This window comes from Amblyomma mixtum, chromosome 3 (genome assembly GCF_055824585.1).
Source record: "Amblyomma mixtum isolate Tamu chromosome 3, ASM5582458v1, whole genome shotgun sequence".
Classification (NCBI taxonomy): Eukaryota; Metazoa; Arthropoda; class Arachnida; order Ixodida; family Ixodidae; genus Amblyomma; species Amblyomma mixtum.
This window is the reverse complement of record NC_143014.1, coordinates 406,594,882-406,666,970: the sequence shown is the minus strand read 5'-3', so window position 1 is coordinate 406,666,970 and position 72,089 is coordinate 406,594,882. Positions and strand designations below refer to the sequence as shown.

Sequence of the window (72,089 nt, the reverse complement as noted above, 5' to 3'; positions counted from 1 at the left end):
AACAGGAAAAGGATGCAGGTGCAAAGGTGCGGCTTGTGTATGATAAGCTGATGATTGGTGACGACACATTTTACTGGGATGACGTGAAGTCATGCAGAATCAAACTAAAAAGAAAACAACTAAAGAATGACGGAAAGCCTGAATGACAAATTCGAAACGAAAGTGGTGATTTTATTCTGATTAATGTCAACGCGCGAAGCCTCGTAAATAAAACAACTGAGCTAGAACACTTGCTGATGCAATACGATCCCCAGATAGTGGTCGTGACAGAAACCTGGTTGCGCCCGGAAATCCGGGACTGCGAGATAATTCCACCCACTTACAAAATGGTTCGGAAAGATCGTGACTCACGCGGTGGGGGCGTCGCCGTTATTTTCAAGGATGACGTTGATCTCGTAGTGATGTAAGGGAGCCCTGATAATGAAAGTATCTGGTGCAAATTCAACCTTTATGATGTGCCTTGTATACTTGGAGCAGTGTACAGGCCTCCCAGTTCCCCACTGCAGTTCCTACAATCAATTAAAGATTTTCTTTGTGACAGAGTTAAACCAAACACGCACATGATTATCGCAGGAGACTTTAATCTCCCTAATATTTGTTGGAACGATTATGACGTGGGTACTACAGATGCTAAACATGCCGAGGTATTGCTAGACATTGCATTTAATCGTGATTTAAAGCAAGTAGTACATCAAGCTACCCGCATTGGATCAAACACACAGTCATTGCTTGACTTGATATTTGTGGATAGTAGGATTTCTAATTATGATGTTTGTGTTTCTGATGGGCTGTCCGATCACAGGCTCATATCGCTTTGTGTGAAAAACGTCTTACCACGGGAGGAAAGAAAGAGAGAAATTGTGTACATTAGAGATTTATTGAGAGCTGATGATGTCAGCATTCTGGATTATTTAGAAATGTCACTGTACCGTTTTGACGGAGCTTATGACGTTAATGCACTGTGGGAAGAATTTAAGAATATAGTTAGTTATTGCATAGAAATCTTCATTCCGAAAAAAATAAAGAGAGTTAGGAAAAGTAACCCTTGGGTAACCAGAGAAATCATTCAGCTCAAGCGAGGAATTAGACGTAGGAGGCGAAACAAATTCAGAAATAACGCTGAGATATCATCATTGTCCGAGATTCTTAAGGAGAAGTTAAAAAGTGCAAAAGAAAATTATTACTGCAATACACTATCAAACTTTATGAAGCAAGCACCGCAGCGGTTTTGGCGTCATCTTGCTCCGTCAAAAGAAACAATTGATTACATTTTAGATGATGGATGCGTGATTAGTGATCCATGTGCTACAGCCCATAAGTGTAATACATTTTTCCATTCCGTATTCGACCGACCACAAACATTGACTGTAAACTTGAATGAACTTGATGTTGAAAGACATGTGACTATGGAAGACGTTATTTTTTCCGAAGAAGGAATTCTTTCACTTTTACTGAATTTAGACACCAAAAAGTCAGCTGGTCCAGATGACATTCCTAACGAATTTTTGAAACGCTATGCGGAATGGATCGCGAAGTACCTTGTTGTCATCTTTCAAGCATCTCTAGAACAGCACAGTTTGCCTGCCGACTGGTTACGGGCAAGAGTTGTCCCAATCCACAAATCTGGGAGCAAATACAATGTTGGAAATTATAGGCCGATTTCAATAACTTGCACATGTTGTAAAATCCTGGAACATATCTTATCAAAAAGCATGTTTCACTACTTCGAGAATTCTGATATCCTCACTGCAAATCAGCATGGCTTCAGACAACGCCTGTCAACAGTTACGCAGCTCACTGAAGCAATTCATGATTTCGCATACGCGATTGACAATAGAAGCCAGATTGACGCTATATGCTTAGACTTGTCGAAAGCGTTTGACCGGGTCGCGCATTCTGAGCTGCTCACAAAACTTTGTTATCTTGGCGTTAACAAAAACATTGTTATGTGGATAAAGTCTTACCTGGCAGAAAGAACGCAGTTCGTAGAAGTACGTGGCGCAAAATCTTGTATGTTGCCAGTCACTTCGGGAGTTCCCCAGGGATCTGTTCTGGGTCCGGTTTTATTCTTAAGTTATATTAACGACATTGTCGAAAGTCTGAACACAAAAATTACAGTCCGTCTATTTGCAGACGATTGCCTCATTTATTCAACAATTTCAAGTCAAGAAGACCAGGTATTGTTGAACCAGGGTTTAAACAGTATACAAGAGTGGTGTACCAGATGGAAAATGAAATTAAATCATGATAAAACTGTTTTTGCAAGGATAACTAGGAACACTAAAAATATTTTCCCTTTTGACTACCAGATAGACGGCAAGCCTGTAACACGTGTCAGGCATTTCAAATATTTAGGCGTGACCATATGTGAAGATTTGAATTGAAAATTGCATGTAAATAACATATGTGCATCAGCTGAGAAAAAACTTTGGTATTTGAAACGCAAGCTTCGACTTGCACCAGCAGATGTCCGACTCACCGCATACGTGACTTTAGTACGCCCCAAGTTAGAATATGCAAGTGTTGTATGGAATCCTTTTAGAAAAAACCAAATAGATAAAATTGAAAAGGTTCAGCGACGGGCTGCAAGGTTCATACTCTCAAAATACAGGTCAACAGACTCAGTAACGGAAATGCTAGATAAATTGAACTTGCCGCAACTTTTCCAACGACGAAAAATAGCCAGACTAAAGTTCATGTATCTAATAAGTAAAGGCCAATTCAATTTCAACACAGAACGGTACCTTCAAACACGATCATCACGTCCAGTACGCGGTAGCCATCCTAGGCAGTTCCTTCCTCTACAGGTAAGAACAGATACGTTTAAGTTTTCGTTTTTTCCAAGAACAATTGAACTTTGGAATTCCATACCATACGACATAATAGAAATCAATTCCCTTGAGCAATTTGAACACTCTATCCTCCACCACTTCGCTGCTGATACATTAACAGTATAGCAGTCAGACAGATACCCCTTCCTCCCCTTTATTGTTATTTTTATTTACGAAGTGCGCTGTAACCTGAAATGTAGCACCTTTGATAGCCCTGTAACCCCAATTTTTGATGCTACCTGTCTACCATTGTGTTCTTGTACGGCGAGCTGACTGGAAGTGTATCCATCAAGAAAATTGTGTATATAGAAAACTGGCGCTGGCTTGAATTGTGCACTTATGTCGTATTTACTGCACTGTGTTTGTGTTGTATATATAAAAAAAAGTCATTGAATTCCCACCCTGTATCGGCCCAAAAAGGGCTAACAGTATCAATAAATAAATAAATAAATAAAAAAGCCAAATTTTAACGCGCCAAAGCGCAAAGGATAATCGCGTTTTCGACATATCCAACATTCTGAGACAGAAATTTCGAAAACTGGGAAATTGTAAAACACTGGTATGGAAATACTGAACGTAATGGTCCATTTATCTGACATATGGCAAAATTTTTCCGTCAGACTTCTTCCATCGATCGCATCGAACAGTGAAGGCTGCCATAGAAAAGTAATAGAGAACGCTTTTGACGAGAGCAAAAACGTTAACCGAAAAAAAAAACCACAAGAGTGTCATTGGGTGATCTGCAGATATTAGTTTGATTTATGGGGTTTAACGTCCCAAAACGACTCAGGCTATGAGAGACGCCGTAATGAAGGACTCCGGAAATTTGACCACCTGGGGCTCTTTAACATGCGCTGACATCGCACAGTACACGGGCCTCTACAATTTCGCCTCCATAGAAATTCAACCCCCGCGGCCGGCATCGAACCCGCGTATTTCGGGTCAGCAGCCGAGCACTATAACCACTGAGCCACCGCAGCGGAATATCTGCGGATATATTGCTTGTTATAGTAGAATCTTACATTATGCTAAAAAATATAATTCACAAACGGTTCCCCACACAAAAATGCTTTTGTCCAGAGCATATTATGAGAACTAATGCGGCTATTACTAACTACCGGCTACGAATCTGTAATTGAAACTAGGCGCCTAACACTAATAGTCATAAATTAAATTAGTTAACCAGCGTACTACTTAAGAAGATTAACCGGTTTTCTCGTGTTCGCCAGCGCTGGTAATACTATGCTGAAAAACCGTATTTACCCCAAGAAACCAATTTTAGAGAATCATTTAGTCTTCCCTGGAACACCTTGTAGAGGCTGCAAGTCCGCCGGGGTCTCGTGGAACCAAACTTTCGCCTGCCTGTTCCATCAGCCGTGCGCGCGTAACGGTCCGGGCGCAACAACTGCATATTTTCATTTCGTCAGCGTTCAAGAAATGTTATTCACGTAGGCTATGGGACGATAAACTGTGATAACGAAGCCCACATGAAATTCAATGCGCTCCCGTTTCGGCAGCCTTTGCTTGAAAAGGCGACTACGAAGGCATCCCGACTCAGTGTGTCGTCTGCTAAAACACCGCCCGTTGCGTGCAAAACGGCTGCTGTTTGCCCATCGGCAAGGAGCGTGCGAGGGGAGCGGCCACCACCTCGGGCACGGCAAGCGCTCCGTCGCCTCGGTGCTGATACGTAGTGAACATGACACTTCGCGCAGATAAGATCTGGTAACACTTGTAATTGGACTGCCGCCAAAAGCCTTTCCAATTGGACGGAGTTTTTTTAACTTAAGCGCGGTTTTTTTTCGTGCGGTGCTCAGGGAGTTTTATAACGGGGGAATGCTGTTTTATTGAGGCCGTTTTTTTTTGTCGTTGTTGATGCATTTTCAGTGACTCGAGGCAAGTGCAGCAGATGGCGCCACCACCCTTACGAGCTTTGTTTGAGGAGGGACTTTGCAGCCATGATCCATATAATGTATACAAGCAAAAAGCTGTGCGCAACAGGTCCGGACAACTAAGCCGCCGGTGAACCTGGACAGTTAGTGTATTCGTCTTGTTCTTTTTTGCGACAAAGCTGCTTCAGCAGCCCAAAAATCAGCGCACTGAGCGAGCACCCACTGCCATCGCTGCGCCGATCACGCTTGCAGGTCTCCAGAGAAAGCGGCTGTCTCTCATAGCTCGGATACTTTGGAAATGCAGCCACGAGCGGCTTGTCGTAGCTACGAGCAACTCGGCTCATGCAGCGAGCATTAAGAGGAACCCAGCGTGCATTCCGGATGTGACTAGGCAGCAGCCGCGCACTTGGAGCAGGGTAGAGCACTGAACTCACGTCTAAGGCATCCCAGGAGGTGAGTGAACGTCAATCGCACTTCCTTTAAATTGTTGCCTTGGAGATATCACTGGGCAAACAACGCCCCGGAAAACGCGGCTGCAGTGCAAGGAGGCAAGCTTGTCCACATTCGCCTTTCACCAGTGCGGTGTTCCAGTTTCTCGCCTTGATGCTGAACACCAAGGTCAGTACTGCGGATATGTCCGGGAAAAAAGCCGCATGCTTCGCGGCATGATCGCCAACTGGAACATGTCATCACGCAACGGATTGGCGTTATCAGTGTGATCTTGTATCTCGGATTACTCTGCTTGAGGAGATGAACGATGCGCGTCGAAAGTGTTCACATGCACGGTTCCGCCTTTAATCGCGCCGTGTTTGGGGAAATAAAAACTCAGAGACAGTACGTCCGCGTACATTAGTGTCGCCTAACTATTAGCACATATGCACAGAATTTCTGCTGTCCGCTTCAAAGCCGCGCGTTAACACGCTTAGATGGCACAGCAGCGTTAGTTCCTACGGTACACCCATGTACACCGATGTAACGTTTTGTTGGACATATATAGACTATGTGGCTCCATCTGCCAGAGCTTAAAAACACCACAGGATGCGTGTATCCATTCATTTGCAACCCAGATGGCGCCACTAATGGGAGCCCAGTAATTTAGAGCCCAGTACAGAGTCGAGTCGAGCAGGGCGCGTTGACGTCGCTTATATTAGCTTTATGCCGACTGCGGGTAGCTCTGTATTTTGATTACAGTATGAAAAGGCGACGCTTTAGTGGTGGTGGTATTTGTAGCGTCTTTATTTTATTCTGACATACTGAACCCTGACATGAGGCAATGGCAGGAGGGGACGGGAGAAGCAAAAGAATAAACATGTCATAACTGGAAGGTTAAAATATGCGTTTATGATACAAGAACACACGAATTAAACATGTCAGTGAATTAAAATCAGCAGCCTCTAGCATTTTGCTCCAATACAGAGCGCGATTAGTGCCATAAGGAAAGTTTCAAAGTTGCATGCTGCGTTCAAAAGGTGCATTTAAACACGTAGGAGAGTTAGAAACTGGTATATTTAGTTGCGCTACTTATGATGGCTGCGAAAATTTTAAATTCATCCGAATAGATTGAAATTCTGGAGCATTACTTAAGGTGATAGGAAGTTTAAGCTCTCAATATGATGACATGAGCAAGGTGGTGTGGTACCTATTGCAGACCGATTAGAGGGAGGCGCAAAACATCTGTCATATCGGCAAAAAATAAAGCGAGCAAATTTTTTTTGTACCGACTGCAGCTTGCTAAAGTGAGCTTGCTTATGGTGATTGCGAACGATACAGGCGCATCTTAGGATTGGTTTTGTGTGGTGTGGATGCACGCACACTGCTGTGTAATTATATTCGAATCTTTTAATACATTTGTTAGAAGTGAGATATATGTGTTTTGTCCGTGGCATAATATATAGTAATGTAATTTCAATACTTATATACAAGTACGTTTTTCAAGCAAATCTTTTTGGGAGAATAGGTCAACAAGAAATTGCATGACTGCTTGGAGAAGGACTTGAAGAAAATAGCTCTATAGAACGTAATATTAATTAGTAGTTCAGCGTGTACGTTTCCCATACTCTGCCATGCAAAATATTGTCTCAGTTCACCACGGCCACCGAAAATAAAAAAGCAGTTTGCATGCGGCATAGCACTTTTTGCCGCTGGGTGTCGTGAGTCCCTCTCTACTGAGAGTTTTGTCAGCGCTAGCTCATTGGTTTGATGGAGGCGAAAGGCGAAAGCGCCCGCGTGCAGGGATTTCTGTGTACGTTGAAGGACAGCAGGTGCTCGAAACTATACCGGAAAGCGCCACCACCACGCCGATCTTCGGCGGTCTGATACGTGTCGTTCCGAGGATTTCATTTTGTCAGTTGGCGGGGATTTTAGCTTTATATTCTTTTTGCTGACAACGGATATTCCAAGGCACTGATGAGCAGAATTACTGCCATTGTGTTTTGGGACGTGATTATGCCATCAATGCGCGTCTGATTAAAATCCCATTTCAAACTTTTGATCTGGCGCTACGTATGCCTGTAACCAGGCACGTAACCAGGATTTTTTTTCCGGAAGGCAGGGGCTAACGCAAGGTAATTTTTCCTTTAATTGGACAGCAGGGGCGAGGATCTTTACTAGTACAAGCGTGAATGACGCCCAGTGGTCGCCATAGAGGAGCATAAACTTGCAAAGAGAAATGAAATAAAGTGCATCTGGCATGTGCGCCTGTGAAATACATCTTTCCTTCTTTTGGAAAACAGAAAACCAGATCAAATATAGCCGCCTAGAAAAGAAACGCAGGAAGCACATTGCCATGCACAAGTAAACCATGAACGGAAATGCAAAAGAAAATCTTTATTACCGTTCTTTTTAATTAGCTTTGAAAGATTTAAAGAGAACGCTATACATGCAGAACGGTCACAGCTCTTCTTGATATCTCAACTTTGTCCTACAAAGTAATGTGCCGTAACAGACTCGTATTGCTTTTGGGAAGTTGTCTGAAGATGTGTGGCCGCGGGTACCGTAAAAACGCGTAGAGGGCGTAGGACGCTGTGGTCCTAGACATACTGGCTCACCACGAAAGGTTAGAAATCACGGTTGTAATCCCGCTGGCAACCAGTTGGGACAGAGGTAGAGTGGTCGGGCCGGAGAAGGGACGAGGAAGATCGGAGACGTGGTTACGAGGAAGACGCTGAAAACTTTATACAAGTATTAACATTAAGGACAAGTAAACGGCAACTGAGCGTCCCTCTTAGTAAAAGGGAACGTCTTAGCGGACGGAAATTTAGGTGAAAGGGAGCTTCTCGGCCGTACTCGATGTCGAGTTTTATAGGGTTTTACTTCCCTGAAATCCTTAGATCGAGGCCGGGTCTGTTGAGGAAGGCGTGTCCTGAAAAGTCCACTTTGGCACTCATTACACACTCTCTCATTACGGAGCACGTCCCCTTCACGTGTTGAGCTTGAGGGTGAGGAGGATGCCATCTCTTTCGCGCAGACACCGGAAGGTCCGCAGTGGCGTTCCCACGGTCTGCAGGTGGTCGCACTTGTTCTTCAGTGCAAGATCAAGGCTACGTGCAATGCCACGCGGGGTAGGGAAACCGATCGCAGGAAACTTGTCCTTTGACGGCGGATGCCGCGGTCAAACACGGTGACTGGACCCACCTGACACCTGGGCCCTCTCTTGAAGGCTGGCCTTGGCAACTATCTTGGTCATGTAGATGAGGGTGCACTGGCAGAGCTGCGCTGGCTGCTTTCAGGGAGGCTTGCTGTTCTGTCGCCGCTGCCGTGACTGCGCCGGACGAGAGTCCGCGTTTTTAATCCCCTTAGGCTAGAGGGCATCACCCCCACCGCCAGACAGTAAGTCCGGAAGGTGGGCTGCTCCTACGCAGCTCAGCTGACTGGACGGGCAAGAATGATCTTCCGCTCTGCAGCCCTCCAGGCCGCTCCTCATCGGCTATCAATATCCAGCTCTCAGAATTTCTCTGGCAGGAGAGCCAGACGAAACAACAAACGCCAAGCCACACAGCAAAAGCAAGTGGCGCCTGAAGCCCACTCGTCCCGCCAGAACAACACCAAAGCAATACTTATTACACTGCAGAGATCCCTCTAAGTAAAACTTAAAAATAAACCAAAATCTTCCTCAGCGAACACGAAGCGCGAACCCTATGCCAAGTTCAGGTGTTCTGACCTCTTCAAAGGGTTGCCATCGTGCATGACACTTGAAGACAGAAAGACAATTAGAACTGGTCTACGATTGGTCGGAAAGGCTGAAACGATTTCAGATTCCATCTGGGCAGGGAAGCAGTCCACCGAGAGGTGCGACAGAGCTAGGCTTTCAGTTTTGCCCCAAGCTGTTTCCTGTTTGCAACTGCCACAATTGTCCATGTGTTCTTCCTTTCCGTTCTGCATGGCAGCAGACAAGGCATAACTGTGCAAAATTCGCACTACAAACACTGCAGAAGTAACATACAGAAAACTTAATGCGGCTCAAAAAGTAGCATCTCTAGGGTTCTCGCGAGCTACCTAAGCTACAATTCCAACAGAACTAAGCCAACAGAGGCTTCGTTCGTGTTTTCGCGTCAGCGGGCACAGCACCTAACGATCAGCACAGGTAACTTCACTTGCAAAACCACATAACAAAGTAATATCGTAGCGCCCACGCGAGAGACTACGCCACAAAGCCTATGAGGGACTTCGCTGTAGTTCCGCTCGTCAGATGACACTCTCACAATCCGCAGCTAAACCTGCGTATAAGTGCATCCTGCAAAACAATTCGCTTCAAATCTCAACTTAAGTAATGCCGTGAAAGAAAAAAGAAAGCAAACATAGCAAAATAAACCCGCGTGTGAGACTTCCACTCACAGTGGAAATGATTATTTCCCTACTATACAAACGGGAAACATCTTCAAAAGCTGCACAACTAAGTGAAAATCATGAAGGGCACAAAAGCCACTCTGGCAAGAAGCTTGAATATTGCTTTGCCGTCACCCCTTTTCTCTAGATTCAAAGACTGCTGCGAAACTTTCAGGTCTCCTGAGCACATGCAGGCGAGATAACACAGCCGATGTTTCGCGTAGAACTGAAATAACGTTTTTTTTTATCTAAGGAAGGCTGCATTTTAAGACTGAAACATGTACAGTGTCCACCCCGGTGGCATGCTGCATGTGACGGGAGTGGCAGCCTGAGAGAATTTGCCTGTTCTTCTACTCGCCGATGTGATTCTCCTTCACACCCTATGTAGTTCGTTCACATTGATTTTTCTACATCGCTCATCGCCTCGACATGTGATGGTTAGGGAAAGCGCTGGTTATGTCGCCCGTTTTTTGTTAGTATTCCTATCTAAGTCACTGGCTCGTTTGACTCTCTGCAGCCTAACCTCCTGTGAGCGATCATTTGCCATGGAAGCCGGTGCGTGGGGCGTGACGATAGCCTAGTGGTCTGCTGTGTTCGCTCTGTCCATTGCACTGGTACTCAGAAGAAGAGACCAGCAGCGATTGTTCAAAAGATACGGGATTCCATTTCCAGAGCCCAACCTTTTCTTGGGCAACTCGAAAAAACTGACAGAAGATCGGCTCAAAGTGCGACTCAGATGCCTGTCTATCCTGTGGTCCTGATTATGATGAATGAATGAAGAATGTCCGCGAGAGGCACTAATTTTTCTACAGAAGTTGAAATCATTTGCGCTCAAGCGTTCACTTTTGCCAAAAAAGCCGCACAAAGGGAGAAACGAGCTGACCTAATTCACGTTATGGTAACAATGAATGCTAAAGTTGAGCTGAATATTACTGCGTTTTGCTGAAGAAGCTAGGTACAGAACCCATGGAGAGAATTTTCAAATTTGGGAAATGAGCACCTTCACCAACAATTTAAAATCTCAGTATTTATTTCCGTTTATCACAGTTAGTAGCTGTGGGCTCAATTCCAGCCTAGCGAACTGTCACTAAAGCGAGGATGTGCTTAATGCCCCGTTTTTTACTTATATAAATGATATCCTTCCAATATACTTGAAGAAAAAAATACATAACAGCTGTATCTTACAGGTGCTCATCTATGGGGCAGAAACGTGGAGTCTAACAAAGAAGGTTCAGCTTAAGTTAAAGACAACGCAGCGAGCTATGGAAAGAAATATGATAGGTGTAACGTTAAGAGGTAGGAAGCGGGCGGAGTGGTTGAGGGAACAAATGCTGATAAATGACATCCTAATCGAAATCAAGAGGAAGAAATTGGCTTGGGCAGGGCATGTGATGCAAAGGCAAGATAACCGCTGCTCGTTAAGGGTAACGGAGTGGATTCCATGAGAAGGCAAACTTAGCAGGGGCGCCAGAAAATTAGATGGGCGGATGAGACTAAAGCCCCACCTCGATGGACACTTCCCAGGCGTACACGCGAAGCGCCTGCGCACCCAGCATGCGCCGCGACGGGCGTCGAAAAGTGGCATTCACCTCCATGCTCCTGGTGCTGGCTCGCTCCCCCTCCCGAGCCGACTGAAAGAAGCCGTGAACAAAACATGGTTGGGGGGGCGCTGAAAGGACGAATTAAACCGCGAAGAAAAGTTCGGGGAACACGAAGCTATGAAGAAAAGAGTCCTCGAGAGCCCCGCGGTCCTCCGATTGTTGTCAACCGGACCCCGCTTCCGACGCGCGCGCTAGCGCCCTTGCGCAGGCGCCGATATCTGACATGCACAGATATCTGCGCCCCGCTCGCGCCTGCTTTCGCGTAGCACCTCGCGCCTGCTGGCGCGTAGCACCTCGCGCATGCGCAGACAGGTTCCAGCGTATGCCCGTGCGCGTAGGCGCTCCGCCCGTACGCCTCGGAAGTGTCCATCGAGGTGGGGCTTAAAGGGGCCCTGCAACATAATCTGAGTGCATTGTTTTGCTTCCTCCTTGTAATTGTTGAGTTATGGAGACGCTATTACCACCAGTCATAACACGCATATTTCTGCATTTAATATTTTAATTTGCTCGAGAATCAAAATCATGGCACTGACGGTGTCGTCACCCAGCGGTGGTCTTTGCGCGGATATGACTTGAGCTGGCGAGCGATTGTGATTGGATGAACAACTAATAACAAGCTAATTGTGTTCGTTAGCAAAAATATGTTATGTTTTGTTGTGTCCTTTTATATTAAATTGAAAAAAAAAACTGGCATCGTTTCTTACGCAAAACCATTTCAAAGCTTGTTAGAAAAAAAGCCCCAGCAGAGGCGCTGGCTATTACATTTGCTTCAAAGAACTTCGTGACCTCCTGAGTGTATTGTTACCCTCCACACATATGTTGAACTTGCTTCCGATGCGTTCCGCTCATCTTCTTTCCCGCCTTCTTACCTACGAGCGCGCTTATCTTTAGCTGGCGACGCCGCTGTGTGGTCCTCTGAATTCGAGCTGCATCGCGATTTGCCATGAGCCGGAGGCATTGCGCAGTCCCAGGCTGTTCGAATAAAGACGGCTCTCAAGGAGTGAGTTTCCACCAATTTCCCGCTCAAAATGAGCGTAAAAGAATGTGGATGGAAGCGCTCGGAATCCAGAGCAAACCGAAAAGGCGCGTATGCTCGGCGCATTTCGCTCCAAACGCCTTCGAAGGATCGCCGGAAGCTCTCGCACACGCCGGTTACAAGTTACGGCGCCTGCGATGTGAAGCGGTACCGATGAGCAACACCCTTGCATCCACAGTGCCTGCAATGTCAAGCACTCCAGGAAGAGCATCAGCGGATGAGGCAAGTATCGTGTAGTGTAGTTTACTTTATTTTGCGAAACATTATCATAGCAATGAACTATGATAATTCCCCCCACTTCAACGCGCGTATCACTTTACTGAGGCTGGGTTGTTTTTACTGCTGTGGTTTTAAGATGGTCAGTGAGTGAGCACTCAGTGCTCTTGCTCTGCTGCGTACTATAAACTGCACTAGCATTTTGGCCGTATGTGGTGTAGTACTATGTCAGTGGAAGTAAAAAAAAGCAGGCTGTAAAAATTAATCAGGAGCCCTCCACTAAGGTATCTTCAGTAACTTGCATGTCGCCGCAGTCGTTAAATTTTGCTGTAAAGAAGTGCTTTCACATCTGTACGGTATCCAAGTTATTCTTTACATTGTGTGCTTGCTGGTGTCAAGGACGACGAGTGCGGAGGAGTCGGCTGGGAGCGCTGCCATTTGGACCATGCATATTTTCGACTTATTTCATAAAAAAAAGAGGACAAAAGAGAGTGCAGTTAAGTGTGGTTTACACATGACATTATCTCAGCTTTGAAGCCTCCCTTTCACCTCTCATGGAGAAGACGGTCTGTGCTGTAAGCATGCTGGCATAGGCTAGCTACTACTGCTCTCGAATTGTGTGGTGTAGATAACCGGTGATTCATGTTGCTAGTTTTCAGTTAATATTAAGCTCATCCCATTATATTCCAGGGGTACGTAGCTGAATTTGAAGTGGACTTTACTGCCTCAGCACCACAAGTTCCATCACCTACCACAAGCTCACACGTGAGATTTGTAACTTTATGTGCAGAGGGCTGTATGCAAAAAAATAGTGTTAAAAAGAATTTTTTTTTTATAGATTCCTCTGACGGAGACTACATTTGTGCACGGCATTGCAGCGAATGTGCAAATTGGTGCCGAGTCACCAGTTAAGCTCGGCACGTCAGGCCCTCCAAAGCAACCTGGAGAAAATGTACGTGAACACATTTGCTGAGAAATCAGGTGTTATGTTGATGCAGAAGTTTATCATTTCCACTCCACTATTTCATTGCAGACTTCAACAAGTTGGTCCACAACAGACCATGATTACTGCAGGCTGGCCAACGCCTCTACACAGACATGTGATACTCCTGTGGGCACAAAGTCTGTAGGTAAGTTTGCAGTGGCAAGAATTATTTTATCTCCCCTTGCAGCAATTCAGTTGTGGTGTATAAGTTGTGCATTCACTAGTGTCACATGCCATCAGTGCAGTGTGCGTGCTGTATAATCTAGTCATTGAAGTCATTGTTGACCTTGACAGATTCTTTGAATTCTCACTTCTTAATTCATAATTATGCTTCAGCATGCCTAGCACCATTCCAAATGTCTTGCTTTATTCCCAGGTGTACAAGCCAGCTTCAGTGTGAAGGTTATGAGGAGCGTATCGACACAAACAGAGCCTCAAACAAGCAGCGCAGGTCAATCACCTCTAGATTTGATGGACACGTCTTTGCAGTTTGTTGAAGATCGTTCAGCTGCAAGGTGTTCAACGCCAGTGGAGAATTTCAATGATTCACTGCATTCACTGGTAGAGCCCTCCCCCATCAAATGCCCTGCTGATGACACTTATGAGCCATTGAGCGATGAGTCATCTTTGTAAGTGTCTTCTTCATTTCCACACTTTCTGCCTGAACACTTCACTCCTCCATTGATATTTTTAGCATTTTAAACAGTGTCCTCTAAGCAGTAAAAGCTCATTAATTCGAATTTTGTGAGAATGCCAATGAATTTCGAATGAACCAAAGTTCGAACTAACAAAAATGAGCAGAAAATGTGGTATACTGCAATTGGTAAACACTCAGGTAGTGAAATTAGCCATTGTATTGTTATGAAAATACTGTGATTGCCTTTTTGTTTGCTTTCCCTCCACGCAATAGTTGAAGCCTGTTTTTGTGGGTGGCGTTCAGCATGTTCAAACTCGTGCAGACAGTGTCGGTGTTCTGAAGGGCATGCGACCTACTCTGAGCTTAGTCAAAAGTTTGGAAAATGGAGCAGCGTGCGACCATTCTATGATTGCCATTTTTACACCGAAATGGTTGTGCAGCCAGCTGTGACTTGCAAATTCACATTTGTACAACCCACAGGTTGCATGACCGTTTCAGTCAAAAAGCGACAATCAGTATGATGGTTACATGTTGCCAGATTTTCCAGCTGTCCTGCTCCTTGTCTCAAACTTCTAAATAATTGAGCATGCTTTTTGTCAACTTGATTCGATACTTGACTGCCGTCAATGTCAGGCTCAATTTCAGTCCTCTCATGAAGTGTTTGGCGTGGTAATTACTGCAGCCAAATGTTCTAAATTGCTGTCCTGTGACACAGTGCTTACGTTTAACTTGGGGCTACAGCTGCAACCAATCACGTGGAATGGGACACAGAAAGCACTGCAAATGGGGGCAAAAAAAAATGCAATGCAAATGTTTTGCACATGCCGCGCTTTAAATGTGTAACCGCAGTTTTGGAGTGCTGGAGAGGTTGCGAAGCGATTGATCAGCCTCATTCATTGTATCTCTACACTGGTCATGTTATCAATCGCTCAGCAACAAAAGCTAACAGAGCAAGCTACTGATTCGGTCAAGAGCAGTGACTACAAGCAAAACTCTGGTACAAATCTCGGAGGTCGTAGCTTACATCACTATGCCACTTTTATGCTGTTGAGCACCCCTCTCGTTCACCCCAACATTGGTTCCCCAGCACTTTTCAGCCTTGCATGAGTATTTTATCCTCTCCACATATCCATAGAGCCTGCGCACCCTGGGGAGCATACATGTGGCTGTGGTGCTGCTAGGCAGTGTGCCCAGGCTATCCAGGTGCGGTGGCGCATAGTTCCGATCAGTGCAGAGCCGATTTGCATTCGAAATAATGGGCTATGTATGTACATAGTTGCAAATGGAGTATGGACAAACTTCGCACAGTTCGAATGACTTAGAAATTTAAATGAATGAATTTTGAAGTAACAGGCTTTTACTGTGTTGTGTTCTAGTTGTAGTTGACCTTTTTTGTGGATGTATTACAAGAGATGTTACTTATGTTTCCTCAGGGGATGCCAGTCTGCCAGCACACCCGTACACACCCAGCGCAAATTCATTGTGTTTGAGGAAAATTTGTTGGAATTGTTTCAAGCCTGTAGGCAGTGCCAAGCAACGTGCAAAATTTCCACTAGAGTATCTGGGTCAGCACTCTTCGTGAGTACGGTCTGCGCTCAACACCACGTGTCATCTTGGGCCAGCCAGCCAACGTTTGGTAGAAAGGCAGGGGGAAACGTTCTGCTCTCTGCTGCCATATGCTTTTCTGGGGCTGGCCACGAAAAGGTGCTGCGACTGCTGCGACAAGTGGGCATTTGTGTGCCGTCGGACCGGTGCTACTACCTGTACCAGTCATTCATCTTGCAGCCAGCTGTTAGACACGTACGTAATGAATTCTGTCTTAAAGAAGTAACTGCATAGTTGTGCAACTGTTGCGTGTGTGTTATAATATAGGTGCATTTTTCATGACATTTTTATTATGAGCATTCAGTGCGAACTGTGGTGTGCAAGTCAACAGGTAATGAGTAGGCCAGACCTGCAGGCCACATGCTGGGAAGCACAGGACAATTTATATGAAGTCTTCATGTGGAATATGAAGATGAAATCAAAATTTATTCAACTTCATTTGCAACACAGGTTTTTCCTTGTTCTGGAAGTAATGGATAGTGAAATAAGTAAAAAAATGTAAAGTGGAAACAAGGTATATTTCAACAGTTGCATATGAGGGATTTCTTTCTTCAGTTTTTCAAGCTTGTGCTGCATTCTTTCCCCTGCCAGGTGTGGGAAGCGGAGCAAGCCAGTGTGCTGCAGGAGCTCCAAGGTGAAGTTCACTTGGCTGGAGATGGGCGGTGTGATTCACCTGGCTTCTCAGCAAAGTACTTAACTTACAACTTTATGGACACATCTTCCTGCAAAGTTGTTCATTTTGTTCAAGTGCAGCTAGGAGAGGTGGGTGTCTTTTTTTCTGGCCTTTTTGAATTTGGCCAACTCGCATGGCATCCTGCTGTCACTTTAGGTTAGCTGTATAATTCTGGGATGCATCACACTTTCAGAGCAGTGAAGTTCCATCAAGCAATTCAATGGAAAAATATGGTCTCATAAAAGGCTTGGAGGAACTGAAATCGCAGGATGTCCGGATTGCTTCACTCACAACTGACCGACATGTGGGTGTCAAGAAGTACATGCAAACGCGAGAGCCTGGCATTGACCACAGATTCGACACGTGGCATGTTGCAAAAGGTAAGTGATCACAGTAATGAATTGACAGCATTTTGTACCTATGAGAATTGTATTTGAAGAATGAGAATGTATATTTGAGAAAAAATCACAATTTTCAGAGTGCATGCTCTGGGAGCATATGTATAGGTGTATCCAGACGACAGACCACAGACGTGTTTTGGCCCAGAGATCACGTGCTACATGACATCTCATTTCTGGTATATGATGTCCACACCAGGTCTGCAGACCGCATCGGGCAAAAAGTGCTGCAGCATTTTTACTGGCTGCTTTATTCATGAATGCAGCTCTGCGAGAGGCTGCACGCATGCTCAATCCACTCATAGCTGCCAAAGGAATGGTACAGGAGTTCCTTGCATTTTTCCAGAAGCAGAATTTGTGTGATCAATGACGCAACAAACTATGGGACAATAGTAATTAGGTGCAATGTTAGTATCTTGTTTGCTTGCATAGGTTCACGGCTGGTTTTCGCACAGACTAGTATCAACCAAGAGCCAGCATAATTGTAAAACTGATCAGGTGCGGCGCTCGCAACATACAGTGTGCTGGATGTGTCCACTGATCGCTCACGGCACTTGTTAGAAGCCAGCATTGCACTTAAGACTGAAATATCACCCAAACAGAACTGCATCCAACCGCTGTGAAATTCTCGGCCCCCCCCCCCCCCCCCTCCCAAAAAAAAGAGTGCATGCAGGCATGTCATGGAATCGTGGTTGCCTCCAGTCTGGCTTATGTACCATTTTGACTCACTGTACAGATGCTGTTGCAGACTGGCCCATGCGCAGTCGATCCCGCTTGACCGGTCTGTGGTCCATTGTCTGGATACATGTTATGGCTGCTGTACCTCTGCTTATCTTGTTTTCCATTTAGGCATGGCTGCATTTTTACTTGTTGCAAGAGCTAAAACAGAGTTTAATCAGATATACTGAGTAAACGTAGGGAAACATATTTATTTTCGCAAATGTATTACCACTTGGCACATAGTTTCTGCTGTCCTGATAATCATCCTGTGGAATATGTTTTTCTAGAGTAGATACTTGGATGTGGTGGTGCATCTTAAACCTGAAATACAGTGGAGCCTTTTATATTAGTTGCAGTTATAACAAGCACTTGCTTATTACAAATGAGTTTTGCTCTGTGAATTCTTAATGTCCTTGTCTCTTAGCACTACGTAGTTCATGTTGTACATCATTTTCAGTAAGGGACACGTTTATGATGTGCATAGAAGTTCGTGAAAAAAAAACCTGATTCCCTAACAATCTTAATTACAGCAATAAAGAAAAGGTTGACTGCAGCAAGCAAAAAAGCCGGATGTGGTGACCTTCGTCACTGGGTCCAGCCTGTAGTCAATCATCTGTACTGGTGCGCTGCTGTGAGTGCAGGGGATGGAGAACTACTGGTGGCCTTGTGGAAAAGTGAGTTTGCACAATCATTCCTTTATCATGAGGCAGTTGCAAGTGGCTGAACCACGTTCAGTGATGCTGATACACTTGTCATTAAGCATGTTCTCTATTGTTCAGTGATGAGCTATGCACTGCCAGCAGTTCAGAGAATCATGGCAGATTAGCAGTCACATGCTCATGTGCATGTGGGCTGCCTTAGCGAACTTCCGCTGTTCAGCGCTGGAAAAGAAAGAAAAATGGGATAAGAGTGTACATTTCATGCTTCCTGTGAAAGCTTTGATCCTCCTGCCACCTTTCAATATAGCCAAATTTCAACACTGACTCAGAGCTGGAATGGTGCAGTGTTAGAAAAACTTGCACTGAAATCATATCAGGTCACTTGTTTGCAAGTGTGACACGTAAACAGCTTATTTGTTTCATGCACACAGTGAGCACTGGCTAAGAAATGTCATATAGATGGAGGGAAAATAAAGGTGTTATTGGTACGATGCCTGCAGTAAAAAGGTGGAATTATTAGGATATAAAAGTGCAAGAGACAGTTTCTGGTTAGTGTTTTTGAGATACGAGTGTCATGCTTCTCCACACTCTGTGGTGACTTGGGTAGACTACTTCTGTTCTTGAATACTCTTTTAATGTCAAACAAGATCTGATTTTGTGCAGTGATCTCAACAGGAGGCAGAAATGTTTTTCGAACACTGACTTTCGCTGCCAGGACATATCAGTGTATGCTCATGAATGTATTTTTTTAGGCATGCTGAACCATGTTGTGAACATCCACTCTGGCCACGGTGACCCGTACCCAAGGTGCCTGCATGGTAGCATACCAGATGGGAAGTGGCTCTCACCAGGTATGGTCCTGTTTTGTGCTTCTAGTTGCATCCATTCAGAATTGAAAACTTTTCAGGCACACCAGCTTTTGCAAGGCTCGTTGCTGTAGCATCAGAAAAGACACTTCTGAAAGACATACACAAGCTTTCGGCAAGTGGGCAGACATACAGCTTGGAATCATTCCACAGCCTGTTGATTAGGTTTGCCCCAAAGTCTGTGTCGTTTTCACCAGACATGATGCGTACACGGTACGTCACTTACTTACAGCTGGTTTGCTTACTTATATTGTGGAGTAACCCTAAGTATGTCTTTCTACCTGTACCCCTTCCTTTTTTTTATGAATAGGACCCAGCTAGCCATTCTCCACCATAATGAGAACGCTGGTCGTGCACAGGCAGTGACCAGAGATGGAGAAAAAAAATGGAAGAGGAAGGTTTTGAAGGCAAAGAAAGGAGAAGAAGTTGTGTGCCCAGTCAAGACCGCAACAACTTATGGTACATACAGCAACTTCAGATGAACATTATGTAACACCGTTTTCTTTTGCAGGGTACATTCCACTACTGATGGAAAAAGTTGTGGACATTTGCAACTCTTCCCCTTCATTCAGGGAGGCACAGAGTGAGAGAAGTGCCAACAGCCGAAACGTCACCATGAGCCAGCTTCAGGAGCCTAGGCGCTCAAAGCAAGAGCTCATTGCCACGCGCCGATCGCGATTTGCCAAAAATGCAGCTGCAGATGGAGTGGGGCTTCATCCGTCAACAAGCAGGGCTGATTCATGCAGTTTCTAAGATGCAGCCTTTTTGGAGTTTGTGTTTCACCGTTTTCACATTGTGCAGTCAGACTTGTCAGGCCGGTAAGGAAGTATGGTGTCGAGCGGTGAGGAAGGTTTTCGCCCGTAGAGAAGAAAAAAACGGTGAGAAGCCAGTGGTGGTTTGCGTGGCGGTGTTGTAGGCGTAGGTAATGAAGGGCAGGATCCTGTCCCGGTCGGAATGGTCGGAAGACACGTACATGGACAGCATAGCATATTGTCCAAGGTGCGGTTAAACCGTTCCGTCAGACCGTTAGTCTGCTGATGGTAGGCCGTGGCGGTATGGTGAGTGATCTTACATTGCTGGGAGAAGGGATTCCACAACCTCAAACAGAAAGATGTGCCCATGGTTGCTCAGCACTTCCCGGGGTGCTCCATGGCAAAGAATGAAGTGATGCAAGATGAAAGGTGCAACGTGTGGCGCCGTAGCAGCAGGAATGGCTGCTGTTTCGGCCTACTGTGTGAGGTGGTCGACGGCTACAATAACCCAGCGGTTGCCAGGAGCATTGTAAGGAAGGGGGCTGCAGAGGTCAATCCCAACACGGTCAAAAGGCCGGGAAGGGCAAGGGAGAGGCTGCATCAGGCTGACGAAGTGGTGAGGAGCGGGCTTGCGACATTGACAGTCAGGGCACGAGCAGACGTACTTACGAACATAGGTGGACATAACGCACCAATGATAGTGGAGACGGAGTTGTGTGCATGTGTTATAGGCACTGGCATGAGCAGACTGTGGGTCATTGTGAAAGAGGGTGCAGAATGTCGACCAAAAATGGGCAGGGATGACAAGCAACCACTTCGGGCCGGTAGTTACGGCGATACAGGAGACCATCGCGAATGGCGAAGTGAGCAGCCTGGCGGCGCAGGACATGAGGCACAGGTGCTGCCTAGGAATTGGGGAGAAAACGCATGAGAGATGATATCCAGGGGTCCTTTTGTTGCTTGCTGCCCATGGTATCTGTGAGAAACGACAGCGAAACGCAATTGACTTGCGAGTCGAAGGCAGCATCAGCGAGCGGGACAAAGCGTCGTGTTTTCGCATGGAAGGATAGATGACACAGATATCGTATTCTTGTAGGCATAGGGCCCAGCGAGCGCGGCGGCCTGCAGGGTCTTTCAAGGAGGCCAACTAACACAGGGAATAATGGTTCGTGACGATGTCGAAAGACTGCCATGCCGCCGCTGCCCATCTTCCTCTTTACAAAGACATTGAATTTTTGTCTTTGATCTGATCATAGGGGTGGCTTCACCTTTGTCTCTAGGTTAAGGGCTAGAACGTGCCCATAGTGTACTTGATCCAAAAATGTGACCAGCCTGTATATGTGCCCGAGTCTGGCACGGGCCCACTACTTCAGCTGGGCGCTCGGTACCTTTGACTCACTGATCTAGAATTATTGTTGTTGATGTGGGACTTAAAACCTCCCTCTTGAATTTTATATCCTGATTGATTTAATGATTTTTCCTTTTTTGTATTATTAATCTGATTCTGAGTGTCAGTTGGCACCACCTCGGGCTGGTCTGAGCCCATGCAGTACTTTGTTCTATCCGCTGCGATAATACCCACTGACTGGCTGGAGACTGAAAGCAGAATTTTTTTACTGAAAATCCACATCTCATAAACTTGTCTGGACGACTGTACGTCTATGCAAGTAAGGCTACCAGTTTTTGTTGTCCTGTGCTTATACAGCATGTGAAGCGATATGCAAATTGTACGTTACAAATGTATGTTTATATGCAGTGCCTAGCATGAAGTGATCTGCCTTAGACAGACAGAGTATAGATCAGCCAGGACAGCAGCTTGGGCATGTTGATTATTCATTTGTGACGGAACAGCACAAAACACCGGGACAAGAGACAAGCGCTGACTTACAACTGGTTTTTATTTCGAAGAAACACTGCTTCTTATACCTTCTTCTCCCCCTCAAAAAAACAACAAATGCGTCACAACCATATCGTTCAAGCGTCGGGTTACCCCTCGCACCTTTTGGTTTCTGTTGCCAAGCAGATGAAAAAGCACCTGATGCAGGCTAGGCCCGAGCAGCAAGATGAGGCAAAGAAACAAAAAGAAAGGAGGCCGGTAGTAGCAATACCGTATATTCACAACGTTTCCCATCGCCTGAAGAGCATAGGTCCAAAAGCTGGCGTGAATGTAGTGATGACTGCTCCTAACAAACTCAAAAGTCTGTGCAGACGAGTCAATTCCGACCCGACCAAAAAGAAGCAGGGATGCACGATAAAGCATCGAACCCCCTTTGTGGAGTGCACCGAAGGCCTTGTTTATTCGTTGCCAGTGGCATGTGGTAAACAATACATAGGGCAGACTGGTAGGTGCATGAACGAAAGGCTACTAGAACAGAAAACTAATTTCGAGCAAGCTTGCCGGAACCTGGGAATTCATTGCAGAGATTGCCCTTCAACAAGTTGTGCACCTGTTTTCCAGAAATGCAAAGCTTTGGCTAATCACAAAGACCAGTTAGTCAGGGAAATAATCGAGGCAGCTTCGATAGCGAGTCTGCGCGACGATTGTGTCAGCACGCCGTCTGTTGCTTTGACTAAGAAAGAATTTGAAATGTTAAAAATGTGATTATAAATCTCTGTGATTATTTATCTTATGTTTTTTTGGACGCTTGAACGATATGGTTGTGACGCATTTGTTGTTTTTTTGAGGGGGAGAAGAAGGTATAAGAAGCAGTGTTTCTTCGAAATAAAAACCAGTTGTAAGTAGTCAGCGCTTGTCTCTTGTCTCGGTGTTTTGCGCTGTTCCGTCACAAAAGAGTATAGATGTGTTTCATTCAAGTGACTTTTTTCTGTCCTATTTCTGCAGGGTAATAGCAGCTGCATTTTCTTCTAAACTGAAAATGGTTACTACATGGTTTCTTTGAATGGGGACAGAAGGCCATTGTTGTGGGGATGCCCTGAGCTATGTTGCTTGTCCTCAAGACAAAGCATCGCACAGACCAATCAAAAGGCCCATGTCTGTTAGAAAGGGAATAGTGAGTGAAATATGAATTTTATGAGTTGAGGGTAGAGTAAAAAGACATTAGACTGTTTATTTCACCATGAATGCATACAGCAAACATGAGCAAAAAACTTTTGGGCCCATAGCCAAAGCTAGTTTAGGCCCATATCGTACACATGCATATGTGTAGCAGTGATCAATACAGTTGAAGAATCGTGCACTGGTTACAAATCAATCACAATGACAGGAATTATTCATCAATGCAGGAATAACACAATGTGACTACAAAAACAGTATATACAACGTTTTTATGAAAAACACAAAGTTATTGGCCGTCTGCACCTCTATTGGTAAAGTGCTCCCTATCTTTGTACTGTGATGCTGAATTTGTGTTGGCCATACGTGTTTTGGGTAACTGGTAAATTAAAGTTTATGTTAGTGGCATTTCTAGTGTTGCGTGTAGGAATCGCAAACATGGTAAATGGTAATGAGTGATTGTGACATACAGTCAAACCCACTTATAACAATATTGAAATGCCATAGAAATACCATTGTTATAACCGATAATTGTTGCTTGCTTTTGAGATGAGAGCGGCACGACGATTACTTTTTTTTTCACATTTTCATAAGTGCTTTATTGCATGCATACTGTCTGCAGCATCGAAACAGAACTACTGAAAAGTGCTAAGGGCCTCCCCGACAGTGTTGTTCTCCTGCTCTAAAGTGCCATCATCGAGATATATTTGCAGAGATCCTCTGTTAACGTAGATATGTCAGGAATGGAAAAGCATGTATTTAGTTTTTGCTTTGTTTAGTGTAAGTTTGTTTGCTCTTAACCAAGATGAAAGATGAAGTAGCGCTGTATTAGCAGCGTACATTACTTCCTAAAGTGACTGACCTGTAAACACTAGTGTAGTATCGTCCACATACATGATTGCTTTGGCAGAAATGCGAGCTGAAGGAAAATCGTTAACATGTAAAGAAAACAAAATGGGACCTAGAACGGATCCCTAACGCACACCTGTTATAACAGAAGATTATGAAGACAAAGTTATTGATTCTAACAAACTGCTATGGGTTGACTACGTAACTAGAAATTGTGAGTGCTAGCTCTGAATCCGTAATATTCTAATTTCTTAAGGAGTATGGAATGAATAACTGTGTTGAAAGCCTTCTTGAGGTCTAGAAATATTACAGCAGCTAATTCATTGTGGAATGCTTCGTTTATATGTTGAGATAACTAATACTGCTGATGATGTAGAGCGAGCTGAAGCCGTGCTGTGATTCATTTAAAATGTTCTTTGTGTTCGGGTACTCTTTTAATTGAATAGAAATTACCTGCTCAAACACAGTATTAATGGCACTCACTACAGGAATTGGCTGATAGCTGCCAGGGTCATTAACACTGCCACATTTATATAGAGGAGATACTTTTGCAATCTTTAGAATTTCGAGGCATGTACCACACTCTATATCACAATTGAATGTTGCTGAAAGCGCAGGACAGAGTAGGTCAACATTATCTTATAAAGCCTTGACAGTGTCACTGTCAGCTTCCTTGTTATCATTCATATCAGCTAATATACTTTGTGCTGTAATATATTCTATAGGTTTAAGACAAAATATGCTGCGTAATAATGGGTAATTAACATCACATGCCTCATGTGGCATACAGTGTGCTAGACCTGGTCGAACATTTGTAAAGTATGTATTGAAGACATCAGTTTGTTCGGTGTCAGCTTGGTCCAGAGCAATAACTCTTTTCACAGGCGCACTAATGATATTGAAGCGAAAGCTTCACTAGGGGACCTTGGGCTTCAATCGCGGACCTTGTAAATTTGGCCTTTAGCAGAGTTCGAGGTGAAACCATGAAAAAGAGAAAGAAATTGAATCAATATCCATGACTGGGAGTCGAGCCCACGGCTGCGCGAACAGATCTCCTTTTGAGGACTGCTCAGCAAGACCACTAGGCTATCGCCGCAGCCAACACGCCTCGCGTTAAACTGCACCACCCTCTCGCGCTATGCATTGGAGAGCACCGTCTTCATCAACTTCAATCTGCTTCGTCCCGTGGCATTGGCTGCTCACCGTCGTCTTCTACGTGGCACAAATCCCTGCTTTCACTCCAATTCAAATGTAGTAAACATTCTCTATAGTTTTAATAATAGCCCACATACTTTTAGAATTACCCTGAGCTTTATGCATCAACAGTGCGTTGAACTCTTTTTTTCGTCTTCCGAATCATTGCGACGACAGTATTACGGGAGCTCTGAAACTGTTGTAAATAATGCACATTTTGTTTTTGTTTCTTCCACTTTCAATACCAAGCATCGTTTTCCTTAATGGCGCTTAGTATCGCCTTTGTCATCCATTGGGCATAGCGGCTGCTGACATCTTCGATGATTGTATGTAGTGCATTCAGAAATGACAGTGGAAAGGATAGCCACAAATTTGTCAATTCGGTATTATTGTCTGCATTGAGTATACGAGAGAAATTTATTTTCTCGATTTTCTCATGAAGGAGCGAGTAATTTATTCGACCTTTGTGTGGATGTGATTCATTTATGGTTATGTTTCTATCTTTGGATACAAATGTGAAGACAGGACAGTGATCTGTAAGACTCGTAGTGTATTCACCTGCTTGCATATTATTATGATTGCATAGGATATGGTTGATGGTGGTGGCTAAGGTTTTTGTAATTCTCTTCGGCTCAGAGATTTTATTCTTATAATTATATAATTGGAATAACAAAGAGTAATCTGTATTTAGGTTTCCATGAGTGTCTATATTGAAGTCGCCAGTAATTATTACAGAATTATAGTTTCTGGTGTTCAAAGCGGAAAGAATGGTCTCCGTAGTACTGTAAAACTGTTGTAAATTTGAACTGGGTGGTCGGTAGACAACATACATTTCTTTTTGTGTTGATTCTTCACTGTAAGATTTTGTCCCATTTTCTTGGCAAGGAAGTGAGAATGAGTAATTAGATTTATTTGGTCAAATGTTTTTAGGGGAATCCCCCAAGGTGGAGTAGATTTGTAATAAGGGAGTAATTACTCATTGGCATCCACCCGAGCGCAGCCGTACGGCTGCAAAGGAAAGCTATACAGCTTTCTCAGAAACTTCGTAGTTAAAGAAAAATTCGTCCCCGGACCAGGACGAATTTTTCTTTAACTACGAAGTTTCTGAGAAAGCTGTATAGCTTTCCTTTGCAGCCGTCCAGCTGCGCTCGGGTGGATGCCAATGAGTAATTACTCCCTTATTATGGATTTATTTGTGGCTGCTATTAGCAAATTTTGTTTTAAACCTGTTCTGTCGACGTGTACTTGTGGACTGGCTATTATATCAATGATATGTCCATGTTGTGACTGTGTCCTTATGCGATGCCAATAAACTGCCATGCCTCATCCAGAACACTGGCTCCTGCTGTTAGGTGTCCATTTAGTCAATGAGTTTCTCTCAGCTCTCCTTACTTGGGCCACTCTGGCCTGACAGTACAGCCATGAGCATAATCCCATGATGTGTGAAAAGCAAGATTTTGCACAAAAGCCAAATGTTTTGTAATTTCACCACGAAAGCTCAAAGCTGGAAAAAGTTAGCTCAATTAATGGACTGCTCATCTTTGTTTCCTTTCATGTTGGAGCTCCCTATACTTATATTATGTTCTGCCTATGCCTGGCATACTGATTACTTCTTGTCTTCTTGTTACCATGTGCTGTAATCCAGATGACCGTTTTGCACAGTGACTAAAGCAGGACCACTGCTTACTGTGCATTTATTGCAACTCTGTGTGTATTTCCAGATTCAGTATCTACATAGTAAAACACGTTGCGGGGCTAGTCGGTTATGCATTTTATTTCGTTCAAATTTAAGCAGCGCTAACTTTTAGAACGAACACACAGAGGACATGACAGGACAGCGCCCGTCCTGTCATGTCCTCTGTGTGTTTGTCCTAAAAGTTAGCGCTGCTTAAATTTGAACGAAAGAAGATCAGCATCTACAGTTCCGGATATTTAAATCCGATATATGTTTCAGAGGGAAACATCTTCCGAATTGTCCAGACAGCACATGAAGGGATCACTTTTCGTTGGCCAATCCCTAGACGCCCCCATATCCATCTTGTAAATTGGCGGTAGGCCACATAACGATATCGCCTGGAACAAAAAATGGGCCTCATAGTGATCTCTGGATTTCCTCAATTCCAATGCATAGAGTTTCAATCAAAACAGCCAGCATGCAATCTATTGACAAGTATGCCACCGTAAGTTCTCTCTGAATTCTGGAGAACCTGTAAATATTGGAATGTTCTAGGGTATGAAATTCATCATTCACTATTGATGTTGCTCTTTGCACATACATAAAAAACTGCATTAGTGGAAGCAATAAAGCTGTTGCACGATGCACTCATTGTTGACCTAGGAAGTTGCAGAAGCTGCCAAAACTCTAACTGAACAACCTGATGCGCGCTCCAACTAGCTGGCGAAGAGACAATGATGTTGGTCCTAGCAACAACTAGGTATTGGAAAGGGTAGAGAGAGGGTGCGGTAGATGGTCCTTGGCGATCACAAAATGAACAAGGGAGGGGAAAACCTCAGACGAAGACAAGTCCCCTTGTCGAAACGTTGGCTCTAGCAAACTGAGGTTTTCCCCTCCCTTGTTCATTTTGTGATAGGTATTGGAAAGGTACATAGAAAAGCATGTCTGCTTCTGGTGCGCACCATGAGACTCGTTTTTAGCGAATGTGATAACGGCATACTTTCAACGTTACGAGGCCTGATTACGAACTAGGAAATTCGAATTATGCTGAACGCAACTCGCGAACCGCCGCTAATGTCGATAGGACAGATAACGCGGCGCGGAAGATACTTGTGGATTTCCATATCTGGTTCTTGTTCCCTTTCAATGAGGTCAGCGTAAGAAACACGCAATACCTCAGCGTCCAAGCAGAGGATAAAAAAATAATCATCTTCACAGATGCAGTCATCCGTCCGGGCTACGCACTGCATGAGGTCCCTACAGCAGAGCCGCTCCGCCACCGTTGGCATAGGCCGACAGTGTCCGCACCGACACCTGTATGCAACAAACGTAATATAGGCACAATGATTCTATCGGAACATTTCTGAGTGCGAGAACTGGCATGTCCAGCAAGACATGCAGTACTGTTTCAAGAGCTACTTCCATCCGTCCGTACTACGGTCCGATGTGGAATTGATAGAATAAAGCTATTACATATTCACCAAGCGTTCGTTTCGTTGCAAAGGAAGAATGCAAAAGCAGCAGATCGCTTCTCTTTTACCAGTGAGCATCGTCGGCTTGCGAAGGATCCCCGGGCGGCGGCGGTGGCGGCGGCGTGGTCGGACAATCGCCGCTGTCGCTCGGAGGGCTCGAAGGTGGGCTAGAGCGGTCTGCGTTGTTTCTCGGCGTATCCTCGTAAGGAGTAAGGCGCAGACCTTCGCTCCGTCTCAGTATTTCGCGCTCCAACACTGTCAGATCGGGGAAGGCCATTCTTCAGCGATCCGCAACTTCTGTGTTGCAGCTGTTTGTTGACACGAGTCGAGCGCCCACGTGCTTGTAACCATAGAAACGACGCCGTCAGCGTCAGCGGAAACGTGTTACAGGGACCAGGAAACCATGAGAAGCTATCTTCCGGGACGTTGTGGTGACGTGCTCGTGCACGCTGTTTCGATTGGTCTCGCCGCTTGTCGTCATTGGGTGAGTGAAACGGCAAAGAGAAGACCGGGAAAATTTGAGTCGAGGGCAGTTTTTTGTTTGCTTGTATTTTGAAAATTCATTCCTTAATAACTCCCGTTCTAGTGCACCGATTCCAGTAATTCTTTTTGATTCGGTATCTGCGTGTCATGAAGAAATCATCTAAAGCATATGAAAAAAGTGTTGCAGGGCCCCTTTAAGAAGTTTGCGGGATACGGTGGCCGCGATTGGCAAAGGGCAGGGTTGGTAGGAGAGACATGGGAGAGGCCTTTGCCCTGCAGTGGGTGTAGTCAGGCTGATGATGATGATGATTTCTTTTACAAGATTAAAGCAGCAACGCTAAAGTTTATCAAACCATGAAACAGCGGAAGCCATATTCTTGCTCAAATACAGAGTGCGCGCTCTCGTTTGGATTCTGCCACTTTTAATTGAGCTCCTCAGATTATTGACACAATTTTCTGTATGCATTCGTTTTTTTGTCTTGATACTTTAAACTTGATGATCAATATCCTACTCAGCTACATTCATTTACTTGCTCTTTTTCTAATGCGTAGCAGCCCTAAATAAGAACAGAATCGGTATGCTGCACAGCAAGCTGTAAGGGTAAGTGACACAGTTAAGACAAAAAAAAACAAGGAAAAACTGCTGTACCGTAATGATGACAGCCCTGCTAGTGCTGCGTCATCTCCTGCCAAATAAGTGCTTCTACGTGCCATCTCTTTCAAGAAAACAGTGAAAAGATAGCTGGATGAAATATGACTGCATTTATCGGCCTCTTATTGCCTTTATAGAGGATAGAAAGCTCTCCACGTCGTCCGAGGCGCCCTTCCGAAATATTTTTTGTAATCTTTAGCACATCACATCCAGAACACCTTGCGTGTAATAAACATTTATTTCACGAAGTTTTCTGGGAGCCTACCATAAGCTATAAAGGCAAAAAATGTCATTTTCAGTGAGGCAGATAGGTCGTCCTGACACTTGTGGACATCTCCAAGGGTGTGACTGGCGGATCGGAGGAAGCACACAACGATCCCAGAAATGGTTTCCTCCCGGGTACGTCGTCAGCGCAGCACTTGACGTATCTCAGTGAGGGTGTTCCTACTGTTGCTTTAACCATTTCAGACGTCATGTACACAATTGCGTATAGGACTGTCCACTTAGGCGAACACACGAACGCGTGATGAACGCAACTCACAGCTCCACGGAGCGTCACATGAGAGCGATGTCCACATTATCACGCACGTGCAAGAAGCCAAGGCAGCTTCCGCGCTGTCTACACCTTGTCGTTAGTGTGCAAGTATCCAACATATGGCAACGCAGTAATCATAGCGCGGGAAGAACGCAGGACAAAGACGAGACGGGACAAGCGCTCTTCTTGTCTTTTTCCTGTGTTCTTCCCGCGCTGTGATTACTGTGTTACAATGAATTACCAACCAACCCAAGCCTATTCTGTTCTCCAACATATGGCGCATGCGTGTTCACTTACGACAGGGGTGTGTTAGGCTTCGAAAATTCGCGCTCTAAGGCTGCGCTCTAGTTTTGTTTTCAGCAAAAATAAGTCATGCTTGACGATGATATTTAATGATACCACTGATCAGGAGCTTACTGTACTACAAGGCAGTCAGATACCAAGGGCGACAGTATATCTCGTAGTATGGGTAAATGAAGGAAAGATGAACTTGGAAAAGCACGAACAGACTACTAGGGCGAAAGGGCAAAGAGATTCCGTGGTAGTGAAGCGTAAAAGCGTTATTGAGGGTACAACAGGTACGAAGTGCTGACAGGTATTTCGAATAGAATAATAGTGCCAGAGCTTACATTTGGGGATGCGGTTTTGGGCTTAAGGGTAGTTCACTATGGTCTGGAAATAAAGCGAAAGTTGGCGACAGATTAACATCAGCATTAAGTGCCCATTGCAGAACGACTAATAACGCAAAGGGTACTTGGGCTGGGCACTATTTGAAGCGCGGGAAGCAAAATGTAAAATATTGTATGAAGAAGGCCTGAGGAAAGTGGACGAAAAGATATGGCCAGTCAAAGGGTTTAAGTACTTGTACAGAAAAAGCATTGGCTCAGAGGGGAGGAAAAGGACTAAAAAGACAACTAGTGATTATGCAGGAAGCCATAGCGAAGAAATAAACAGCCCCGAACGCCTGATAAATAAGGCAGAGGGTTAAAAGTAATGGATAAATTTAATGGAAAAAATCGGGCTCTGGACCTGCGCAGAGAATGGAAACGTGAAATCAGGAATCAGTTGTTCTGTGGCAATTGAAGAAGCAAGGTCCCGCTGTTTGCAGTGAGATCAGGGCGTCTTAGAACGCGAAGCTACAGGAAAAGATTTCACCAGGATTATGAGACCTGTGCTGTATGTGTTAATTATTTTTGAACTATTGCAGTATCCATCGAGATGGCGATAAAGGCATAGTCGCTTTTCCTAGGGCACCGGGGCGGCGTCTGCGTGGCCGGCGTAACGCAAGTGAGGAGCGACGACTTGGGCAAGATGGGGGAAGGAGTCTGTGACCCACATCTGGGGTTCTTGTGCAATGCTTCCGTTGGCTTAGAACGCAGTGCCGTAACGTCGGCGTCAGTGGTTCAGTGGTAGAATTCTCGCCTGCCACGCGGGTGGCCTGGGTTTGATTCCCGGCCGACGCAGGTTTTTGGTTTTTTTTAGCCGTTCACGCGTTTTCTCTGTCACGATTCTTGTCGTAATTGCAAGCAGGATCGCCAAACCATGCAAAAAAGTGCTTGCAGTCTATAATGTACCCACTGACGTAGACAAAGTAAAAGGCAAGCGAGAAGTTAGCACTGCCCTTGATTGCTCACTCGCCTTTCTTTTTTCAAACTCCGTATATGATATTCAGAACTGCACGAAGATCCCTAATCAGAGTCGCTTTGTACTTGGTCCTTTTCAGGGCCCGATGGCCTTGCATCCAGTTTAGGTCCGATACGCTGTTCCAACGGAATGCAATAAGCTTGTCGTATGGAAAATAATTCAAATGAGTTCGCGCGCCACGATGTTAGATCAAGTAGCGGGCGCGCACATCTTACGCCTATTCCGGCATGAGTGGAACAAGAACGTTGCAGTCTGCTCTACTTACTTCGGTCGTCAGCTGTAATTAGATGACCGTGTCATGGGGCGGCGTGTTGCACTGCAGTCATGATGGGGATCGTAGAGTTGTAATGGGACAGTCGTTTAACTGCACTCCTAAAATAATGCATTTTAACGTGCCACAGCTGCTGTGTGAGCTATGAGGAGCAAGGGCGACTAAAAAAGGTTGTCGGTTTGTGAACACGACGACAGGGGCAGTGCAGAGCCGTTCCCATGCTTGCAGCGAAGGGGAGGCCGGAAAGAAGCAGCCTCTCTCAAGTTCGCCGCTTCCCAAGTGTCCCAGTGCTGCTGTGCTCACTTCGGTGTTGGCCTACCTGCGTGCCTGCGAACGTGGCCTTTCTTTTTGGCGGCGTTGTTGTGAGCAGCGATATTTTAATTCGTAAGAATTGCATCTCATTTATAACCCCTTTGTCGCCATACGCAGACTCGGTGAACCAAACCGCCGGTTTTATTCACCGGGGCGATTACCTTTGGCTGCATTCAAACAAAACCACCCGTCTTAGACGAGTGATGTCTCTTCCACCGTAATCTGTGCGTCGCGCGGCTCAAGCTCATTTTTTTTACGGAAATAAAGGCCAAGCGCAAAAAATGATGTCGTCTTTGAAGCTTGAGCGGTCTCCGTAGGAAGCGCGCCTTTCATAAAAGAAAAATAAATATTTTTCCCGGCAGTGCCTGTCTGCTAAACTGCTCTTATGAGTAGGAACAGCCTGGCACTCTGGTTCGTGAACCACAGAGCCGCTCGTTGGCATTCCGTCGCTCCGGGGATCGGTCGCTTGCGCTAATCTCTTTTACTTGCCTGGATCGACCTCGACCACGTGGACGTAGGCGTGGTAAATGCCGCTAATTCTTGCTGAGCACACTGAAACGTAGCGACAAATTAGGGTAGTAGTGTGATTGGAATAACGGTTGCGGCAGTATGGCACACCAACTTCATCGGATGTACGCTGGACGTATTAGGAAGTGTCCTGCTATATCCATAGTTTAATATGATAGAAAAGACCACTTCCGAGGAAATTTACTACCACATGACATTTCAGGTGGAGAGAGATTATATTTGATGGACCCGGCTTTGACGTTTTGCGGGAAGTTCGAGGCGAGATTAAGCGAGCTGCACGACTTATAAAGTGGACAGTGCTTGACTGGCGTGACCTAAGCTAACATTTTCAGCCGAATTCAAATGCTCAAATTATCCTAATTTTTTTGTCATGTGTCTCATCTTGTTCGCGCTGTTTACAAGATATACAGCCTCAATTTCTCCAAACAATCGCCCGCACGATCTTGAGCACTTTCTATCGCACGAATTTATATTCAGCTAAGTCGATGCGGCTGGTCGCATATTCAGAAAAACAACGATTGAGTATGTTTGAAGGACTAATGATGTGCAGGGTGGACAAAGAAAAATACTTCTTTATTCAGCACTAAATGCAATGTTAATACATAAGGAGAGCTCCGTCATGTTGTATTACAACGTCCCGGTATTTGCGAAGACGTTGGGACGGTGGAGTGAATTGCACCGGAGATTGCGAAAAGTTTGTTGTACCACAGCACTGTCGGAAATTTCTTTCTTGAAATTATAAAAAACTGGTATGGCTATTACTAACAGCCAGCTACAAATCTCTAGAGACAACCAGACGCCCAAATCTAATAGTTGAAATGTTAACTATTAAAATTTAGTCAACCAGCGTACTAATTAAAGCGATTCACCGGTTGTCTGCTGTTCGCCAATACAGGGATTACTACACCGGAAAAGATGTAGTGCTACTTCAGAAAATCCCCCCCTCTCTTTTTCATTCGCCCTGCCCCCTCCTCCGGGCATGATCCTTGGTAAGATATATTAATTTATTTATTTATTTTACTCTCAGAATACAGAGTACATTACGGAGGGGAACGGCAATTCACAACAATATAGAAGATAAAAAAAGGTAAGGGGGCCAAGCACTGATCCTTGAGGAACCCCAGAACCAAGTGGTGCAGTAGATGAATCAACGTCGTTAATGCTGACAAATTCAACATGAGGAGAAGGAAATCCACGGATCTAGTTGAGAACTGCAGAGTCAATGTTCAGCACACTTAGTTTATGTAATAGCAGTGAGTTATCAACTTTATCGAATGGTTTAGCAATGTCGTGAAATATGCAGTGAGATGAAAAAGCGGAGTCCGAATTAGAAGGTGCAAGTCCTGAGTAAAGGAAAGTAGCTGAATGTCACTCGGAAGCCATGCTCTGTTAGAGAGAAGAAATTTATATCCTCAGAAAATTAACAAGATGTGTAAATGTAGGTACCATTATTTTGCATTCTATTGATCTCAAAGATACGGGACAACGGTTAGATGGATTCTATCTCTGGCTTTATGTACCAGTATGACCACAGCAGTCTTCCAGTCTTCAGTAGTACACCATGATGATACGATTGGGAAAATATTCATTTTGTGATGATAGAACTGCTCTATTGAATTTCCTAGAAATTTGCCATTTATACCAATCAATTCCGCTAGAAGATGTTAGTTTCAAATCGGTAATCGTTATGGTGCCTTGCAAGTCGAACATGTTGGGATCCATCGCGAAATGATCGCACAGTTGCAGATCGGTACGTTGGATAACATTGAATGAAGAAGGAAACGATTTAACTAAAGATCACTTAGTACAGTAGCACAGAGGTGGTCGGGAGCAGGTTTGCCAGTGGGTGCAATAACGACACTTTATTGGTGTTTTCAGGTTTTATTATGTTCCAGAAGCGTTTTGGAATAGCCTGCAGAATGTTCAGGAGGGTTACTTTAAAGAAGGTGGATTTAGTAGATTTCAATGCTCACTAATATACTTAAGCAGCTTTCTTCTATGCTGTTCAATCGGCAGGTTGTAATGAATGCTTAGCAGTTCAAAAAATCTTTTCTTTTTGTGAGAAAATTGTTTTAATTATCTGTTATACCATGGAGCATGGCTATTGCAGTACACGCGCCGAAGAAGGGACAAGACGAGGAATCAGTTAAGGCACTTTACTCCGGTACATGCACCAATTTGGTTATGCTCAGCGCTCCAGATAACCTTGTAAGAAAACTTTTAAAAGGGGGGCTAGTCATTAAGCACTACAAAATGAGCTTTGTTGTAGTCGCTAATGGTCTTGGAGCATTTTGACAATGGTGCATGCGATAAATCGAACGTGAAATTCAAGATATCGAGATCGCTTAGCGTAGGCATATGTATGACGTGTAAGGCATCACTAGAGAGTTATAGCATATCGTTACCGTGTTTACGTTACCGTTTACCGTGTTACCGGACGCCGGAGTTTCCGGTTAGCGCTGCGCACGCTAGAAGACGTTTTAGCATACCGCCTCTCCGGTCTCTCCCGTAACAAGTTACCGTAAGGCGAAAACGAATGATGATGATGGTAGATGCCCCAGCATTAATTACAAACAGAAATACGCATGCATTGAAAGCATTTCTTTGCAGTGAGGTGCTACATGCTCTTTAATCATCTTTTTCTCTGTATATAAAGACGTGCTCACTACTTTTCTGCTAACGGCCGGCTCAGTGGCTTCAAAAGTACCCTGACCAGTAGACAAGTTTACTACACAGAACGCACTAAGCTTGTGTACGCTGCGCTTACTGCGTTGCAAATGCTGTAAAAGACGCAGCTACAACACCTGTTTGCCGCGCGCAGCGTCGCTTCTTTGGATGTTTGGATGCATGACTTGGATGAAAACATAGTGGCGCCATCTGGTGACAGTAAGTCAAAGTACTTGAACTCTGGACTGGAGAAACTTTTTTTTTCTGAATTTAGTGGTGAATATGACAAGCATTACCAGAATGTTTTTGTTTTTCCAGGAAGAAAACTATGAAAATAGAGAGAAAAATGTTAAAGCTGGCACAAAAGCTACAGTGTTGTTGCTTCATTGGCTACGCGCTTGGAGGAAGGAAAATTTGCGACGCGGATAGTTAGGCTTAAGTGCTCGAAAATCACAGAATTATCTCAACAACATGGGCTAGTTGTCACTTAAACCTCGACGTATGGGTGAGAGTATGCGAAAAAAAGCGAACCGCTACCATTTGAGTGAGCTGTCGCATCAAAGAATCCAGCGGTGACATGCATTTATTCAGAAGCGGGCGAGCAGGGCGCCGCCATGTTTGTTTACAAGCGAACGCTAACTCTCTCCGCAACCCTAAAGAGTTTCCGTAAAGTGTTACCGGACCGGTAATGGGCGCGCATGCGCAGATGTCGCCAGCGGAGCCCGGTATACGGTAACCGAGCCCGGTAAACGGTAACGTAAACACGGTAACGATATGCTATAACTCCCTACTCTCACAGCCGGCCTCCTCTACAGCGCGGCGGCGACGAAGGCGGAAACCGCGGCCGCAACGGAACGGAGTGGTGTTCGAATCGAAAGAGGCGCCGGACACCGGCAAACCAGTTTAGGTGGGCGCTCGCTGCTCCCACGTGACTCCACGTCAGTGATTTTTGTTTTCTCCCGCATGAAAAAAACGCAGTGGCGCGGACGGCAGCGGGCTCTGAAAAACGATCAGGTGCAGTCGTCTCCTTGGCTTTGGTTTGTTTGCCTCTTATCGTAGAAAAAACGACGTGATCTCGCGAGGTCTAGCAAAAGTTTGGAGCTAGTTTCCATAACTATGCGCAACTCCACAGTTTGCTGCAAAACACTGCGGGTACGGCGCTAAAACTAAAGGATGCGAATATAGCAAGCTGATATTAAAGCGGTAGAGAAATTCGCACTGCACTCAAATTACTCTGGCCAGTCAGCAAAATTGAAGATATCTAGGGAGATAATACTAGGGAGATAATAACTTTGTTATCAATATAGGAATGTTTGCCCGGAATTTGCGAAATTGGTCTTCGTACTAAGCGGCCTCCCTGGCCTATTGGTTGCACCTTTCTTCTAATGTCTTTCTTTCTAATGTGCAAACACAGAATTCAGTCGGAGACTCGTTTAGCTGGAACACCTCGTACATAACGAAATGAAATAAAACCGTGATCCTCTCTCTGTTCCTTGGCAGCGCGCGCTTTTCGGGGTGCAAGACGTGTAATTCTCACGACGGAGAAGAAAAAGCTTTTTTTTTCGTGCCCGCGCACCCACACAGCCGCGCATCGCCGGCGCCGCCGAAGCCGTGACGCTCGCCAGCGCCATCTCTTCGTCGCAGCAAGCAAGCCGTGGGTCACGTGAAGCGAGCTTGCGCTGTGACTGGCGCGTTGTCCGTGGGGCGGGGCTCCGTCGCCGCCGCACGACGGAAGCGTAGAGCAGTTTACTTCTTTTTTGTAAGTGATTGTGCGCAGTGGCCGCTCGCGGGCACTTATTTTCGCACAATGCTTGGACATTAGCGCGCGCGCGGTGCGAACTTGATTACTTTTGTATTTCTTAAATAGTGTACAAAGCTCTCCCCTGTCCTTTCTTGCTATCGCTCCCCTCATACTCTCCTCACTATCCTCTCCATTTCCCTTTCAATTATGCCGGCTGCTGCTCGGGTGCTTAAGATATTAGATGGCAATTGCCGCGACCGGCAACACTCTTTTGCTTCACCTTGTTTATTTTTTATTTTTTAAAAATAAACCTCTACCACCACCACCAGCGGCACCGGCCGCCCGATTTCGGGCACAAACCGGTCCAGAACCAGCCCTCTCCGTCAGCTGCGGGCGCGGCGGAGGCGACGGAGCAAGGGAAAAACCGGCTGTGGGAATGTGTGAGAATTGTGAAAAAAAAAAACACATGACGCCGGTGGTAACCGAGCTCACGACCTCCGGAGGTCGTGGGCTCGCTTCCATACTCTGCCTCCTTCTTGCACGGTAACCACCACCCGGATGGTTCCAGTGACATCCACTCTCCGCTTGCGGTTTACAGTCTCGCCATAGCTCCCTCCGTCCACGTTAACCGCCCTCCGGTGAAACCTTCATATGCCCTCGCCATGCCGTCCCTCTTCCACGGTAGCCATGCATTCTCCAGATGGGGATTGCTCCGCTGTCGCCAGACCCTGCTCAGTCGCCTACCGGACAGGTTTCCGTTTCTCCCACCCTTCGGTTGCGCCTTCCTGCACTCTCGTTCCTGCTTCCGCGTAACCCTTCCACGGTGACTGCCCTCGAGGTGGATCCTGTAGTAGCCACTCGCCTCCTGGGGTTCTCGCCGTACCATCCTCCTGCCACCGTGACTGCCTTCCTTTCACGCCTTCCCATCTACTCCTTCCACAGTAACATCGTTTCTTTCCATGATAACCACCCTCCGTTGCGTTTCCTTCTGATGTCGCCCTACCCTCCTCCTTCTACGGCAACACACTTCCTACCTCTACGGTCACACATCACCATCATCATCAGCAGCCTGACTACGCCCACTGGAGGACAAAGGCCTCTCCCATGTCTCTCCAATTAACCCTGTCCTTTGCCGGCCGCGGCCTCCGTATACCCCCCAAACTTCTTAATCTCATCCACCCACCTAATTTCCTGCCAGCCCCTGCTACGCTTGCCTTCTCTTGGAATTACATGCCCTGCCCAAGCCCATTTCTTCCTCTTGATTTCGACTAGGATATCATTAACTCGCACTTGTTGCCTCACCCACTCTGCCCGCTTACTCTCTTAACGTTACACCTATGAGTTTTCTTTCCATAGCTCGCTGCGTTGCCCTTAAGAGTTGAATCCTTTTCGTTATCATTAATGCTTCTGCCCCATATACGTGAGTATCGGTAGGATACAGCTGTTGTATACTTTTCTCTTGAGGGAGATTGGTAAACTTCCATTCATGATCTCAGAGAACCTGCCATATGCGCTCCGGCTGCTCCCGTTGCTACCACCTAACGTTTGCGCCTTCTTCCATTTTCGCTGTACCCTCTAATTCCACGGTACCATCCCCCTCCTTCGAGGGTAACTGCCGTCCGGATAATTCCGGAGGTAACTACCCACCGATTACGGATGCCTGCGCTCGATCTACTCATAACCTTCCTCCTTCCGCGGTAACCACCCGACGAGTGTTTCGCATGGCAACCGGTTATGCCGATGACTACGACACACTACTGCTGCGATTACTACATCGATGACGACGCGAAGCCCAGGAACTGGCGCTTAACAGCTGTCGCTGTAAAAAAATGAGACAGCTCCAGGAAAGATAAGTTTCGGCGGCATCCTCGTATGAAACAACACGCGAAACGCGTGCCCGTATAAAACCAGGCCCGCATGGAGCGTATCTCACAGGAGAAAAGGCTCCGCATGTGAAATGCACGCGGCCGAATTGCCCAACTTGCGCAATTAACACGGTCGCTTCTCGAGCCCGCTACTAGCCCCCTAATGGTGCAAGTTCGGCGGCACGGCTATGTGCGTATCACGCGCGCACGCGCGAAAAACGCTTCGTACTGTCCAGGCTTAAGAGGTCAGCAGCTAGCTGCGGCCATTTCATTTCTGTCCGTAATTTACGACGGATCAACCAGCAGTGATATCATTATACCCGCCCATGCACCCCTCAGCGCGCGTGCATAGTTGTATTCCGCTAGGACATGATTGCAGCATTTACCATTGCATCATTGCTTTGTATGAAACAACAAGGGCTCTCAAACAGCTTTGTACGGCGTGCTATGAAACGCTTTCTGCTCGGTCTTAAGTTGTATAACAAAGCGAGGCGTACAGCTGAAAGAGTAAATATAAAACGAAACTCCAGCCGCAAGCGTGAGTCGCCATTTTTGCAGTTACACTGCTGTAATGTAATTGCACTGGTTTCCGGGTGCGTTTTTTTTCTGTTTGATAATCATTGAAGCGGTTACTTGTCCGATCACCGAAGCTAAGCAGCATTGGGCTCGGTCAGTACTTGGGAGGGAGACCACCTGGGAACACCGAGTGCTGATGGCACTTATTTAAAAGCCGCCGCGGTGGCTCAGTGGTTATGGTGCTCGGCTGCTGGCCCGAAAGACGCGGGTTCGATCCCGGCCGCGGCGGTCGAATTTCTTTGGAGGAGAAATTCTAGAGGCCCGTGCACTGTGCAATGTCAGTGCACGTTAAAGAACCCCAGGTGGTCGAAATTTCCGGAGCCCTCCACTACGGCGTCTCTCATAGCCTTAGTCGCTTTGGAACGTTAAACCCCATAAACCAACCAACCAACTTGCACTATGAAGTGTTTGGTTTAGTGCAATGCGGCGAATGAGGGTATATTTGGGAGATTAGAAAGCTATGAAAATAGAAATGCTCAACTTCATCTGTAAATTGCTTTCTTCAAACTCTTGCGAAAGTGTGTCCCGAAACACGCAAAAACTGTTGTTTATCATTTGCAAATTAAACATCCTACAGTATTTATGCCTTCGTGGGCAAGAAGAACCGCTGCAACGTCATACCATTAAAGGTAGATCTTAAGTGTCTCCTCAGTTCTTTACTGTCAAGGTTTCCGGAGAGTGTCCAGGTTCCTGTTAATGCTGCCATGCCCGTGCTACAACAGTCGAGAGATGAAAGCAAATAAATCACGCTTGCTAGGCCCGTTTCTGCGCTTAGCAAACAGGGAAATTACTCAGGCTAATTTGAACGCACTTCACTTCGCGAGACCCTGCATAGCTCTGCGCGTGATGCTAGTGGAGAGGGAGTTGTTTGTTGGCTGCGGCGCGTTGTCTATTAATGCGAAAGCATTTCTCGTCTCATGAGTGGCGTGTGCAGGACCTGCCAGCCGAGGGTGTCGACAGGGCGTGTCGGCAGAACGTGTCCGCACGAAAATGGCCTTTCGAAAAAACAACTTCGCTGGCATTTAGTTTCGAAATAACGCCTTCTCTGTGCCCAGGGGGCTCGCAGAGCACACGCCACGAAGGGCCTTTTTTATCTTTACTGCCCATACTCCACGAAGGGTGGTTGGTTGAAGCGTGATGGAAGGAACCAACGACCCTTCGTGGAGTGTGGGCAGTAAATAAAAAAAAGACCCTGCGTGGCGTATGCGTTGCGTACCCGCCTGGCACACAGAGGGTCGTAGGTTTACGCGTGTTAGAAGGGCACGAAGTGGACGCGTTGTGGTGTGTACGACGACACAGTGTGCTGGGGATGCGCACTGGTGTTAGACAACGACGACTTGCAAAGAAAAGTTTCTGACGTCAACCGAGGCTCACATGATAAGTGTCACGTGAGAACGATGACTTGTGGAAAAAAGTTTCTCAAGTTCAAACGTAAATGCTTTCGCATTTCTCCAATGCAGCAGACTGCAGTGCTCTCCAATTTTTTACAGCATCGGTGGCTGCATTGTAAGCATACTCTTTTTTCGTATGGGTATTCTGCTGAAACGCAACGAGAAAAGAATGCCCCTAGCAAGAATACACTTCGTACACTTCGTTTCCATTGCGCGAAAATGACGGGAACGAAGTAAAGACGGATATACCACAAGCACAAGCGGACATTGGAGTGACCTTCGAGACCACTAATTTGTGGCGTTCATGTGTATCACTATCTCGGAGGTCATGGTAATTTCTATTCTGTTTTAGCTGATCGTTTTCTGCTCTTGTCCATATGCTATATGTTCCCTTACTTCGCCCTCATCCTTTCTGCGCATACAAACATCATAATGAAGCAACTAGCTCAACAAGTTTTATCGAACCCTTGGAACACACTGGAACAGCGCTCGAACTTTACCCTGGCCGTCGTGGCGGTTGTGGAGGCAAGCTATATAAGCCTCGTTTAAAATGAACCCGACGGTGGCGGCTAGAGTCAGGGGACCGAGTTGACCATGGTCAGCCCAACTCAACGACTGCGTGTTTACATGAGCTCAATTTTAGCGAGTCGAGACCGTTTCAACGGCACAGCGACATCAAGCGTCGTGCAGCTCAGCGGGTGAAGGCAGTGGCAGCCTCCAAGATTGCGGCAGGCACCGCTGTCTCGGAGGCGCGACGGCGCAAGCGAGAAAACACTGGAGGATTGCGAAAGCAACGACGAGAGAGAGAGAGAGAGAGAGAGGCGATGGAGAGCGCGTGGCAGTGGTTGCTGCCCCGGCACGCTAGCTATGCGCCGCTACTGCGCATGCGCAACTGGCTAGCGCGGCGGCGGCACCTCTGTCAACCGCGCAGCGACGGCGGCGGCGTGCCAGCTGTGCGCCGTGTGTGCGCATGCGCAGTATGGCCTTTTCTCGGTTCCGCGAAATGGCTCGGCGACTAGCGTTGTGTTGCTTTCGCAACAAAACAGATTCTCATTTATAATCCCCCCTTCCACCAACCCGACTATTCGACTCGATCCGGTTTACGTACTATTTGCCGTTGGGATCAAGCGAGTTAGCCCACCCCCTGCAGAGGAGTTGACTGGACTCGCCCCTCTACTCCCGGACCCGACTCTGCGGTGTTTACATGAACCAAGTTACCGGTTTTCAACTCAACTCCTCAATTCAACCCCGTCATGTAAACGCCACCATTGACAGCTCCCAGATAGAGGCTGTACTCACAAACACCTCTCCGTCATTGCCGATTTTCTGGTCCGTTGCATTGACATAGTCGGGCGACTCTGCATCCAGCGAAGCGCCGTACTTCTTACTGGTAATAAGCTTCCGATGGGAGGCTACGGCATCCAATCCTATCCTGCTCCCTTTTTTCAAGGACGGAAGGCCGCACCGTCACACATTAACGCCTTGTTCTTTTTACGCAGCCCACTTACTATTTCCTGCTGCCGAACAACCGCAAAACTTCCTTCAAATAGGTCCTTAAATACTTTTTCTTTTCTCCTAGATGAAAAAAATGTCGCCTGTAATGTGCAGACCCGACCCTATGTAGGCTGTCTTCTCTTTCCATCACGCTCTCTTACTGCGGTAGGAGTAGCAGTGACACTTGGTGAATATTCCGCCGTCCTCTCCAGAAGCACCACGCCATCTCCATACCGATAACTAGGGGGATGACTACCTACCAACACCCTTGATCCACCTCCCCAATCCACCCCCGCCTACGACACCCTCCAGAAGCGCCTTCCACTTATTTCCGCCCTCCACAAAGCCTCCACTAGAAGCCCGCGCAGCAGCGAAACGAAAAACCGACGGCAAATCGAATTCAAATACGCAGTGGGAAAGTCATCTGCCCCTCAGAAACAGTGCCAACTAGCCACCTACTCCCATCCGACCCTTAACCCGACGTCACCCTGTACCCACCTCCCTACCCCATTTCCACCCTGCCAGTAAACACATTAGAGTAAAAGCATCAAAGCAATCATCGAGCATAAATACCACTAGTATCGGAGATTTATCGCATAAAGTATCATGCTCGCACCGTGAGTGTTCTACTTGCTTGCTGCACCCTGACCTCCCTTTGAGAATTCATGCTATTCATCGGCCCTTACCTTCAACCTCGAAGAGAGACACGGTATGTGCGCCCCTTGTTGCGCTCTGAAAATATCCCCGGTGCGCGGACTGTAGTGTCCGACTCACGGTAGCGCGTCTGACTCCAGATCAGAAGGTTGCGTGTTCGAATCACGTCCGGGTCACACTTTTTTTCCTCCCCGCACTTCATAGTGCCATAATCACTACGCGCCTAAAATGTTTTCAATCTGAATTTTTTTTCAAAAGAAGTGCATATTCGTTCAGTTCAACCTTTACGAACAAATTGGCGATCCATCTTTTGTGTACGACTGTCATCATTGTTTTTTTTTATCTCCTTTTAACCCCGCATAATATAAATCACAGAAGGTGAGCGGACTGTTTTGTCGTTATTATGCTCGCTTTAATGAAATTACTCAGAAAAGCCTAGATTCACCAAGCAACAAAAATATGTTTATTGATGCGCAGTAAATTACAAATTAACGAAGGTTCTGATAGACTCAAATGCCTAGTTTTGCTATCAGCAGATTTAGGCTTCATGACTTAGTGCAACTGGACATTAGTGTGACCTTTCAGAGAATTATATTGCGTCGTTCAGGACTGACCATGAGGGGATGATTTGTACTAGGTCTTCGCTCATTGTTTCCGTGCAGCGGCTGTCTCAAGGAAGTGCGCCTAATTATTCCGAAACGGTAGATGTAATTTTTCGCGGCTCTTTGCAACGATCATTCCTGGTCCCTTAGCCGTTTGACTACCCATAAATTTAGTTCGAGCCCGATGCCATGCTTGAAACCAGAGTCGGAAGTATGCAAAAGTAAGTACAAATAAACGCCGATTTCTGCTTCAAAAAAAGGCCTTATTTTATACTTTTGTTTTGCCAATAACTGAGCAACGATGCAAGGTGATAAGCGATATATTTTTCTAAGGTTTGGAAATTTAGAATTGTATTCATTTTATATTGTTCTTTTCATTCATCCAGTGAATTGCCTAAAAACACAGTTTGGCAGGTTAACGCGCACACGCGATGGAAGAGCCATACTCAAACGCCTGGGGATAGGAACCGAGACACCAGCGCAAGACACCAAAACAGAAATACCGAAGAGGATCAGAAAGCTGATGTTTCTTAAAGAGGCCATGACAGCCTATTCTCGCGCATACCCTGCTTATTGCATTTAATTCCCAAAACGGTCGACTGCAATTCTCCGAAGTTTCTGTTCATTCTGTGGGGCAGATATTTTTAAAACGAATTTTTTTCGTTTCTTTTGCGAGCTGCTTGCTAGTCTGGCAACCTCTGATCGCTGACGTCCCAAGGGGACACCCACACCACGTCGTCTGCTGCGCGCTGTTGGTTGCGTTGAGGTGCTTGCTTGGACACCGCGGACGGCGGTTGCTCTAAAAGTTTTTTTTTCTTTAGCTTAGCAAATTAAAATGCTGTTCTATGTTTCTTTTCTTTTTCGGGAGCCTTCATCTTAGTACGCGCGCTTAGTGGCCCTTGGGAAAGCGGACTTGCTCGTGGCGACTGTTTTCTGATTACTGAGGAAACAGAAATCGGTGCACCCCTGCTTTATTATTTAAACTTAGAAGCAGTGAAGTGCTCGGGTATGTGAAAAACAGCACGGGTCATGCATGCCTTCGCCGATGTGCGCCGTGAAGGGCGTGGCGCTCTGTCGCGGGTAGTTCTTGTCCTCTACTCGTAGGCTCGGTAACTAAACTCAAATTATCAGGTGGTGACACCAGAGTAAGCCGGCGGCACGAAAGGAGCAGAGAAAAGTGCCAAATGCGACGGCCTCCCCGCTGCATGTATGCGTGTGTAAGTAGAACATACATTCTTTTCGGGCCGTAGAACCCTTTTGCAGAACCAAGCCGCTGGCAAAAGCCAATGCGACTCGCATATTTCAATGCCCGCACCGGCAAATAATCGCCGCCTCCTAAATAAGCGCTTCGAGATAATAGTGCATCAAATTGCATTTACTGTGCGTACGCAAAATCCCCCAGGAAGGCGACGATTACGATTACTGCAGCTCCGCGCTGAAGTTGTTTACATAGCTGTGCACAAACAGTACTGGTAGTCTGCATGGCATGACGCGAGGTGGGAGTCTCTATATCTTAAATATTATCTACTTTTGCTTAGAAATGGTAGTTTGACTCGTTTACTCACTACGATAACAGAGCAATAAGAGCCGATGCTGCTATCGCCTGCTTCATAAAACGCTGCTTCGCCTACGTACGGCGCTTCGTGCTCATTGTATCTGCTTCCTCCGATGTCACCAATACTTGATTTTAAGTCGCTTTGCCTGAGAATTACGTTTGGACGCCACTTGCACTAATGAAAACAGCCGAATTTGTTGTTCATAGTCGACGCCGACGACTGCTGCCGGCTCCCGACCTTCAACATATGCTCTGCAGACCGGGTCACATTGGCACTTCTCCGTTATTGTACGCGCGTTCTGCGATGTAGGCAGTCGTCGTTTTGAGGTCACTGCAGCCGAAACTACGCTCTACGGCTATTTACACACGCTAAGAGCTGTGAATTCACTGTCCACAATCGCCGAAATCGCACTCACGAATCCCATGTACTCGCTAGGCCTCGCCACAGAAGGGGCCGGCAGTCCGCCGTCCACCGAAATTTAAGAATCTGGCGAAAGTTTACCGAAGCTCACTCTTGACACTACTACGATACGCGGTCGTTGGTAGTGCCGACATTTAAGAATCTGGCGAAAGTTTACCGAAGCTCACTCTTGACACTACTACGATACGCGGTCGTTGGTAGTGCCGACATTTAAGAATCTGGCGAAAGTTTACCGAAGCTCACTCTTGACACCACTACGATACGCGGTCGTTGGTAGTGCCGACATTTAAGAATCTGGCGAAAGTTTACCGAAGCTCACTCTTGACACTACTACGATACGCGGTCGTTGGTAGTGCCGACATTTAAGAATCTGGCGAAAGTTTACCAAAGCTCACTCTTGACACTACTACGATACGCGGTCGTTGGTAGTGCCGACATTTAAGAATCTGGCGAAAGTTTACCGAAGCTCACTCTTGACACTACTACGATACTCGGTCGTTGGTAGTGCTGGCGTCGTCGTCGGTTCCAGCGTGACGTACGAGTGCGTCAGTGACGAAATTTGCGTACCGACCAGCCGACTGACCGTCGATCGGCGTCGCATCGGCCTAGTTTGCCCGTACCCTGCCGAAAAACTACGTTACTGTTATTGCTTTTGCGGGACCAGTGACTCATATATGAGGGAAGGCTGCTACTGCGATTGCCCGCGAAAGTACAGGGGACAAAAGACCGCTGCAGGCATTGCATCAGCGATAGCAGACGACGCTGCTCCCTGTATGCCCTTGTGACGTCACGAGAGCATTCAATGTGGCGGTCGCTGTCGGTGGGAGAAGTTTCCTCGTCTCCATTTCGTTCGCATTTTTTTTTTAGAATAAACGGAGCGCCCTCGGTACCCACATTTTGGAAACTGAATTCGAGGTTCTTCTATTATTGCTGAAATACAAAAATACAAAATGATGAATGATCCTGTCGTGGCCCGTTCAAGCCTGTGCGTAAGAACATGCACCCTGATCACCACGAGGGCAGAAGAAAAGCGGGGGCTAAGGCTCTTCTCAGTCAACACGAGGGAGCGGCATACTTTGGCGCCGCGGAATACTCGCAAAAGGAAGCGTTCACAATGCACACTTTTAGTTGGGCGTACGCAGTAAGCTTGCGTACACATCGCCTACTGCGTTGAGTACGCTGTAAATAGTGTAAACACGACACTTTTAGTTGGCCGTGCCGTAGCGCCCCTCAGGGGCATGCGTGAACAGTAGTGTCATCTAGTGACAAGACGTCAAGCTCATCAGCGCTGGGTTGAAGACATTTTCATCCGTAATTACTGATGACTAGAGTGGGTGCATTGCGAGCTTTTTTTTTTCGTTCCGAAAAGGAAAGCTATGCGAAGAAAATGTGGCGACTAAGCTAGAGAACTGCTGCGCCAGGTGTCGTTACTGCGAGGAAAACAAAGTGCATTTAGTTAGGCCTAACAGCTTGAAAATTGCCAAATTATCTGACAAACAGGGGCTATAGTTATCGCTCATACCTCTGCGCTTGGGCGAGAGTGTGCGAAATAAAAGCGAACCGCTACCTTTTGAGCGAGCTATCGCGTCGAAGAATCCAGCAGCGACGTGTATTTATTCCGAAGTGGGCGAGCAGGGCGCCGTACCTTATCAACGCATACCATGACGTGCCCGTAGCGCGCACGCTATGATGTGTAGTGTGCGTACGCCCGTAAGACGCTGCGAGATACCTAGCGTTTTGCATGCGCATTCGTTGCCCGCAGAGTCGCTGCGCACGCTAGCTCACTGCGTACGCCCGAATAAAAGCGTCAATAGCGGTGGTGGACACGCAAGGACGACTTATCGTCTCCGGTACAACATAAAAAAAAGAAAATCCTTTGACACCACGGAGGAAACGGCAATAGCTGGAGCCGTAGCTTACACATAAGCTGACATAATATTCAGCGACTCCAAATTAGCTGCATGCAATGTTGCGAGGGGCAGAGAAAGAGAGAGACTTTAATAAATACAGGAGAGGTCTGACTGGTTGCTAGCCTCAGATTCTACTCCAGATATGCGAGGGGCAGGATCTCTCAGGCGGCGATGCACATACTGAGGTAAGCTAGTCAACTAAACAGGAAGATAGAATTGATATGGGTCCCGGCTCACTCGGGAAACCCAGGAAACGAGCCAGCTCACAAGAATGCTCGAGGTTTCGTCAGCTGAGCTCGAAGCGCGCCCGTTGCGACGTGTTTCTCGAACAGTCTTTCATGCTTTCATGGTATAACTAAGCATTTCAAACTGGAAAGGCATACTTTTCGCAGCCAGGCAAGTCGTTGTATAAAGCCTAAGAGACAAACTGGAGAAGTCTGAAGACGCCCTGTTTCATTAACCCTTACCTACTAGCAGGCATGTGTCCCTGCGAGTATGAACCAGAATGCAAATTCTGTGGACAGTTCGACACGTATGATCAGGTATACCATGGGAGTGTAGGAAGGAGCCACCTCCGGCCACTGTAATACAAGTTAATTCTCCTCAGTGGCCGTGTTGGCCAGCTCAGATCTGGACACCAAAGTCCAGGCCATCGAGCGGGCCACTCAGGTAGCTGTCAGCCGTGGGCTGGTGGCCACCTAGCACGGATCATCACTATGGGCCTTTTCTGACGAATTAAATGTTTTGCGATTGAATCCGAAAAAAGCTCGAAGCTCTTGTTTTAACCATGAAATGCTTTTACTTCCATTGTTGGCGCGCCGCGGCTAAACTTGGTGCAAGGGCAGAGGAAGAACATGGAGGTCAACATAAACGAACTTTGGAGAAACTTTTAGTTCACCCCTGATACGAGCTGCGTTGCCGCCGGAGCAGCGCATACGTCAACGACAGCGTATTCTTAGTAGACACTTTTGATTTGGGCGTACACCGTGAGCTTGCGTACGCATCGGTTACTGCGTTGCGTGCGCTGTAAATAGTGTGAACACGACACTTTTAGTTAGCCGTGCCGTGGCGACCCTCAGGGGCACGGGTATACAGTAGCGCCATCTAGTGACAAGACATAAAAGCACATCAACGCTGGGTTTAAGAAATTTTCACCCGTAATTAGTGATAACGAGAGTAGGTGCATTGCGAGCCTTTCTTTCGTTCCAAGAAGCAAAGCTATGCAAATAGAAGAAAATGCAACCAGTGACTAAAAGCTAGAGAACTGTTTCACGAGGTGTCGTTGTGAAAACACAGAGTGCTTAGTCTAAGAGCCGAAGAGCTTGAAAATCGCCAATTTAACTGAGAAACACGCTAGTTAACGCTTATACATCTACGTGTGGGTAAGGATGTGCGAAATAAAAGCGAAGCGCTACCATATGAGCGAGCTATCGCGTCCAAGAATCCAGCGGGGACATGTATTTATTCTGAAGCGGGCGGGCAGGGCGCCGCCATCTTGTCAACGCATCGTGTAACGGGCCCGCAGAGCGCGCACGCTGTGATTTGTAGCGTCCGTACGCCTGTGAGACGCTGTGAGATACGTAGCATTCTGCGCATGCGTATTCGTTGCCCGCAGAGCCGCTGCGTACGCTAGCTCACTGCGTACGCCCAACTCAAAGTGTCTATTCTCGTGGTTGGCCAAAATATCGCGTGGCGCGAAAGAGCGTCAGTTGTGCCCGGCAGCCCGGGAGGCGCACGCGCAGTGTATGTGGCACTTGATAAGCGGAGCAACAGCGTAGCGTGTGTTGTTGTCATTGCGTAATGTGCGCGAACGCAAGAACACAGGTTCCGTGGCACCATCCATCAGCACGGCATCTATCATCCATCCATGAACGGCAGGATGTAATTTGTCGTTCTGCGACATGGGGCTCGGCAGAGGCGGTGACAGCGGCATCCGGCCGCGGCGAATGCCCCAGCGTTTAGTGTAGCAGCCCGTGCTGGCAGCATCCCCTCTTCTTCAGCACATGGCGAGCACTGGTCGCGCAGGTAGCCATAAATGAAAAGCGCCACAGAAAGCCGGGAGGGCTCTCGCCTGCGAAGCAAAACTATAAGAAAAGTGGCTGAAGAACGCTTCCCAAGACTCGTGTGCGGCTATAATTATCTAGACTCTAAGAAAAAAAACTGGCCCAGGGGGGGAGCAAAGAAAACTTTAGACCTCAAAACGCACGTTAGTTCCTAAATTTGCACACGGCACTCTTCTTGCCACAAATGCATGCCTTGCGCAAATCAACGAACTGCTGAGAAACAGACAAACGGTAACGGGGGGGGGGGGGGGAGGAGTGAACTGCTTAGAAACAAACCTCGCGAGCCGGAAAATCTTTACAAACAGCAGAAAGGGTCTCGGTGGGCGATCTATTTCATTGGATGGTCGTGCAGGTGCCAAGAAAACACACCGAAATAATTTATCTGCAAGTCATCTTGACGAATAATCATAATGGTACAATAAAGTGTATACTTTCGCGCTTGGACATCAAGACTGCTCGCAGCTGGTGAAGCTATAGGAAGGGCGCAGTCGCGCCAGGAATGGAGTATGTGCGAACTTCCCCTCGTCGTCGGAAGCGCTCTCGCGCCTGCTGTCATTTCGTCACTAGGTGTTACTGTAAGGAGAGGGAGAGAGAGAGAGAGAGAGGGTTAAGGCAGGGATGTTAACCAGAAACGATTCCGGTTGGCTACCCTGCACAGGGGAAGGGAATGAGGGGAATTAAAGAGGAAAGAGAGAAGTAACGGGAAACACAGTCACAGTCTGTCAATTAAGGCAGTCGCTCTCAAAAAAGCGAAAGAGTGCCTTGTAAGCCTTGATGGCAGTTGACTGTTGTGGCCACGGACCGAGGATCTTGGCCTCTGTGAAAGGGCGAGGGTCCAGGCGGTCCAGGGCACATCGCAGCAAAACTGAATGATCTAATCCGATGATCTAATGATCTAGTAAAACGCTGTTGTACAAACAACAGACGTATGAGAGGAACCAACTGAATATTCTTGATTATCAGCCATTACTTTCGCATCTTCCCGAGTGAGGAGGCACAGTATTGGAGTTTTTTTCTTTCATATACCTGACGGACACCTGATTATTGGTACGCTCTTCCTTTTTAATAGGCTTGCCCAGTTCCTCCCGATCTGTTGTATACTTTCAGTGGCATTCGTGACCATTTAACAAAATTATATTGCTATGAAATGTACGGAAACATGCTAAGGTAACCGAGTAGGTACACTTTAATTGTAACACAGTTATTTCGTGGAGGATCGTCAACAGTTTCTCTGCGACGAAATTTATAGCAGTTGAATGGACATGGAAGTCGCAGGGGCAGCGGCGGCGACAGCTGTGGAGAAAGTCCCAGCGTTATGCTGACCGCGAGCTGGTGTGTACCAGCGAGCCTCATCTTCGAGACTTCGCTAGTGATGGCCATGCTCGCCATTGCAGGCCTTCCCACCCCTAGACATTTCATCGATACAGAAACAGAAGGAGCTGCTATTTACAAAATTTATGCGCAGAATAATTGTAGGAGGTCCGTGTTGCCGGGAGCACCTTCAGATCATCGGGGTCTCAATGCAAGGTTTGGGTGGTGTAGCATGCGATGTGAGAATCAGCGGTTTTCAATGGCCAGTTGAGGTTGTTTTAAGCTACTGGTGGGGTTAGCCTTGCGATTTCCCTGATGGTAATTTCTCCATCATGGCGACCCTTAAATATTTGTTCGCTTAGCTCGACTCTCCTTCTTTACTTCCAAGTAACAAAAGCCATCTACTACTGCTGTCGCCATTTTTAGTCCGGATGAGGGTCGTGAAGGAATTTTAAAACGCAGGAAGGCTCTCTCCTAGACGACCGTTTTTTATTTCTCGAAGTGAACCGTGTTGCGCTCCTACCCTTTCGAAGGAAGAGAGTAGGACACACCTTCAACTATTAATATCTTGGCATCACATAAGATAATGTCCCAAATCCCTGAGTACTCCACATGAAGAACAGAGCGGAGATGATGCCAGAGACCCTTCAAATGCGGTGTAGCTGAGTGGCCTGAGGGGAAGGATCAGGTTAAGAAGGGGTGTCCTGCTGCTATCAGCACCGGGATCTCGCGTCGCACAAGGTGGGCTACGCACCACTTTGCGTCACATTCTAATAATTTTCCGGCCAGATCCTAATTGCCTGTCAGGCGCACCAAACCGCTCTTCGAAAGAAATCCTCCTCAGTGGAAAACTATGGTATAATTATAGTGCTCAATTAGTATCACTGCACAACAAAATCGCCTGACTTTCCAGCTCCCGAAAACCGACATTTCTTGATTGTTTTAACATACCTATCACCCTTCATGTTCCGCGGCACGTTCGTTTCATTTGAGTCACAACGCTGCATGCTGCGCTAATAGATAGCAACATTTTAACTGCGCTTGTTTCGCCCAGGTCGGCGCACTTTCTTTGCTTCAAATTTAGAATACGCCGGTAAAATTCACGGCCTTGGCGGAGTCACGCCGAGCCCTGAAGCTTTTGAAAACGGTGATGTGCTCGTTTCGGTTCGTAGCACTATTCACATTGTTACCAGTGACTGCTAAATGCATCGCGTGGGGGTGCTTCATGGTCGTTATTTATAAAGAGCGTGCGTCTTCTTGCGTCCCTCGGGGACGTCTGAGTCTGATCAGGCCTGTAAAGAAACGCTCTGAGGCGGGAACTTGTACAATGACCATCTCATGCGCGGAACAAATGTCGAGTGGAACCACACACCCGCCGTATAGTTTTCGCCTTAGGAGCCGATATTCCCTTGAGTGCCGCTTGAACATTCCGCTTTTTTATTTCGACTTAGCTTTTAGTTTCATATATGTTGGTGATAAGTAAAACGATAAATAAATTAATAAAAATAAATAAATGGATGCGCTCTGTCCCCCCTGCCAAGCTCAAGCAACAGCCAGCAGCTGTCATCACCCACAAGCACAGCCGGGGGGAAGTCCTCTGCCAGAGCACTCGCAGGGGTCGGCTGGGCGATACACGGCCCCGTCCTGTCTCTACGCGTACGCAACTCCTTGCGCCGACCCGTCCATGCAGAGCCTGCGGCAGCTGGCCACCTCCACGAAAGCTCCCGAGAACAGCCGCTCCTTCCGCCGGAGCACGCCTCGTGGCGATGGCAGCTTTCCAGTGGACGTAACCAGGCCATCGACTAGTGTTGCCCCACCACTCCGGTGGCTGATCCATCCGCAGAGGGCGTGATCCAGGAGGAAGGTTAAAGGGAGACTGAGGAGAAATTCAAGTTGGCTTCTATCGATAGAATACCAGCTCCGAAACACAAAAACACCACTCTATCTGAAAACAAAAGCTCTTGTAAGGTATAAAAGAGCAAGAACTAAAATACAGGCATCGGCGCCACAAGCCAATCTCGCAAGTACAAGCGTGATGATGAAATAGGCGAAATTTTCCGACAGACCCCTGAGGCTGACAAACGTGCAGGAAGGTTACGTGTTTGATCAATATCGTACGATGTAGGTTTTGTTTTGAAACCGGCATTGCACTTTTACCACACGAGGGGAGGGGAAAAAAGCCAACCTGAATGTTAGAAGTCAAAGAAAACCTGCAATTGGCTGCGCAACAGGCGGCCAGCTGAGTTTCGGTGTGTGTTGGGGTGCTTGGCGGCTATGCGTTTTGCGCGCTTGCATGTTTTCGTTATCCGCCCCTATTTACAAGGGCGGAGCAGCAGATCTGATCTAAAAGTGCCTCTCTAAGTGCTCCTCGGACGAAGTTCGTGTAACGGCACGCAACTGCGATTAGGAAATACAGGCACAGCACCGCTCGCGGCGTGTTCGCTTCGTCAACGTACCAAGACGCTGGGCTGTATAACGAGCACTACGAGGACAATTATTACAGAATTTAAATATGCCCGCACGTACCAGCCGCTATCTAATAAAATTTATTCGCCTACCTGCTTCGGTTCGAGCAGCCGAGTGATGGCTACGACGTCAAATATGTGTATTTGTGCTGTTGTTCGGTTTAGAATATCACTGAATATGTTATGGCTTAAAGCTAATTGATTTACACATCAGTCGTGACGGTGGCTCGACGATGACAGCGACGCTGCCGACTCCTCTGCGCTAGGACGTTCTTGCCAGACTCGCCTCCTCAGGCCTCAAAAGCACCGCACGCAGTGTCGGGTTGAAGTCACTGAAGGCAGGCCTCGGGTCTTTGCGAGAAGTTCGTCGTCGGAATCGTGGACGGGATCCATCTCAACGGTGGTGCAAACGTAAACGAACCGACGACGGCTGACTGACGCCCCAAAGTCCGGCCGGAAGTTGTTTTTATTTTGGCTGTAGCTAGGTGGGAGCGCAGCGCTCCACGCCAGCAATCACAGAGTCCTCGCTTCCGTTTCCTCCGCTTTACGTCACTCTTCTACTATTTCTTCAGCAGAGAGCGCCTAGTTTGAATCGTAGCGGCGGGAAAAAGTTTTTCAACTTCGAATCCAAATTTCTTAGCAATAAATGCACCGTTCGCTGCCGCACAAACGCTAACAAAGCCCCAATGTGCCGATCTGTCAGATTTTACTCAGGAAAAAAAAAATTTGAAAGCGTTGTCCTCACTGTCATTTTATGGCACTGCCAGCAAAAAACAACCCGAACAGCGAAATTTCCAAGTATTCATGTGCTCACAGAAGGTCGCCAGGATAGTTCCACTTCCGCTTTCTTTGTACCGATGTTGTGTGCTCTTGCAACAGTGACAACGATTACTCTCTCATCGTTACGCCGGTATTATTTTATTGGGTTACACAACCCCTTAAGCGTTACCTAAGCAACCAGAAACAGGGCCTATTAAAGCTGTTCTACCGTAGTCCTGAACCCCAACCTCTCGTGTTATTTTTTTTTGTCGGGGTGCTGCCACCATGGAATACCACCAGCGAACCGAACTCACCAATCCAATGGTCTTTAAGCTGTGCATGATAGCATAGCTTAACAGGAGTTAGAAACGTCAGACAACCCCTCGAAGAACCCTGGAAAATAACTTAGCCTAATGGACGGACTTTTCGCAAGATTCCCCACTGCAGAGCCACGAAATCATAGGAAATGAACGCCCAAAGTAAATTCAGCAATTTAATTCAGTTGAAAAAAGCGTAAAATTCAGTTGAATGAATTTTGAACATTGCATTGCCGAGTGCTCTTCAAAAGTAAGCCTAATTGAGAATGGGTACGACACAATGTTATGATGAATCTTCGAATTTTTTTTATTAATTAAAAACCGTTTGTGTCCGCTGCATTCCTCATATTTTTTGCACTTTGCCGTCCCTCCTGGCTGCTGCTAATAATGAAAGAAATACTTCTATCTCCTTTTCATTCGCCCAAGTCAATAGAGAGGCCGAACTGGTACTCTTTAATGCTTCTCTGTCTATATCTAAGCGGCTTACCACGCATTCCTTTCCTGTGAACGAATCCTGGCGCCACCGAATAGTCCGGCCTATTGCATGCTCTCCTGGCGATCGCCGCAAGAGCGACGCGTGGCTGTTGTCCGTCGACGCAAGCAGCGACCTCCGCTATGAGTCAGCCAGAATCAGCTCGAGGCACGCCTTGCAGCTGCTGCTGAAGACCGGAGAGGCGCTCTTCTTCGAGTCGCTGGTGCTGTCGGAAGAGGCGCACATCCGCCACAGCAGCTATTGATATTGGCGTTGCATTTTAGAAACCGGCGAACGGGGCGCCGAACTGGAACCCTTGCACATGACGCACGTTAAGCCGGCTGTGTGTTGGCCCTTACCTGAAGTAGTGGCTGCTGAGGGGCGGTCGAGTTGTACGTCTTCTGCAGGGGACCAGCAACAGCGACCCAGGCTTGAATCACCGTTGGCGTTGTCCTTAGGGCAGGCACTGCGAGGGGCCCGCAGGCACACAGTTGGATGGTTGGTTGGCCTCAAATAAAATGGCACATACCCACTACGGGGGAGTGGCCAATAGGCGGTGAACTGCTGGAAAGAGGAGCACTTATAGAGGAAAGGGAGTAGTAACAGGGTTTAGGCTGACAGACTGGACGACCAACGACAGGGGACCTGTTAGCTGTGTGGGTTTCTAAGTGGACACAGGCCACCACCCACCGCGGGTTCGAGCTTCGCGCGAGCCAAGGGCCCCGATCAGCCGTCACCACACACACACTGGGACACCGATGCGGTGCACTCAACCTCCGCTGGGAGGAGAGCGATTCGCCGCAAAGAAATAGGCCTCCAAGTTCACAAAGGAGACGTTTATTCACGTCGTCCTTCAGCAGGTACACAAACACTCAATAGTCACCCAGTCCCGGGGGCGCGCGAGGAGCAAGGCTCCGCTGCGCGCACGAAGCGACTAGAGCAATGCGCGCCGCTAACACGCCGCTGCAGGAGAATGTCCCCGCGGCAGTGCTGTGATCTCTCTCTCGTGTCGACCGTTGGGCTGGTTGCGAGAGAGAGTGGGCAATCAACACAAGGTACGCCTGTCGGAGGTCGCTGGACCCCGCTGGACAGGCTCGAGCCGCTGCAGGTCAGAGGACACGTGCGGGCGAGCTCGAGTAAGCACTGGGGCGCTATGCTGGAAGGCCCGAGTTTGCTGAAACTCGGAATCTTCCCGAGTTCTGGCAACGCCCTCAGATGAGTGAACTAATGGTAGCAAGACAAAATCCCACCCTCGTCACGCCTCCAGCTTCATTGGGTTATCTGGATATATTCCGTGCTTTATCATCACATCGGCGCCACCTCATGGGCTTCTTGGGCGGTCTACAAAGAACGGGTCACGTGAGCCAACCGCCGGTGCACTTTTCATTTGTCCTTCGCTCCACCAAGTGCATTGCCTGTGCAATTCGACAAACGAGGTTTGTTGAAATTTATAATGCACTTAGTACACCTTTATAAGCATTTTATAGTGTGCAAGATTTGGATTTAAAGCTCTTTACAGTGAATCATGCATTATTAAATTTTGCTTTGTACCGCGAGGGAACGCTACCAACGCTACATCATGTGCAACTGTGAAGGCTACGGAAGTAGTCCGCAAAAAAAAGTAAAGAGAAATGTATCAATAAGCACTCTTTTGTGGCCGCGTGGTCTAACGCGTCGCTCCGGAAAGTCGACAGGCAACGGGAGTGCGGGGGTTCAAATCCCGCATGGTTAAACTTGTTTTTCGCGCATTTTTTTTTTCATCGCAAGTTGAATTTTGCGTGACTTGAATGAGAAAACTCGTTTTGTTCAGAATCGCTTGAATATTATGCTGTGTTATGAAATGAACAGCATGCATCTGTTCATTTGATGCATACCGCATACACCATACACTATGCATACACCCCCTCGATATGGCCTGTTTTCCCGTGTTAAGTGTTAAATTTTGAACATAGTGTTGATTCCCACAGTGACAGAAAATAGCACTGCCTCAAGAGTCAGCTTGGCTCGATTTCCCTGCTATCCTAGAAGAGCAGAAGCTGCTCAGGCAGGATTTTCATGCAGACAGGTAAAAAGAGTTCCCAGCTGTGGTAGCGTCAAGTAAGAATGCATAAAAAGTTGTACAATGCTAGGAAAAAATATTTCGAAAGAGCAAACAATAAATGAGACACGACAATAAAAAATGCTGACCCCCAGTGTTTGCGAGAAATGATTTATTCTGGAAACAGCCAGTGGCATGGATCACAGTACATACAAATTAAAGGACACGTGCAGTGTATGTACACCAACACACAATCAGTCAAGTGCTCCAAAACTGAAAAAAAAAAATGTGGAGCCATCCAGCAACACTATTTGACAAAACGAAAACCTGATCAATGTACTAACAAAGACGTGACTCGAAACAAATTATCACTCAACTGAGCAAGAGCCAGCTTGAAATCATTCACACCTCCGAAAAATTAAGGACGAAACATACAGTACTGGCTACCTCAACACTGACACTGCATAACATGTCAAAACGACCAGAGATTGACAGTAATGCAAGACAACACCAAACCAGGAATGCCTTTTCAGGACATGAAGATCAGACACCTATACATACCATTCCCAACCCTCACACACAATATGAGGCCAATGCCTAGGGGTTTGTGAATGTTCGATAGTTTTGGACAGCATAATTGAATAAATTTCTGTTCAGTTAGTTGAACGAATCAAACAGTATATGTTCAAAATTATTTTAAATGAATCCAATTTGCTCTCAAATTATTCAGATACTTTCCGAATAATTGACACAACGCTTCATTAAGCTCCACCGTATTTTTCTGCAATTAATCTTCCAAAAACTGCGCACATTGACGACATGTACCAGTATACGTATTCTAATTGGAAGAAGTACTATTTGCACTCCCTTACAAATTCTACTTCTATACAGACACTATTAACACGACCACCTCACCACCTACACTACAAGTTACTGCCCGATACAATTTGATGCAACGAATTGCAATGATGCAATAATTTGATGGAAATGTTACAATTTCCTCGGTAGATTGATCAACACACACACCCACATGCACACATATTTCACATTTCCACCCCCACACGCACAAAGGTGATCACAGCAAGCCGATGAGTCCTCTCTCTTTCCTCGGTAGCATGTGTATTACACATCAATTCGAAGTCAGACAAGTTCCTCGATGCAACTCAAGTCTTCATCACTGGAATCGATGCATAATTCATCAGAGGAGGAGTTGCACGAGTCAGAAATGCTGAAGACAACCAGTTCAATTTCAGCCTGAACAATCATATCGCGTTGCCATGCTTCAACCTAAACATGCTCCACATGAACACAACAGTTTTGCCAGTTTTCCTGGCTTACAGACGCCAGTGCTTCCGGCAGGAGCTTTTCCACTTCAGCCAAAGTGAAACATTTATTGCCACTTGCGATTATGAATATTGCATAAGAATGCAATCTGACAAGTGACACAAATGCTACCGTTTAAAAATCCATTAAAATGCATGCATAAAATAGCTAGAAAAATCCATGCAGCTATTACGTGCGCAAACATGAGGTAAAACAAAAAATTATCTACACTGTGTGTAAAACTGCTCAGTTACTGATAAGCGGAAGCGGTTTTTGAGGTTTAATGCCCCAAAGTAACTCAAGCGATGAGGCATGCCATGGTGAAGGGCTGCCAATAACTTCAACCATATGGGGTTCCTTAACATCCACTGACACTGCACAGTACACGGACCACTATCGCTAATAAATGGAAGCCAGAATCGAGCTGATTCTGGCTGACTCATAGCGGAGGTCGCTGCTTGCGTCGACGGACAACAGCCACGCGTCGCTCTTGCGGCGATCGCCAGGAGAGCATGCAATAGGCCGGACTATTCGGTGGCGCCAGGATTCGTTCACAGGAAAGGAATGCGTGGTAAGCCGCTTAGATATAGACACAGAAGCATTAAAGAGTACCAGTTCGGCCTCTCTATTGACTTGGGCGAATGAAAAGGAGATAGAAGTATTTCTTTCATTATCAGCAGCAGCCAGGAGGGACGGCAAAGTGCAAAAAATATGAGGAATGCAGCGGACACAAACGGTTTTTAATTAATAAAAAAAATTCGAAGATTCATCATAACATTGTGTCGTACCCATTCTCAATTAGGCTTACTTTTGAAGAGCACTCGACAATGCAATGTTCAAAATTCATTCAACTGAATTTTACGCTTTTTTCAACTGAATTAAATTGCTGAATTTACTTTGGGCGTTCATTTCCTATGATTTCGTGGCTCTGCAGTGGGGAATCTTGCGAAAAGTCCGTCCATTAGGCGTTATTTTCCAGGGTTCTTCGAGGGGTTGTCTGACGTTTCTAGCTCCTGTTAAGCTATGCTATCATGCACAGCTTAAAGACCATTGGATTGGTGAGTTCGGTTCGCTGGTGGTATTCCATGGTGGCAGCACCCCGACAAAAAAAAATAACACGAGAGGTTGGGGTTCAGGACTACGGTAGAACAGCTTTAATAGGCCCTGTTTCTGGTTGCTTAGGTAACGCTTAAGGGGTTGTGTAACCCAATAAAATAATACCGGCGTAACGATGAGAGAGTAATCGTTGTCACTGTTGCAAGAGCACACAACATCGGTACAAAGAAAGCGGAAGTGGAACTATCCTGGCGACCTTCTGTGAGCACATGAATACTTGGAAATTTCGCTGTTCGGGTTGTTTTTTGCTGGAAGTGCCATAAAATGACAGTGAGGACAACGCTTTCAATTTTTTTTTTTCTGAGTAAAATCTGACAGATCGGCACATTGGGGCTTTGTTAGCGTTTGTGAGGCAGCGAACGGTGCATTTATTGCTAAGAAATTTGGATTCGAAGTTGAAAAACTTTTTCCCGCCGCTACGATTCAAACTAGGCGCTCTCTGCTGAAGAAATAGTAGAAGAGTGACGTAAAGCGGAGGAAACGGAAGCGAGGACTCTGTGATTGCTGGCGTGGAGCGCTGCGCTCCCGCCTAGCTACAGCCAAAATAAAAACAACTTCCGGCCGGACTTTGGGGCGTCAGTCAGCCGTCGTCGGTTCGTTTACGTTTGCACCACCGTTGAGATGGATCCCGTCCACGATTCCGACGACGAACTTCTCGCAAAGACCCGAGGCCTGCCTTCAGTGACTTCAACCCGACACTGCGTGCGGTGCTTTTGAGGCCTGAGGAGGCGAGTCTGGCAAGAACGTCCTAGCGCAGAGGAGTCGGCAGCGTCGCTGTCATCGTCGAGCCACCGTCACGACTGATGTGTAAATCAATTAGCTTTAAGCCATAACATATTCAGTGATATTCTAAACCGAACAACAGCACAAATACACATATTTGACGTCGTAGCCATCACTCGGCTGCTCGAACCGAAGCAGGTAGGCGAATAAATTTTATTAGATAGCGGCTTGTACGTGCGGGCATATTTAAATTCCGTAATAATTGTCCTCGTAGTGCTCGTTATACAGCCCAGCGTCTTGGTACGTTGACGAAGCGAACACGCCGCGAGCGGTGCTGTGCCTGTATTTCCTAATCGCAGTTGCGTGCCGTTACACGAACTTCGTCCGAGGAGCACTTAGAGAGGCACTTTTAGATCAGATCTGCTGCTCCGCCCTTGTAAATAGGGGCGGATAACGAAAACATGCAAGCGCGCAAAACGCATAGCCGCCAAGCACCCCAACACACACCGAAACTCAGCTGGCCGCCTGTTGCGCAGCCAATTGCAGGTTTTCTTTGACTTCTAACATTCAGGTTGGCTTTTTTCCCCTCCCCTCGTGTGGTAAAAGTGCAATGCCGGTTTCAAAACAAAACCTACATCGTACGATATTGATCAAACACGTAACCTTCCTGCACGTTTGTCAGCCTCAGGGGTCTGTCGGAAAATTTCGCCTATTTCATCATCACGCTTGTACTTGCGAGATTGGCTTGTGGCGCCGATGCCTGTATTTTAGTTCTTGCTCTTTTATACCTTACAAGAGCTTTTGTTTTCAGATAGAGTGGTGTTTTTGTGTTTCGGAGCTGGTATTCTATCGATAGAAGCCAACTTGAATTTCTCCTCAGTCTCCCTTTAACCTTCCTCCTGGATCACGCCCTCTGCGGATGGATCAGCCACCGGAGTGGTGGGGCAACACTAGTCGATGGCCTGGTTACGTCCACTGGAAAGCTGCCATCGCCACGAGGCGTGCTCCGGCGGAAGGAGCGGCTGTTCTCGGGAGCTTTCGTGGAAGTGGCCAGCTGCCGCAGGCTCTGCATGGACGGGTCGGCGCAAGGAGTTGCGTACGCGTAGAGACAGGACGGGGCCGTGTATCGCCCAGCCGACCCCTGCGAGTGCTCTGGCAGAGGACTTCCCCCCGGCTGTGCTTGTGGGTGATGACAGCTGCTGGCTGTTGCTTGAGCTTGGCAGGGGGGACAGAGCGCATCCAATTATTTATTTTTATTAATTTATTTATCGTTTTACTTATCACCAACATATATGAAACTAAAAGCTAAGTCGAAATAAAAAAGCGGAATGTTCAAGCGGCACTCAAGGGAATATCGGCTCCTAAGGCGAAAACTATACGGCGGGTGTGTGGTTCCACTCGACATTTGTTCCGCGCATGAGATGGTCATTGTACAAGTTCCCGCCTCAGAGCGTTTCTTTACAGGCCTGATCAGACTCAGACGTCCCCGAGGGACGCAAGAAGACGCACGCTCTTTATAAATAACGACCATGAAGCACCCCCACGCGATGCATTTAGCAGTCACTGGTAACAATGTGAATAGTGCTACGAACCGAAACGAGCACATCACCGTTTTCAAAAGCTTCAGGGCTCGGCGTGACTCCGCCAAGGCCGTGAATTTTACCGGCGTATTCTAAATTTGAAGCAAAGAAAGTGCGCCGACCTGGGCGAAACAAGCGCAGTTAAAATGTTGCTATCTATTAGCGCAGCATGCAGCGTTGTGACTCAAATGAAACGAACGTGCCGCGGAACATGAAGGGTGATAGGTATGTTAAAACAATCAAGAAATGTCGGTTTTCGGGAGCTGGAAAGTCAGGCGATTTTGTTGTGCAGTGATACTAATTGAGCACTATAATTATACCATAGTTTTCCACTGAGGAGGATTTCTTTCGAAGAGCGGTTTGGTGCGCCTGACAGGCAATTAGGATCTGGCCGGAAAATTATTAGAATGTGACGCAAAGTGGTGCGTAGCCCACCTTGTGCGACGCGAGATCCCGGTGCTGATAGCAGCAGGACACCCCTTCTTAACCTGATCCTTCCCCTCAGGCCACTCAGCTACACCGCATTTGAAGGGTCTCTGGCATCATCTCCGCTCTGTTCTTCATGTGGAGTACTCAGGGATTTGGGACATTATCTTATGTGATGCCAAGATATTAATAGTTGAAGGTGTGTCCTACTCTCTTCCTTCGAAAGGGTAGGAGCGCAACACGGTTCACTTCGAGAAATAAAAAACGGTCGTCTAGGAGAGAGCCTTCCTGCGTTTTAAAATTCCTTCACGACCCTCATCCGGACTAAAAATGGCGACAGCAGTAGTAGATGGCTTTTGTTACTTGGAAGTAAAGAAGGAGAGTCGAGCTAAGCGAACAAATATTTAAGGGTCGCCATGATGGAGAAATTACCATCAGGGAAATCGCAAGGCTAACCCCACCAGTAGCTTAAAACAACCTCAACTGGCCATTGAAAACCGCTGATTCTCACATCGCATGCTACACCACCCAAACCTTGCATTGAGACCCCGATGATCTGAAGGTGCTCCCGGCAACACGGACCTCCTACAATTATTCTGCGCATAAATTTTGTAAATAGCAGCTCCTTCTGTTTCTGTATCGATGAAATGTCTAGGGGTGGGAAGGCCTGCAATGGCGAGCATGGCCATCACTAGCGAAGTCTCGAAGATGAGGCTCGCTGGTACACACCAGCTCGCGGTCAGCATAACGCTGGGACTTTCTCCACAGCTGTCGCCGCCGCTGCCCCTGCGACTTCCATGTCCATTCAACTGCTATAAATTTCGTCGCAGAGAAACTGTTGACGATCCTCCACGAAATAACTGTGTTACAATTAAAGTGTACCTACTCGGTTACCTTAGCATGTTTCCGTACATTTCATAGCAATATAATTTTGTTAAATGGTCACGAATGCCACTGAAAGTATACAACAGATCGGGAGGAACTGGGCAAGCCTATTAAAAAGGAAGAGCGTACCAATAATCAGGTGTCCGTCAGGTATATGAAAGAAAAAAACTCCAATACTGTGCCTCCTCACTCGGGAAGATGCGAAAGTAATGGCTGATAATCAAGAATATTCAGTTGGTTCCTCTCATACGTCTGTTGTTTGTACAACAGCGTTTTGCTGCATACAAAGCGTTGCATACAAAGCGTTGTGTACCTACATGCTCTCGAACCTTAATGCAAGAAAAGGTTCATGAGCATACATTTTTTTTCCCTAGTGATGACGTCATAGTGATGCAATAATTTTGTTACTGCTACTCTTCTGCTAGCACTTCTACTACACTTCTACTAGCAGTTCCTGCATTTAGCTGTTGTGTGTTTCATAAGCCAGGGCTCACTGCGTTACCTCCTGTGGGGGACGCACTATGGGTAATTTATGCTGATGTCACACATTCAGGTGACTAAGTAGTAATCACCGGGCAGGTACTAACAACATAGTAAGCAAGAACCACCACGCAGGTGGTAATCAGGTTGTAAGCTTGGGGCTGGGGTGGGGGGTGTAGCCCATGAAGGAAGACACACCCTACACTCCTCAGCGTGGCAACGTTTTAAGATGGAAAACCAAGTGAAACAAAACGAAGCATATCAATAAAAGCAGCTCGAACTACCACGCTGCTTTGACTTTGCCTAGCCGAGGAAATGACTGCCATTTTTAATGCGAAAACATTTCTTGGCTCATGACGCAGTGTTCTGTGCGTCAAGTGTGTGAACAGAAAGTGCGCACTCCTAGTAGGAGAGCAACATGGGTGGCATGATCCGTATGGGTGCTTGTGGCAGGCAGAGCTACTTGCCAATGCATTGGAGCTTCGCTTAACTGCTGCACCACTGCACTGGCAGTGGCATGAGCTCTCACCGGTGTCTGTGAACGTGCAGTAGAGAATGTCTAATTCTGCATATAGTATGGGGATTGGCCCATGGAGGAGCTCTGAATGGTGTGCGGTTTGGTGGCCACTGCGAACTAAATTGCACAAACGCACCAACAGAAACAGCAGTAGTGCACATTGCTTTTGCATTTCTCCACTAAAGCAGACTTCAGTGGCCCTGGTATACTCTTTTGATTATGAGATTGAATGTTCTCAAGCAAGTCAGGGCTTTGAAGTAAGCGGTATTGGAGGGCTCCGAATTAATTTAGGTCATCGGGGATTCTTTAATATCATTCACATCCCATAGCAGACGGACGTTTTTACACTTCGCTTCCATTGAAATACAATCACAGTGGCCGGGGTCGAACTGCCGACCTTGGAATCGGCGGCCGAACGTTAGTCACTGAAATGTCATGCTGGGTAGACTGATGCTGCGCTTTGCATCAACTGGTTTCTATGCATTGCCACTAACTTTTCCTCAAAAGGATTTGCAGTAGCTTTGCTCTGGTGCCAACAAATTTCTTTACTTATTTCTGATTTGCAAGATAAGTTTGTTGAATGAAAATGTGCTTTATCGCTTTTTTTTCCAAATGTTGCATTCTTCTGGGGAAGAAAACAAAGAATTGCCTTTTTCCTAGCTTTCAAAATTTCTTGAGATTTGACATCTCTTCTACGAACTCATGTTTTTGTAGTACAAAAAAACGGTCAGCTACTGCTTCCAAAAAATTGATGTAGAGAAAACTAGTGCTCAAATGCATTTGGGCAGAAGACTCATTTGCTGTGTCACGAAGGCTGTGCTTGTGCCAAGATTAAACTGTCAGCACCATAACTTTTGGTTTTCTTTCGTGTGTGAATCAAAGTTTTCAGGCCCAAGTGCACCTCCAGAAATAAGGTTGTGTTAGTATTTTGTGTGGTCAGAGTGGTTGTTTGAACTGCACATTTGTCAGTTCCTTGCCTTATATTCAGTTGATGCCATTATAAAGTAAAATCACTGCTTTGTATGTGTTGGGGTCTTGTTGTAAAGCACTTTTATATTTTTTTAAAGTTTTGCAGCGACTTTCACAAACTGACAAAGGTCAACCCTTCAGCAATCATAGCAGAAGGGATCGACAAAATTGTAAAATTAGCACATATGCAGCTGATTGCTTGTGAAGCAAGCATTATGGAATCTCTCCGAAGTGCTGGAGAAATGGCACCAGAGAGGCTGCGAACGCGACGTGAGTAGTGTTACAAAGGCTTTATTGGTATATTTAATACGTACACTGTCTAGCAAATTATTTTTGCAGGGTTTCATCTTATAGGCATACCAGTAGAGTTCATCCATGTTTAAAGGTTTGGTTCTTTCGATGTTTGCAACTCGTGTCTGGTCCTGAATGGAAAGAATTTGATGGCATGTTGCTTGGTGTACGGAACAGAAATAAACTGTTGTAATATAGCAGAGTTACATGTGTAAATAAGGAACGTTTTGCACTGTGTCAAGCACTAGACAATATCTGAAGACCCGTTGGAATGGCCTTCATGATGCAGCAGACATAAATAATATAATAATTTTTCAACAGCGCATGCTACACAAGGACACAAGACGAGGAAACACACACACGTCTTGTGTCCTTGTGTAGCATGCGCTGTTGAAAAATTATTATGAATAACCAACTAGCCCGTGAGCTCACCCTGTTCAAGTATAAATAATATACTGTTAACCCAGCAACAATGTTCCGTTACTTGTGGGCACAGGTTACAGAGCAAATCACTTTCTAAACAGCCGTTGTCACATAATTAGGAAACTTTAGGAAGATACTAAAAAAATGCATTGAAGTGTTCCCTATAAATGTTTTGCTTTTACAGACATCCTAACAGTTGCGGTTTTGCGGATACTGTCTGCAAATGTGAAAGAAGTGAACGGGCTCTCAGCTTTGTTTGTGCGAAAGGAGGTAAGTTTCTTGATTTTGTGCTGCTATAATGCATGTGTAGAACTAATGGGCTTTACTGAAAGCATTGGTTTAAGACGTTGCTGAGCTTTACTGTGATGCAATGAACAGAGGAAGCTTAATATCAATGTAGTTACTTCAGTGAAATGGTGTAATTTTGGTTAGCAAATGTATTATAAATAAATAAAGGTAATGAAGTTGTCATCTAATAATTGTGAGTGCTGCTGGTTGGGGTCCAAAAATTAATGTTGCACATAAACCAAAATTGCATGTGTAAATGTCAGAGAAGCTTAACATTCTTTGTATTGTACTGAAAAAATGTATAACGTACAAATAACTTTACGAAGGGGGTGACTTAAGCATGGAGAGATGGGATTGAATTAATCTCTTGTGGCCTGTTTCTAACAATGAAATATTTCTTGCCATCACAGGACTTGAGCGTTACTGCAACGCCTTGCATAGTTTTCACCGGACAGCACATTGAAGAGGCGGAATTTCTTCATATCAAGGTGGATAGGGAAAAACTGTTTATGGTTAAAAAACGCAGAGGAGGGGCTGGCGGCTGTTCTGTCGGCCTACTGGCTCTTTAATGTCCAATACGACCGGAAGTTGTTCAACATGCTTGTAGTGTTAGAGCGCCTTTTTCTTGGCCTCACACTGAGCACACCAAGGGTGGTGGCAACAAAATTCCTCAATAAAGTCGCAAAAAGTGTGTAATTAATAGGGCCCGGAAATTTAGGCATTAAAGATCCTCGAAATAGGCAGGCATCTAGGCTCTAAAAAATATTGCAATAGGTGCTATAAAGCAAAAATAGGCGCTTTGAATAATACTTTATTTATTAGTACAGGATTTGTCAGTCAAGCACGGAGCGTACGCTGTCCTCAATTGAATCACGCGACAATAAAGCACATTCTCAGATTTTCAACTTGAAGCTCCTTCGGTTTTCGCTAAGCATAGCTTTGTTGTTTAAAAAACTATTTTCAACGTCACATGAAGTTAGTGGGGTGAACCTAAAACATAAGAGTTCACAGGGACTCAGGCGTTCAGGTGATGTGGCCGTATCGTCTCCACCTAGACGGTCTCTGATTTGCGAAATTGTTTCCAGGTCTCTGTTTTTATCTACCAGTTGTTGCATCTTCGTAGAATAGTAGCGCCTTTTCCTTCCAGTTTTCGAAGTGCTGCCTGTACTTCTTCGACTGCCTTCAATGATTCATCTACTGAGAATCCGGCCTTTTCCAACGTTGTCATCCTTTCTGTAAACGTTTAGAAGTTTGCAGTGATGTATGTGAGGTCACTTTCCACGCTCGCCTCCTGGAACATAGCTGTTGTTTTAATCACACGCGCAGCGTCATCCTTGATTTCCTAAAAGACAGATCAGACCACTTAAGAGTGCAGTGTCTATTATACTGCTGCGTCTATCCATGTTCCCCTTTGAGTCAAAACAGGCTTTGGTGGCAGAGGAATGTCAGGTGCTGTGGCGCTAAAAACAGCAATTGTTTTGTGCTAGATACTAACTCGTCTACTTGGGGAAAAGAGAGTCGGACACATTTGGCCACACGATGCAATTCATAGACATCGCAGGTCAGGTGAACCATCTTGCAGCATAAAAGCATCAGTCCCATTCCTGCCTTGCACATGTAGTATGCACCATCCGTAACGAACAAAAGTATCATCTCATACTGAATATTTTCTGGCCATAGAGGCTCCAGACATGAAGTGAAAAAACGCGCTGTCGTCGAATGGCTGAAATTTTCAAGAACATCTGAGTTGAGCAGGATTGCTCGTCTGGATTTCTCTGGGCTCAGTGTTCTGACGATGAAGGTGGCCACATACCGTCCGCTAGCGTCCGCGTTTTCGTCGACTGACACCCAATTTCATCTCTGATTTTGGTGGGAGTATCCTCGTAGCACTCTTTCACGTATCTCTTACGAAGCGTTGATTCATCTGCAACATGCTGCTTCGTGTACTTTTCCACAAAAATCCGAAAACCACTGTTAGTTTCCATTACAGGATATCTGCCTCCAAAAATGCTTGACACAACTCTGTGGCAAATGACGATTCCTTTGCTGCCGAACTACTGCTGAAAGCCTCTGCCAGTAGGAGCTGCGATGTCCCCTCCGTCGTTCTCTTCAGGTTTGCAATATGCTTGTTGGTAGCGACGTGTTGCGCTACATGGCATCGCTTCCCTCTTGGTACTGAAGCTTCTCACCCTTTGCAGAACGGCAGAGTTCCATCAGTTGAAAAAGCATTTCCAAACTGCGAAACCCAGTGCCTGCAACGAGCGCCTCTCGATACCTTTTCTTTTGGCATGTCAATATGAAATGAAATGGAGAGCGCTGACGAAGCAAAGTTTGTGAGGCCACTCAAGTCAATGTCACATGTTTTGGAAGCGGTAGGCAGAGAAGTGGCCCTTCCTTGTGGAGGAGTAGGCGGTCGAGAGTCGACCGAGTGACGAGCGAGCAGTGAGCGCGCGAGTGTGCTAGTCTTGCGCGCGCTGAGGCTACGGTTGCCGGCTGGACGGCGCCGGTTCGGGTGTCGGGTTACACTCAAGCAGATATACAACCTGCTTAGTTGCGCCAGTTACACTTCGAGAAAAAGGTTTGGCTAGACCTGCGCCTTTTGTGCGTGCATCGGCTCCTGCCTTTCACTGTACTTAGAAAGATGTCTAAAAAATTGAAGAACGGCACCTAGGACCGAAATGCCGGATTTAGGCATTTATAGGCAACAAGTACGGTCAAATAGGTATTATTTCTTAAAAAATGCCAAAAAGGCAGGCAAGTGCAAAAATCCCCCATTTAGGCATTTATAGGCATGTTTAGGCATATACCTAAAGTTCCGGGCCCTAGTAATTAAGTATAGTCGAGGGGATGTGTATTTTTCTTCAGTATGTAGTTGCATTGTGTGAAGTGTTTTTTGGTGTTTTTAATAAATTTGCTCTGTTATGCCAAAACTGCAGCCTCATATGCACTCACTCATCTCCACTCTGATATGCATATATACAAGGCTCCCTGTGCTGCACATGCCCCAAATGAGGAAAATGTGGCCCAATGCTGCATGATGTGTATTATCTGCCTTTGTCAAGGGAGTATATGTTACCTTTGAAGTGGTCAGCATTGTTTGCCATAATAAATTTTTCCTTGCAGGCATGTCTGGATGGTGACCAAGCATATCCAGCACATGCATGGAGGGGCCGTCGATTGATGCACTGCATGCATGATCCAAAAAACTGGGTAGCTATAGAACATCATGCAATGCATCGCAGTTGCCAGCAGTGGCCTGTCAACCAGCACTGTCTGCAGATTCGACCGTTCTACACATATGGGCACATTTGCTCTCATGCATCAATCCTAGCCTTTTGCTTGTTCGGTGAATCAATGCGAGCACTCTTCCAACACCTATTTTGAAGGGTGTTATGGCTAAAATAGCACCCTTTAGTAAGGGTGCAACCTTTACATCCTTTAAAATTTCATGCTGTGCACCCTTTCTTAAAGGGTCAGTCTACTGAATTTTATTGACCATATTTTCTTTGCGGTAACCGATAGCTCTTTACTCAAATTACCGTTTAGCCAGCTGTGGTGCCAAGGGGTGCGGTAGAACATTTTAAAATAGAATTTATTAATTTGGGAACACATCTGTATGAGATGGTAGTCTCATCTGGCAACCATCTGGATTTCCGCCGTGCGGCGACAAACATGGCAGCGCTCGTCGAAGCCGGACCTCTCGCTTCGGACGGAATTCTCGTTGTTGCTGCCTTTTTCAGAGCGTTCACTGGCCATAAATGGGGCGCCTGTCTTTTGCTTCGTCTCATCTCGCCTATAAGAAAACATATAAGAGATAAATTTGCTTTACTTTAATAATTAGAGTGACGATTCTGCGGCTCCTAGGCTTAAGTGGAGAGTCGGTTTGTTTACAGCAATGGTTCCCGTCCTGACGACCAGATGGCGCCACTATAGGCTGAGTTTATTTTTGCGTCTCTGCTAGACTACGCTGAACTAAAAGTGGGAATGTGCCTGCATTTTGCGTACGTGTAACTATAAATATTCATGTGATTTACAGAAAAGGCGAGCGGTATGCCTTCTACAGTTTATTAGAAGAAAACGTGCGTTTCTGTGACATTGGGGCATACAAATGGTACGTAGTATATTCACTTATGCTTCTACAAAAAAAGACTACCACTTTCTTGAACAAAATGAACGTTTGGGGTCGCCACCATGCTTTTTTACGCGACTTTTAATGCCGAAATAAAATATAAATTCCTGCCTAAACCGGGCGCAGACCCCTCGTTATTGATGTTATAGGGTGCAAACTACCAGAATATTCCATTATTTATACACTCATCTCGGTGAGTAGACTGACCCTTTAAGGGTGCTTATGTCTGCACCCTTTTTCAAGCACCCAATTGGTTGCAAAGGGTGTTCGTCTGGGGACAAACTGATTTGCACCCTTAAGGGTGAGAAACTGTTTAGTGTGATGCCGTTCGCTTCAGCCGCCCAAATTTGTTTCAACGCTTGACAATGTGCGTGTGGCTCGTGTCTATTCGCCTGGAAATACCCGCGCTTGGAAGGTTGGTTGCGACTGAGAGAAGGATGAAAAGGAAAGAGCACGGGCCTGCCAACTGGCTCAAGCCGAGCGACCACCGCTGCCACGTGCAGATAGAAGAGAGTTGGAAGATAAGAGGACAGAGTAAAAGATAGTAAAGACGCGCGTCGCAACAACCGCGTCCGCCGGGACGGACGCTGGCTGAAAAAATATACATGGCCGCATATACACGGCCGCAGCCTTCGGGCTGCGGCCGAATGCCACAGGTATCTATTGCTTGGAAGGCGCGATTGACTCCATGTAGTAACGCAGCGCAGCCGCACGTCTGATCCGGTGTCTCGGCAGTCTGCTGCGAGAGAAAGGAACGCTTTGCATTCCGAAGTAACTTCTGTTGCAAGATCGTGCTTGCAGAGAGATGGAGAACTTGAGCTCTTTTCCCGAGGGCCTTCTGCACCCCTTTGCCATTGAGACCCCGTGCTTGACCAGTGAAGAAATGCTCGTCACTAGACGTACGGCAGAGGACGTCGACGTGCGCACTGCGTTGAGAACAGCCGCCGCCGGCTGCGCAGCAGCGCCGCGGAGCGATAGTCATCGGATGCGAGATTATGCTCCGGGTACACTTACGGCGGCTGACGATAGCTGGCGCGCAACTCGCTGTGACTGCTTGTTCACCTGTGCCCGATCGCCGCGCAGACAGCACGTTCGTTACTTGGGCGTTTCTCTCGCACGTCTGGGCGACGCGTTGCAATTGTCTTATTGCTGGAATCCGAAATTGAGCGCTAGGCTGCCTCAGCTCGCGCGCCTTTTGAGTTTGGTCCGAAGGCTGCCGATCTAACAAAATAAATCCTATGAACCTTGTGCTTCGCTTCCAAGTTCACCTGTATGTGCGGAGACATTGCTCATAACATTTATTTTGTTAGATCGGCAGCCTTCGGACCAAGCTCAAAAGGCCAGCGAGCTAAGGCAGCTTAGCGCGAAGTTTCTGGTTCCTACGATAAGAAAACTGCGACACCAGGTGGCGGGGCTCGCGAGGCCGCATCCGCGAACAAATAGCGGAGTGACGCCCATGTACCGAGCGCGCTATCAACACGGCGATCAGGCAGAGGCGAAAAAGCAGTCGAAGCTATCTGCGCATCAGCTATCGTCAGCCGTCGTAGACATGCCGACAGCATTATCTCGCACCCGATGGGTATCGCTTCGCGGCTCTGGCGGCACTCCAAGGCACGCTTTCAGTCATTCGTGTCAATTATGTGCGTGCCTGAACGCACCAAGGACCGAGCAGAAGCCTAGTGCATTTCCCTAGCACTGGCAATCGCTCAAGCCACCACCTTCGGCGATAACACTGTGGCAACCATATGCATGGGCTCTCATACGGCATAGGCACTTCCTCCGAGCTCGAGGATCAAAAGGTCTTGAAAGGTGCGGAAAAAGGTGCTTCTTACCTCGCAGAGATTTCTAGTTTGAATTGTGGGTGGGGGGGGGAGCTTGAGTGCTCCACAATACTACTGGGAACCAAACAATTCAGCCTGATTACCTTTGGCAAAAACGGTACGTACTGTATACTCCGTTTTATACATAGCTGTCAACGCTGCCAAAGGTACAAAAGTAGTCCGCTGCAAAAAACAAGCAAAACGTATCCTTCCGCCTCGCGTCGTGGCTCAGTGGTACGAAACTCGCGCCTCTGTGTTCATTTTACAAAGGGCCGAAGTTCGACTCTCGGCTTGGCTGTTTTTTTTTCATTTTTTTATATTTTTCTTTTAATTATCATTAGGTAGAAAGTCGGAACTGTCAAACTCTAGTGCGTACTTTGAAAAACACTGCGCTATTTACTTGCGCTGCTTACTTGTTTCGAAGGGAAAAAGCAGTGTAGTGTATTGGCGACGGATGTGATTGCGAAGTGCTGTTCTCGGGCGTTCAGTGACTTTTTT

The 72,089-nt window shown here is 46.5% G+C and overlaps 1 protein-coding gene and 1 pseudogene across 1 annotated transcript; both read left to right on the top strand.

Moving 5' to 3' along the window:
• The first annotated feature begins 13,252 nt into the window (after positions 1-13,252).
• On the top strand, positions 13,253-21,513 carry LOC149357510 (uncharacterized). Its single transcript, XM_089584787.1, has 11 exons — positions 13,253-13,349; positions 13,431-13,527; positions 13,759-14,011; positions 15,453-15,819; positions 16,216-16,386; positions 16,491-16,677; positions 17,946-18,089; positions 18,827-18,925; positions 18,982-19,153; positions 19,251-19,399; positions 19,452-21,513. Exons 3-11 carry the CDS (start codon positions 13,788-13,790, stop codon positions 19,691-19,693), a joined length of 1,755 nt encoding a protein of 584 aa, XP_089440913.1. The 5' UTR covers positions 13,253-13,349; positions 13,431-13,527; positions 13,759-13,787; the 3' UTR covers positions 19,694-21,513.
• Positions 21,514-64,810: 43,297 nt separating this feature from the next.
• LOC149357509 (uncharacterized) lies at positions 64,811-66,432 on the top strand (annotated as a pseudogene).
• Positions 66,433-72,089: the final 5,657 nt, after the last annotated feature.

What these genes read in the sequence shown, in the direction of transcription:
- LOC149357510 (XM_089584787.1), top strand. Translation starts at nt 13,788, where the DNA reads ATGAGGAGCGTATCGACACAAACAGAGCCTCAAACAAGCAGCGCAGGT. An exon ending in CACGTGGCATGTTGCAAAAG is followed by an intron (nt 16,678 to 17,945) that starts GTAAGTGATCAC and finishes TCTTAATTACAG; the next exon opens with CAATAAAGAAAAGGTTGACT. An exon ending in CCAGACATGATGCGTACACG is followed by an intron (nt 19,154 to 19,250) that starts GTACGTCACTTA and finishes TTTTATGAATAG; the next exon opens with GACCCAGCTAGCCATTCTCC.